Source organism: Garra rufa, chromosome 5 (assembly GCF_049309525.1).
Source record: "Garra rufa chromosome 5, GarRuf1.0, whole genome shotgun sequence".
NCBI classification, from domain to species: Eukaryota; Metazoa; Chordata; class Actinopteri; order Cypriniformes; family Cyprinidae; genus Garra; species Garra rufa.
In genome coordinates, this window is record NC_133365.1 from 29,131,436 (window position 1) to 29,192,383 (window position 60,948).

General features: G+C 37.4%; 1 protein-coding gene across 1 annotated transcript; it reads left to right on the plus strand.

Annotated features, from left to right (window-relative positions):
- Positions 1-4,782: 4,782 nt before the first annotated feature.
- LOC141334817 (uncharacterized) lies at positions 4,783-56,987 on the plus strand. The gene is made up of 10 exons (XM_073840042.1): positions 4,783-5,231; positions 5,287-5,773; positions 5,879-6,865; positions 46,600-46,713; positions 50,889-50,995; positions 52,254-52,448; positions 52,525-52,817; positions 53,046-53,263; positions 53,557-53,589; positions 54,028-56,987. The coding sequence occupies exons 1-10, from the start codon at positions 4,783-4,785 to the stop codon at positions 56,842-56,844; spliced, it is 5,700 nt and encodes a 1,899-aa protein (XP_073696143.1). The 3' UTR covers positions 56,845-56,987.
- Positions 56,988-60,948: the final 3,961 nt, after the last annotated feature.

Genomic DNA, 60,948 nt, shown 5'->3' on the forward strand with positions numbered 1-60,948 from the left:
TACTACTGATGAAAAAGAATGGGTTGGATGTTAACTATATTGTTTCCATATAACTATAAACTATTAAAAAGTTCTGGATTAATCCCATGTTGTAGCAAAAAAAAAAAAAAAAAAAAATACAACTAAATTATGTGCTCCTGCAACCAACTGAGAAAGTTAGTCAAAAGAGGGACCAGTGGGTACAATGAGTCTAGAGCCCTGCCTATATTTATATATTTATACAACAGTTCTTTCTGGTCCTCGAATCTCATTGGCTAAGCGGAGTGTGATATTCTAGTAAACCATTTCATTGTTTGTATCACTTTGCTTGCGGTATTTCTCACACAGTAAGTGTCATTGCGAAAGCCCAAATCCACTATAATTTCATAAATAATACTATCTTTGTGTTACGGAATATAGTTTAAGTTTTTTAGGCAAGAATGTACTTTAGACTTCAAATATGTGGTTTGTTAATAAAGATAACATCTATTTGAAAATTTGCTTTAGTGTTTATGGAGATGTGAGCTCCAGGGCATCAGCAGGCGTGAACCTGCCGAGAGCAGCCTTACCTCAGCCAGATCTTCTGGAATTTGCCGCTGGCTCTGATGTCTCTCCAGTGGTTAAACATGAGATATAAATAGGCGTGGGTAAATCAAACAGGCAGTCTTTGGTCTCATTAATCTGTTATTCGTTCCAGAGCAAATAGTTTTGGCTTTATGTAAATTAATGCTGTATATCAGAGCGCAGCCTTTTTGACTGAACTGCCTAGCAACTTTTATGATGGCTGTTGTTGTTTATTAAAGGTCCCATATCGTCAAAATCAAAATTTCCTGGCTTTTTTCATGATAACTAAGGTCTAGGGGCTATCTAACTACCATATGAGTTTCAAAACAGTCAATCCACAGTAAACTGCACACAGCCTGCTTAAAGTAGCTGTTCATTTTCACGAGCAGCTGTGACTTCCGTAACGATGTGACGTCCGATCGACTCAAGTCACCGCCTTCAGTCACAAACCAACGTCCCACCCTCCTTTTGTCAAACCCCCAGACAACAACGCATCCATTCCATTGAGCAACAACAACACGAAAACAAGTGGAGAAAACCCTGTTCAGTCGATAGATGTCAAGCTACGATCATTACACAGGCTTCAGAACAACGTTAATATAAGAGACCAGCGGCACGTCAACTTCAGCCTCTTTCACACAGCGATTCCGGTAAATACACGGATAATGTGTCCCACGATTTGTTCCGGAATTGTTTAATTTGGTTCATTCACAGTTGTTTTCCGGGATCTGTGCGTGCTTTACACACAAACCATAAAGACATGTGACGTTTGGATGTGAGGTGTAATGCGACGCGTACGTTTCACTAAACTGAAACTAACCTGAACAAACTGCTTCAGCGCTGATAGTGAGGAGCTGGCTCTGCCTGATGATCGCTGCTTCATTCCACTTTGCACGTAACGTTATTTTTCGTTGTGAAGAGTCGCTTGATAACGTGCATCATTACTACAACACTGCCTTTAGGTTCTGGCTTTGGTTCACACAGTTCCCGTAATTTTCCAGAATCAGCGCGCATTGTGAAAGGGGCTTTACTAAAGCAACAGTTATGTAGCCTACTGCATTCGGTGTTTGTAACAGAAAAAACATTAATGATCATTCTAAAATATCCTGTTGAGTATCAGCTCTCTCTATTGCTCTGAGCTCGCTTACGCTTACAGCATACATGACCGTAGTTACCTGTGATTGGCCTGGTTGTGCGTCACTCAGAAAACAACAGGCCAATCAGAAGAGAGGCTCATGAATATTAATTAGATGGGCCAAAATCGACCTGTTTTTGACAGAGCTCCTAAAAAAGGAGCTGTAAAAATATATTGAGATGGATTTTGGCACTTATACCGCAAATATATATTCTTAAGGACATCAACAAATAAAATAAACCTCCAGAAATGTGTACGATATGGGACCTTTAAATAATATTATTCAATAAATAAAATTTTATATACATATAGTAGTATTTAATAATAGTATTTAGTATTGGGAAAATATGTGTGCGTTCGTGATGGTGATAGTCACATTATTCTGCCAATAAATGATGACAAGAAACTGTTCTTGTGAATGAGTTAACAGTAAAGACTTTTATATTGAAAGAGACTGAAATGGGGTCGTAAACAAGGAACTTACTTTTACATTCAACAACAGCTTGTAAGATGCAGTCAACGAATGCACTGAGCAGCGCTGTCATCGGAAATCACCCTTAACAGATGAAAGGATAGTACGACAAAGATATCGCTTTCCTCAGTGGACATTAAAACTAATGTTTTATTGTGAATATAAGATTGAGCTGAAGAATGAATGCTGTATCAGATGCAGGTAATCACACTAGCTCAGTCCATCTCTCTCTCATAATAATAATAATAATAATACAGTGAGCTTTTAATACAGTAACACATAAGCTTTTAATGAAGCAACTCAACATTCCTTCATTACTAGTTCTAAGGTCTCAGTTGTTAAATTGTCAAACTTAGATTTAAATCCATAGCAAAATGAAGTAGTTCTGCGCAAAAGAGAGTTTTTAAAGACACTTCGTTGTTGTTTCTTATGTATTTACACCAAGAGTCCTGCTAATATTTACGTAACTGGCAGAATAATATTTATGTGTCGGGTACGGTGCGGGTGCGGGTCGGACAGGTGGAAGGCATGGTATTTGCTCACTGAACTCAATTTTTTTTCTTTATTTATAGGCTTTCTCCCGTTTTTGATTGACCATACAGCTCCATTATATTTTAAATTATCTTGATCATGTTTTTAACACTCCGACATGAGCTCAGTTAAATGTTATTTTGGTTGTTAATAATAATCTGTCCAGTAATTGGTTAAATCTCACGTGGCTGCTGCTTACAAAAAGATTTTTTTTAATAAATGAGTGTATACCTGTCACGGATTGGCCAGGCTCTAACACCAGCCACACCCAACGATCACAATCACCCGAGTTCTGATGAGTATCACCTGAACCTAATCATCTGCCAACCTATTTATATACACACACCGCACTTCAGTCATCGTCCGGGCACGTTTACTCTACACAGACTCATTGTGTCTCTCGTCTAAGAAGTCACAATTATTACTTACCTCGAAGTACTTACCTGTCTCTCTTGTATTCCAGTCTTGTCATCCTCGTGTCTCCAGTCCAGTCTGCGGTGTGTGTTCGTCTGGTCTTCGTTGCAACCCCCGTTCCTGCAAAACAGAACAAAGTTTAGTCATCTGCTGGTCACTGAAGTCTACTCAAGCCTCATCTACGATACTTACCTCTCCGGATTCTTTTCCATCTCCACACTCCGCTCTGCTGTTATTTAAATAAACATCTTGAACTGTACTTACCTGTCTTGTGTGTCTGTGTGCTAACAGATGCCCGGACCGAGACAGTAAACAGTATGAGCGCGAATGATCCCTTTCAAGAGCTGGTAGACTCTCTTATGAGAGCTCTCCAGCAAACTCCAACCACCAGCACTTCCGTCAACACAACTGGATCGTCACCGGCACCGAGCACTTCTTCGGGAGTTCCCTCCAGTCCCATGGCTCGACCGGCGCCCTACTCTGGACGGGCGGAGGAGTGCAACGGATTTCTGCTTCAATGTTCACTGGTATTTGCCATGCAGCCCATGTTATACCCTACCGATCAAACTAAAATTGCTTTCATAATTTCATTGCTAACAGGATCCGCTCTTCAATGGGCTGAGACGCTATGGCACCAGAACGGTCCAGCCACACAATCCATCCACGCTTTCACGGCTCATTTTAAGGAGGTTTTTGGACAGTCAGACAGCGACATTACTGCAGGAGATCAGCTGTATCATTTAAAACAAGGTACTATGTCCATACAAGAACACTCATTGAAGTTCAGAACCCTCGCGGCTGCCAGTGGATGGAACGAGCGGTCACTCATAACCACTTATAGGCTGGGACTGGAACCGAAACTGCACATGCAGTTAGCGGCTTTTGATGATCGGGAAGGGTTGGAGAAATTTATACAATTGTCCATCAGATGTGCCGATCGTATGAATACTTACACGCCTGATATGACCGTTGCCTTGCCCACACTCCCCCGTCCGCCAGAAGGAATAACCCCTCCAGAACCAGCCTCCGAACCCATGATTTTGGAATCAGGAAAGTTATCTTCAACTGAGCGACAGAGGAGGCTGACCCGGGGTCTTTGCCTATATTGTGGAGCTAGTGGGCATCTGCGTCTGAACTGCCCATCACGACCAACGCTGACCAGGGTGAATGTCATACATTCGAATGTGAAGAAATTACACCCACTGACCACCAATGTCCAATTGTTTACTGCCAATTCGTCTGTCTCTGTGACAGCTCTCCTCGACTCCGGGTCAGCTGGCAATTTCATCTCGGGGTCCCTCTGTTGCCAGCTCAAGCTCCGCACCCATCGCGTAGCGTATAATCCGCAGCGCGTATAATCTGGTACGGATACGCGAGGGGGACGAGTGGAAGACGGCATTTGTGACCCCTACTAGCCACTATGAATACCTGGTCATGAGCTATGGTTTAGTAAACGCCCCTTCCGTATTCCAGAACTTCATACACGAAGTGCTCCGGGAATTCCTCCATCGGTCAGTCATAGTGTACATAGACGACATCTTGATCTATTCCTGGAGCGAGGCCGAACATCGTCTCCACGTTGCGGAGGTCCTTCAGCGACTGAGAGAACACCACCTGTACTTGAAGGCCGAAAAATGTTCTTTTCATCAACCATCTGTACACTTCCTTGGATACATCATTGATCAGCATGGACGAGGGGAAGGTGGATGCAGTCGTTTCCTGGCCAGAACCCAAAACTATAAAAGAGTTACAAAGATTTCTTGGATTTGCCAACTTTTATCGCCGGTTTATCAAGAACTACAGTCTCATCACCAGTGCACTTACCAGTCTCCTCAAAGATCATCCCAAAAGTCTCAAATGGACCACAGAAGCTTCCACTGCCTTCACCCAACTGAAACAAGCATTCACTCAAGCTCCACTTCTCACACATCCGGATTCTGATCTCCCTTTCGTGGTTGAAGTGGATGCCTCTACCACCGGAGTAGGAGCCGTTTTATCCCAATATCACGGTACCCCTGCACGCTTCTATCCATGCGCCTGCTTCTCGAGGAAACTCAGCCCGGCTGAGAGAAATTATGACATCGGCAACCGGGAATTACTGGCCATTAAACTTGCCTTAGAGGAGTGGCGACATTGGTTGGAGGGAGCTCAACATCCCTTTCAAGTCCTCACTGATCACAAAAACTTGCAGTACCTTCGAGACGCGAAAAGACTGTCCACGCCAAGCCAGATGGGCTCTCTTTTTCACAAGATTTCAGTTTACCATCTCTTACCGCCCCGGATCAAAGAATGTACGGGCTGATGCCCTCTCTCGCCTATATGAACCCGAAGAAACTGCAGACATACCTACCAACATCCTCCCTTCCGAGATCATTGTCAGTCCCATCGAATGGACATCCCCTCCAGCAGTCGCCACTCCGGAACCCAGGCCCCAGCCGGGCTGCCCTCCAGGACGTCGATACATTCCACGCTCACAACGGGTAGATCTCATTCACACCACTCACACCTCTCTAGGCACCGGTCATCCAGGGATCAACAACACTCTCTCGCTGTTATCCGATCGTTTCTGGTGGCCTAACATGGCAAGGGATGTGAGGAGGTATGTGAGGGGATGCAAAGAGTGTGCCATGGCCAAGAATCCTCATCATCTTCCTGCGGGGAAACTCCATCCCTTGCCTGTCCCGAATCATCCCTGGTCACACCTAGGAGTGGATTTCATGACGGATCTTCCTCCATCTGAGTGAAAAACCTGCATCCTGGTCATCGTCGATTGCTTCTCTAAGTCTTGTCGTCTCATCCCGTTAAAAGGATTGCCCACAGCCTTCGAAACTGCCGAATGCCTGTTTAACCAAGTATTCATATACTATGGAATTCCCGAAGATATCGTCTCGGATAGAGGCCCACAATTCACCTCTCGGGTATGGAGGGCCTTCTTCAGACTCCTAGGTGTGACCATAAGCCTCTCATCTGGATACCATCCGCAAACAAATGGGCAAACCGAGAGGAAGATTCAGGAGGTGGGACGGTTCCTTCAGACATTTTGTCACAGCCACCAGGACTCCTGGAGCCAGTTCCTGGGCGGGGCAGAGTACGCCCAGAATTCACTGCGGCAGCCGTCCACGGGACTCACACCTTTCCAGTGTGTTTTAGGATATCAGCCACCACTCTTCCTGTGGGACGGAGAACCATCCGACGTACCCGTAGTGGATCACTGGTTCCGGGAGAGCGAGAGAGTCTGGGACAATGCCCATCACCAACTTCAGAGGGCAGTGCGCAGAGCCAAGACCATTGCAGACAGGCGGAGAATTTCAGGTCCTACCTTCACCCCAGGTCAAAAAGTCTGGCTCTCCACCAGGGACATCCGACTGCGCCTGCCATCCAGGAAACTCAGTCCCAGATTTGTTGGTCCCTTTACCATCTTGGAACAGGTCAACCCAGTAACTTACAAATTGCAACTTCCACCCCAGTACAAGATTCACCCCACATTTCACGTGTCACTACTAAAACCTTGTCATGACCCTCTGCTTCCCTCCACAGAGCCTGGCCAAGAAGAACCCCCTCCTGAGATGACAGTGGAACAAGGTACCATCTATTCCGTGAAGGAGATCCTGATGTCCTGGCGTCGAGGTGGTCGTTTAGAATATCTGGTGGATTGGGAAGGTTACGGACCGGAAGAGAGGTCATGGGTACCTCGTGATGACATCCTGGACCCCACTCTCATTGACGAATTCCATACAGCTCACCCAAATTATACAGCACCTCGAGGAAGGGCCAGACCACCTCGACGCCGAAGAAGTCGGCCCTCAGGAGCGGGCCGTAGGGAGGGGGGTAATGTCACGGATTGGCCAGGCTCTAACACCAGCCACACCCAACGATCACAATCACCCGAGTTCTGATGAGTATCACCTGCACCTAATCATCTGCCAACCTATTTATACACACACCGCACTTCAGTCATCGTCCGGGCACGTTTACTCTACACGGACTCATTGTGTCTCTCGCCTAAGAAGTCACAATTATTACTTACCTCGAAGTACTTACCTGTCTCTCTTGTATTCCAGTCTTGTCATCCCCGTGTCTCCAGTCCAGTCTGCGGTGTGTGTTCGTCTGGTCTTCGTTGCAAGCCCCGTTCCTGCAAAACAGAACAAAGTTTAGTCATCTGCTGGTCATTGAAGTCTACTCAAGCCTCATCTACGATACTTACCTCTCCGGATTCTTTTCCATCTCCACACTCCGCTCTGCTGTTATTTAAATAAACATCTTGAACTGTACTTACCTGTCTTGTGTGTCTGTGTGCTAACAATACCTCGTGTAGGAGATTTAATTCCGTACCCGACTCGACCCGTTTGACATAAAAACCGTGACCCGAACCACACCCACATTAACTTAGTGCTGCTGTCGGATATCGGGTTGGGTGTTCTGTCAATAACTGCAAGTGCGGGTTTATCAAAAGAATCCGTGCAGGACTCTTGGCGTTGAACTGTTGTAGAAATGCAATATCACACTCGTAACTATATGGCTATACATGATTATTTGAAAATATATATTAGCAATATACTTTTGTCTATTCTTGTTATTATTTTGTCTATTTGTTTTGTCTATTTCTATTTCTTTGCTCTTTTTTTGCCTTTTGAATACATAAGCACTGCATTCCACACAAGCACGTCTCATTTGCATTCTAAATGTTTCAGACTGTAATTCGTTATGCACCGCCAAACCCTGACCCGTGGACATTCCTGTCCTTCACAGAGCCACACATTCATAGCCCAATGTTACCCATGACTCAGTTATTAATAATGACTTCTCAAAAATGAGTTTAACAATTCCACCTAATTCCTGCGCGTATGAATAACATTTGAAGTCTGCAGCCCACAGCGATTATTATTGCGTATTTCTAGCTATTACAGCATGTCTAAGACAGATCAAACACGCGACCTGTCAAACACACATGGCATGAGAGACATAGAGTGCGTAGAGTGCGTGTGTTTCTGCACCGCTGCAAATTATCCTCCACGACCCTAGAACATTAGAGCACGTGCTTTGATATTGCTTCGAGCCTAATATAGTCAGCAAACTCTCTAACCACAATGAATTTATTATTTCTAAAGAGGAAAAAAAAATCCTCAAATGCAGAATTATTAGCTTATATACCCAGGCCGCTCTAAATCTCTGAGTCCCACCGCTGTGACATTAATGACTCTCAGCTGAAGTTCAGGCCAGCGATGATCTATCGTTCCGCCCCAAATGAAGACAATGTTTTTGGCTGTCCAGGTTTCATTTCTAATAGAAAACTATTGATTTAGCAATAAGAGGCATTCGGCTGCCATACAGGTGGTCTATGTATGACAGCATGATTTACAACAGAGCATTAAAAGAGTATCAATATTTTACTGCTTTGGATTTTGATTCAAGGCCATAATTTGGGCATTACTGTTTTATAAGCTGAAACAGACAGAAAATAGCCACAAAGGATGTTGTTAGCTCTGTGTTCAAAGACAAAAACAGTAAATTTCCTTATAAAATCTCTTAACTTACACTCACAAACAAAACAATAAAAACACATACCACAAATATAACTCATGCACACACACACACACACACACACACACACACACACACACACACACACACACACACACACACACACACACACACACACACACACACACACACACACACACACACACAAACCTGTTTATCCCAAAAAATATGTCAAACTGAGTGACAGTTATTGACGAGTGTCACTTATACACACAAACATACTTTGGCCCCTGAAGGCAAGAGTGAGATTCAGGTACTGATGAGACTCTGACAGGTCTTGTGGCAACTACTGCCATTGGCAATTACTTAATATAGCAAACTGACATCAAGATTATTAGAGCGGATATTAAACAAACACATGCTCTTTCTTTGTCTACCTTGTGCTATATTTCACTTGAACTAGGAGAAGCACAGAAGACATTCATTTAAAGGCAAATACATGATAACAAACACAAAATGCTCACTTATTTTAATACAAGTGTCACAAAGACTGAAAGACTGTCTATACCAAATGCACAAATGTTTCAAAGACATCTGACAGAAAAACAGATCAAGGTCATTGTGTGTGTGTGTGTGTGTGTGTGTGTGTGTGTGTGGTGAAGATGATGTAAGTGTTTAAATAGGCAATTTCCTTCTCAAACAGTGGCTGTCCCATTTATTCAATGAGCTGCAGTCTCTCTCTCCGTCCTTTCGCTCCTCTATTAGATTACAGTGCTGTGGCTTGTTGCACTGTGTGCCTGTAATAATTGGGTGGGTAAATGTGTGATCATGCTCTCTTTACGGTCATCGTCCATCTCTCCATCACCGGACAGATAAACAAGAAATAGCATGCACACACGCTCTTCCTGTGTATAGTGGTGGCATGATCGATAGCTAGCCTTCATCATCGTCCTCATCATGGCTTTTTGCTGAATGAAACTGACCACACATGCTCCAAACATACTCAAACAAAAAACACATTTGTTTTTCTATCATGATGGGGAATTTCCACTGACTTCTATTGTTTTTACTGAGATAGGCCAATTGGTATCTTCAGATTGTCATTATTTATTAAGTTTATCAACACAAGGATCATGAAGTAAAACACATTTTCAGGACTCCAAAACTATTTACACTACCAGTCAGAAGTTTTTGAACAGTAAGATTTTAATGTTTTTTAAAGAAGCCTCTTCTGCTCACAAAGACTGCATTTATTTGATCCAAAGTACAGCAAAAAGAGAACAATTTTAAAATATCTTTACTATTTAAAATAACTGATTTCTATCTGAAAATATAATTTATTCCTTTGACTTCTATTTGTAGCATAATTACTCCAGTCACATGATCCTTTTGAAATCATTCTAATATTATGATTTACTGCTCAAAAACATTTAATATGATTATTTTTTAGTTTTTTTTTTTGATGAATAGAAAGTTCAGAAGAACAACATTTATCTGAAATAATCTTTTGTTACATAATAAATTTCTTTATAATCACTTTTGATCAATATAAAGCATCCTTTCTAAATAAAAGTATTCATTTCTATATATATATATATATATATATATATATATATATATATATATATATATATATATATACACACATATACATATACATATACATATATATATATATATATATATATATATATATATATATATATATATATATATATACACACACACACACACACACTGACTCCAAGTTTTTGAATGGTCTAGTGTATAATGTTACAAAGCTTTTTATTTCAGATGAATCTTTGGATCTTTCTACTCAAACAATCCTGAAAAAAGTACTTAAGTGTTTTAAATATTAATAATAATACATAAATAATTATACATGTTTCTTGAACAGCAAATCAGCATTTTTAGAATAATTTCTGAAGGACCATGTGACACTAAAGACTAAAGTAATGATGCTGAAAACGTAGTTTTGATCACAGGAATAAATTACATTTTAAAAATTGAAAGCAGTTATTTTAAATAGTAAAAATATTTCAAAATATTGCTGCTTTTGATGTATTTTGGATCAAATATATGCAGGAATTTATTTGACAATAAAGAGAATTATTTAAAAATCTTACAGTTCAAAAACTTTTGACTGGTAGTGTACATTGAATATAAATTTAACTGGTAGTTAATCCACACATACATGGTATATTTTATACTACTGTTCTTAAAACGTTCCTAATAATACGTTATGTTACTTGAGCATCAAATCAGTATATTAAAATGATCTCTGAATCTGAAGTAACTGCTGCTGATTTTAAAAAACAAAGTTTTATTAGAATTACTGTATTTTTGTTTCAATAAATGCAGCCTGGGTAAACATTTAAAAAGTCTTACTAACCTTTGAAACCTTAAAACCTTTACAGTCATACAATTTTAAATAGTACACCTAGTATATTAAGTTTTTCAGTCCTAAAATACAAAAACCTAGCCTAAACCAAAATGTTTTAATACTTTAATAATTGTAAAGTATAACATTTTATAATACTTTCAGTTCCCACAACATAGAGCAAAACCTAAACATACACACAATTGACTTGCTGAAGGTAATTATATTTTCTAACAGCCTAAACCAACATCTGACCCTAAACACAGACGTTACTGGAACTTTTTTGCATTTTTAGATGTATTTGTTTTATAGTTAGTGCCTTTATTAAGTTGTTTTCCTCGTGGGGACAGATGGCTGGTCCAAGCAATGTAGGTGATGTCAAGTTTTACTGTCTTTGCTGGGACATTTGGTACCTAGCAGAAGCTCAGTCACACGCACATACATACAATACCGGTTGTTAGTGTGTGGGATTATGCGTAATGTCAGCTCTACTTTTTTTAATATTTATAAGCAGGAAGGAGAGGAAACGTCCTGGTGTGTCATAAAGCAGAGTGTCCAGACACCTCATAGCTGTCTGATAACCTGCCAACACCACAGCAAAAAGCCCTCACACGCCTCTCTCGCGGCTTCTGCTTCTATTCTTCCCTCTCTCTCACACGATCTCACCTACAGCACACAATCTGTGCCTGACATTTTTACTCAGGCTAACTTTACCTTAAACAATCTTGAATAAAACTTTTTCGCAAGAACTCCTACTTCCAACTCTGCCTTATTTGAACTCTAATTGTTTAATTGATGTCTAATAAATGCAAAATAACACAAGAGTTATCGAGTAAAATGAAGCTGTTATTTTCCACACTATAAAAGTGACTGATGACCACGGATGCCACTGGACCCCATCGGCTTTCACTGTACGGAACACAGCAGCACTCTGCTAATCTTTTGAGTTCAAGAAAGTCATGAGGGTAAGTAAATCATTAAACAAATCATTTTGGGGTGAACTATCACTTTAATGAAATCATATAAAACGTAATAAATGTCTAATCATTTCTATTAATAATGAATTATAAATTTGCAACTTCTATTTATTTAATCAAAATCAAGACCAGGCGGGCACAACACTGATTCTCTCTTCCTTATTTTATCTAATTATTAATAACATCATTATTAAGTGAAATCATTTTTCATACATTTGATCATTAGTCTATTGAAGTTTATGGAGGCAGGTTCTCTCAATGTCCCAAAGGCCCTGAGTGCAGACAAACTGACTCTTTACACTACTCAGGAGGATGGTTAAATATTCATAAAGTAGCATTTATAAATCAATAGATTATTTATAAAAACTGACTCAGAAAATGCATGTAGTTAAAAGTGAGTGTATTTGTGTGTGTTTATATGTCAGCATTATTTTCCTAAATATGACAAAACTTCATTTTGGGCCTATACACATCTGGAAAAATAAAATATATCATTTTTACTTCTCACTATGAAAAGTTAAAAATTATATATTACAAGTTAAGGTATTTATCAAGATGTTTATCAAGCTATTATTATTTTTACATTTAGTGAGGATTCAGGATTTTCCTCTTTAAGTCTGGACCTTTTTTATATTTTGCTTAAAATAAGTATCTACTTAAAAAAAAAAACAATGTACATAATAAATCAAAACAGAAAAAGTTATCTATAATTTAAAAGTTCATGCTGTCTTTCCTTGCCTACAAATAATTTTCCCAGTAATAAAGATTATTTATAATGCTTTTAACATGCTAATTAATAATGCTATTAATGTAGATGAAAAAATATCCTGTCTCAAATCAGATTTGAAGTACGATAGGTAAAAATGACTATTTTGCTGCTCACTGTGCTTCTGCTACAGTTGTTAGAATTAAAATGTTCTAATTAAAAAAATATTAGAGGACACAACAGCAAAAGATCATTACAATAAAAGACAGAAAGCGTTCATTGTGTGAATCTGTCCGTAGTTTTGACACGTTCCTCAGTTTTTCAACGGTCCAGCTGGAAACAAGCCGAGGTTCAGACCGTCGTTTGAATATCCCTGGTCTATAATAGTAATTAGCTTTATTTAAAAAAAAATAAAAAAGTTGTATATGTCTTTGCCATGTCCTCATTTAGTTGGATAAGTAAGTGACCTAAGCTGTGAGATAAAAAAGACAAAATATGATTAAATTTAAAGAAAATAATTTACAATAAAACATGTAAATGTGTCTAGTGCTATAGTTTTTATTTAGCTTGAAAGGAGACCAGGGTTCAAATCAGGAATAACATTTTTTTTTTACAAACCAATCAGAATTCCATCAAGGTGGACATCCGGTGATCTCCATGCAATTTAGTTTTGACATTTTGACATTTATATAAAACATCCTTGTGGTTCACAGGTGAAAAGTCTTTTGAAAGCAATTCGACTCAGTGGTGTGGTGGTGAATGTTGATTTATCTTACAGCATTTAATTAGAAACACTTTTTAATCGGTTACCTTTTTTTCTTGATAGTTGTCTTCAAAAACCACTTGGCCCTTTTGAATGATGGTATAAAACCAAAAATCGCTTACATACATTGTGGAAACCATCCAGCTAAGTTAGGTCAGACTGGGGGCAAGAAAATCTCATTAACCTAGTATAACAACATCAGAAACCAATGGGAAGTCCCCCATCATGACAGCAAACAAATTTGTATGTGTGACTGTGCGAAGGAAGAAAGAGAGAGATAAAGATTTGAAATGACAAACTGCGCAGTGTGAGAAGTGAACCCTGGTGCGTCATGCTGTAACCCTCTCACATATGACAAAGCGAGTGAATTTGCAGAATTAACAGTCCTGACAGAGAAGCTTGATTTTAAAGACACTGTCAGACTGACAGGACATCACCACAGCTCACCCTGCTGGCCACAGTAAAGTCCTACAGCCTCGCTGAACACCAAATATCTCACAACTTTCACTATTAACAGCAACTGCTGACACCCTCTGATATCCCAAAATCCAAAGTAATCCTAATGTCTGTTAAATTATTATTATTCAAATGATTATACACTTTGATTGCAGTTCTACAGAGTTCATTCCTCTTCAGCCTGTTTAAATAAAACATATCAAGCAGACTTGTAGGAATGAATATGAATGAACCAACAACACTCTCTCACATTTTCAACATGCTAGTATATTTAATATCTGTAATGTTCAGTATTTGTCAAGATTTTAATAATACACAAATGTGACCCTGGACCACAAAACCAGTCATAAGGGCCAATTTTTTAAAATTGAGATTTATACATCATCTGAAAGATGAAAAATAAATAAGCTTTCCATTGATGCATGGTTTGTTAGGATAGGGCAATATTTGGGCGAGATACGACTACTGGAAATCTAGAATCTAAGAGTGAAAAAAATCGAAATACTGAGAAAAGTTGTCCAAATCAAGTTCTTAGCAATGCATATTACTGATCAAAACTTAAGTTTTGATATATTTATGGTAGAAAATGTACAAAATATCTTCATGGAACATGATCCTTAACTAAAATCCTAATGATTTTTGGCATAAAAGAAAAATCGATGATTTTGACCCACACAATGAATTGTTGGCTATTGCTACAAATATACCCGTGCTGGTTTTGTGATTCAGGGTCACAAATAAGTGCTCTGAAATGAACACATACAATTATGCATGACAGTATGACTCAAGACAAAATAAAGTTCTCTCAAACATTCAAACAAATCATTTTCTATGTTGTTTCAATCACACAAGTTTACTTGGCTATTTAATTGAAACATTTCATAGAATTATTGTTCGTTTATCGTTTCAGAAACCCACAAATTGCTTAATATAAAAATTACACATAATTATAAAAATAATTATTTACAATACAAAAAAACACACACACACACACACACACACACACACACACACACACACACACACACAATAATGCTAATTAGAACATCCCCAAAAGAAGGCCTTGTGAGATTTAGCTCACTACTAAATATTAATTTGTAAATAAATCAAAATAACATTTATTACGATTATTTCTTAAAACGCAAAAAAAGTTATCAAGCGTTTCAATAGCTTCTAGGGACGAATTTGTTCCCGAACTATAGCTAAGTACATACATCCACACAGCTCTGCGGTCTGGATATGATTTCCATGCTTTAGGAGTTTTGGAAGTTTTTGGAGGCCATGCCTGCTTAATTTCCTCTGAGGAAACACAAACCCAGACCCTAATCACCCAAACACACACAAATACGTATAGAGACACACACACACACACACACACACACACACACACACACACACACACACACACACGTAATCACTACCTCACTGTGCATACAATATCATACTGTTTATTCCAAACAAACTACTAGCGAGAGAGTGTGAGTCAGAGCTGTGCCATAGGAGAGAAGAAAGACAAACAGAAAGAGTGATTACAAGCGAGTGAACGAGAAAGACAAAAGCAAAGGAAAAAGTAATATCCTGTTTGGCTGAGGAAAAAAAATAAACACATTAAAAAAAAAGACGAAGACCGAAGGATACACACACACAGAGAGAGAGTTTCCACAGAAGAAAACTAGCCTTGATGACAAGGCTTGTGCGCATTTATGATTCTTAGTAAGAATTTTTGAGTTCATGTTAATGTTTTTTTTTTTTTTTTTACAAATGAACAAGGGGGTTGTATGTACGTGTATGTGGTTGTGTGGATGTATTTGTAGGGCAGCTAAAAGCAGGTACAAGGAGAAATTACCACACTCATTTATCACCTGTGTTAGCTGCCCTACAGGCCAGCGACTAAACACACACACACACACAAGTCCTTAACACAAACTAGTTACGGGAACATCCGAAAACTTCCACACCAACTTCCCATAAATCCTTGAGAGGCTTATGCATCAAGATTAAAAAAATTCTACAAATTCGGCTTTTCCCCCTGGAAAACATTAACAGCGACAAAGTATTAAGTGTTTGGTATTAAGCATTAAGCTCAACTCATTTCTACTTTCCTTCCTTGGCACAGCAAATGTGATATTTACCATTCATATTATAACATACAATGCTTGATTAAAATCTTAGAAACTCATTAAAGTTAATGGCAAATATATTAAATTCTAATTCAGGTACTGCATGTTGTTTTTCAAAAGATAAAAATAAATCAGTGATAAACTCTTTTGTTCTAATGTTTATTTTTCTCTGCTTCTTGCTTGAGGCAGTCACGGTTCTTTGTATCTTTTGTGTTTTTTGCAAAGATCGTTGAGCCGTGTTTATTTAAGCTATTGCTGCTCACTAAAACCTAAATGAATCATTAATATGTTTAATCCACTTTTGACACAGGGCTAGGACAAGTCTGTAATTAACTAGTTAGACTGGTTAGGGAAGCTTGTATGCATGTATAGTGGGATTACCTCGAGATAAAAAACACTGAATTATCTGGAGATCATCTAGAGACCCCCGTCGAACCGTATCTAATTTAATCCAAATGCACTGAATCTTAAGTCAGAGGTTGGAAAACACTGTCTATGTTCTCAGGCAAGGCCACGTCTGGGTCTCCAAAGCATTTTCTCCATTTATATTCACAATTTCAATTTCTTACCAACATAATAACACTTTGAATAATAACTCATTAACATGTTTCATAATACTAAACAGATCAGAAATCGATATAGACTAAGATTTTAATGTTTTTTAAAGAAGTCTCTTCTGCTCACCAAGCCTGCATTTATTTGATCCAAAGTACAGAAAAACAGTAGCATTTTGAACTATTTTTACTATTTAAAACAACTGTTTTTTATTTGAATATAATTTAAAATGTAATTTATTTTTGGGATGGCAAAGCTGAATTTTCAGCATCATTACTCTAATCTTCAGTGTCACATGATCCTTTAGAAATAAGCTGATTTGCTGTTCATGAAACATTTATTATTATTATTATTATTATTATTATTATTATCAATATTTAAAACAGTTGAGTACATGTTTTCAAGATTCTTTGATGAATAGACAGATCCAATGATCAGCATTTATCTGAATAAATAAAAAGCTTTTGTAACATTATACACAATAACATTCAAAAGCTTGGAGTCAGTATGATTATTTATTTATTTTTATTACAAAATCCCCAAATTGATCAAAAGTGATGATAAAGACCTTTATAATGTTACAAAAGATTTCTATTTCAGATGAATGCTGTTCTTCTGAACTTTCTATTTATCAAACCTGAAAAAATCTACTCAACTGTTTTCAATAATAATAATAATAATAATAATAATAATAATAATAATAATAATAATAATAATAATACATGATTTTTGAACAGCAATTCAGAATATTAGAATAATTTCTGAAGGATCATGTGACTGGAGTAATGGTGCTAAAGTACATTTTAAAATATATTCAAATAAAAAAAAGTTATTTTAAATGTTATTGTTTTCCCTGTACTTTGGATCAAATAAATGCTGGCTTGGTGAGCAGAAGAGACTTCTTCAAAAACATTACACATCTTACTGTTCAAAAACTTTTGACTGGTAGTGTACCTACAGATAAGACTTTAGGGGTGCGTAATATATCCTTACTACATCAGTATTACAGCATGTCTAATTTACAGGTAACGGTCGATATTAGATCATTCATTTTACTTACTTTAGCAAATGTCAAAACGAACATCCATTTTTCATACTCTACATGTTCCAATACCTAAATGAATCTTTAATAGCACAAAGAACATTAATTCAATAGCAAGCAGAGCAAACACTGCAAAATTAAACGACTAAAACTAAATGCAAGCACAGTCCCCCTGCAGCAACCTGACTTGCTCAAGGGCAAAGTTTTGATCTCGGTATATCTGGTTCATGACTTACCTGAAATTAAATCTCCTCCCTTTGTGTTAACACACCAGATCATTAACCATCCGGCCATGATCTGAGCAGAGACTTAGGAGACTTTGAGGAGGAAATATTTGGGCACTACGCTGGAAGACTAAAAACACACTGGAGGAAATTTGATTTATCTAATCTTTTATGGTGATCAGTCAGTCTGGAGGGAAGCGGGGAGTCAAACAGTTTTGGTTGGTACAGTTCTGCACCCAAGATTTATTGACTCTTCACTTTCAGCGCACATTTAAGCCTCTGAGAAAATGTGTTCCTTCGAGTTATTTGAACCAAGTGAATTAGAAAGCAAAACATGAAAACAAACTTGAGGTTGCCTTCCGTGAAAACACGTGTTTTAATGTGTTCACTACAGTCATGAAAAGTATGTTTATATATTATTACAGCTTTGATGTGTGCTCCAGAAAGTTTGCCAGCTATACTGTTGATACAATTAGCGTGCCGCACACATCTTCAAACATTATTACGTATTATTAAAAATGTATCATGAGCCAGATGTTCAAATTAGGAACATAACCACATTAAATACAAAGATTGCAGACTCTATTCCGTAGGTACTCTACGTGAATACAAATGACTCTGCAGGTTGTTATCCAAGAGTATTATCTACAGTAGGTATACACTTAACACATATACATATACATTCAAATCCGTGTTTCCCCAGCCCGCCGTTAATACAGAGAGCCCATGAAGAGTACTTAGTCCCAGCAGACCCAACATCATCTGGGTCAGAGATTGAGTGGAAAACATGTGTTCCAAAGAGAAACACAGAAAGAGAGAGAAATGATGTTCAGATGTGAGCATACAAACCACTCACTGTGAGAGGACCGACAGATATGGATCAGCTGAAACTCAATCTGAACTGCATGTATTGAATTACATAAGAGATCTAAGAGACATCTTTTGTTACCCCCACAGCAACATACTTTTTCTTTCTTACACGCGCGCTTGCACACACAAAACGGTCAATTCACCAGTCAATACACTAGCACTGGGACCATTAGGAGTCATGTTATAGATTGTCAGACACTGATTCTAGAGCTTCTTAAAATAATAATAACTGTATAATTCAAAGAAAATACACTGACATCTGATTCACACACAAAGCGATATTACTGACCGCTTCTAACTCTATATTAAACACAAACTCATCAATATTCTCTGTCAGACTATAATAATCTGAAATGAAACATTTACAGTCTAAACAGTGCCATCTCCTCAGCTCCAATGAGAAAACTAAAATTCCCACTTAATATTCAGTGCAGGTAATACGTGTGATGCATTCCTCTGAGGACTATGCTCTTGTCTTTGTGTTTTCGGAGAACGGTAATGGCCTGTGTGGATCTGATGAAGAGAGAGAACGGGTCTTGAAGAAATTAAGCAGAAAAGAGCTGCAGGCCGGAATACGTCAGATGACATCCTAGTATGTCGAACATATGCCATAAACACCAACACATGCATAGGCGCACCTCCCAAGCTTGGGTAAACTTCGAGCATTTAAACGTCACTTAAAGCAGGCACACAAATATGCACCGTTGGTGGTTTTCTCATTTATTTTTTATATCGACAAAAAATGCACAACGGAGGGGAGGGGAGGTGTGAAAAAAGCTGTAATAGTGGCGGCGGGTTGAACTCTCCTGTGTGCTAGTAATACAGCACCATTTTCGCATATATTTTAACGCTGAAAATTGATCACTGGGGAGCACAGTGTGCTGAAAAACAGGCCTACTGACCATACACACAACATACAAACATGTTCAATAACTATTGAATATTTAAAAAAAAAATGCAGTTGGTCTAAAGTTAACTCATTCATGTTCATAATGATCAAAAGAGACCAACTGAATGCTCACAAAGCAGTTGAGATTTATTTTTTGCATATTAAAGTACTTTTTTAATTTGTACTAGATACAGTCAAATCAAAAATTACTCACACACCAGATATAAGTTTTGATATTTTTTACTAGTAGATGCAGGAGTTTATTTATGCAAGTGAGGAATAGCAAAATAAAGTAAACTGCGACATATTATACCCCAAAATTTTCCATACAGTGGACTACCAGTAAAACTGATAGAAATTTGGGAACAAAAATTATTTAGACACTTTGACCTGACCATGTTTTGCTTAAGTGTTTTTTCTTTAATTGCTAATTTATACACCACAGACTGCTTTACTTGGTAATTGGTCAACAAAGTATTGATAGTTGTGTATATATTGCATACTAAAAGTTGTCTGAATAATTTTGGGTTGATTGTAATTCATTACATGTTTATTTATTACATATGTAAGTTTTGAGTACATAAACAGTTTTATTTTGTACTAGATACAGTCAAACCAAAAATTATTCAGACACCAGATATAATTTTTGATGTCTGTTTACTAGTGGATGCAGGAGTTCATTTATGCAAGTGAGGAATAGCAAAATAAAATAAACTGCGACATATTATACCCCAAAATTCTGCATATAGTGGACTACCAGTAAAATTTGGGACCAAAAAATTATTCAGACACTTTGTGTGTGTTTATGTGTTCTTTCTTTTATTGCTAATGCAACCTTTTTACACCACGGACTGAACAAAATTAAACATTGCTTGGTAATTCGTCAACAAAGTATTGAAAGCTGTGTAAATATTGTCAAACTAATAGTTGTCTGAATAATTTTGGGTTGACATTATCAAGATGAATTTGTTCTGACACAGTTTAACTCTGAGTTCTTGTCATGTTTTATTACCATTTTCTAAACTATAGCGAATAAACTGCGATAACATGAGAAATGTTGAATGTGTCTGAATAAATTTTGGTTCGACTTCATCCATTTCAAGAGCTAAAGTATTAAAAAGACATGATAAACTGATTTGCTAGATAAAGAATGATTCTCACAATCATGGAAATTGCATTCTAATGTGTTTTGAGTTTAGAGACCTAAATGTTTCTAGGGTTTTAAATTGAAAATATGACTTCTTTGTTTGTGAAATCCGTTCAAACAATCGACAAATAAGAAGTACATCATTTACAGATGAAGGACTCCCTAAACAGCCCTCTGTGCTCGTGGGTGCAGGGCTTTGTAGATGAGTGCGTATTGTCCCTTTAAGAGCACAACTAGGTCGGCGGTCGCTGTGGCGTCGGCTGTGTCTGCGAGGCTAGTGATCTGATTGGTTGTGATTTGTGGGAGAGCTGATCTGATTGGTGGTGATGAGGTCTGTTTCACAGGGCCTGGCTCATGTGGGCCAGGTGTCAGAAAGCATCGTTTCCACGCCAACGCATTACAATGAGACTGGAACAAAAGGGCTGACGGCGCAACCTAGAGAGAGAAGGGGGGCTGAGGTTGGGGGGGCCGAGCGAAAGAATGGAGTTTAACTCCAGACTTGCCTGACATAATACTGAAAATGCAGATTAACCTCTACTTTCAAAAGTGGAGCACAACCACGAGAGGTCAAAATAGCCTCACCTTGAAACCAGACAAAACAACCCGGAATAACCTACGCGCTTCCACTCGAAATACACAGCAAATGTATGTTTAAATACATTCACAAAAGCAATTCTTCCACACATGGTCACAATAAAACTGTTGAGTCCAAAGCCCATCGAAAAAAGTAAGAAAACATCATACTTGTGCCCAAAATGTCACTCTTTACCTCATAAGAGCTTTTTTTTAACTAAAAGGCACAAGTATTTGGCTTTGCGTCTCCACTTCCCGTGAAGTATGAAGATAAGTCTTAACCATGAGGACCATTATCACACTGAAACATTCTTGCACTGCCCCCTGATGGTTCGTTCCCACACTGCAAGGCACATGTCACCCCTTCACAACAGATGGGACATATCTTTTAGACATCTCGCATCCCATCTATAGGAACGGGATAGTCAACTACTGCTTGGAACGACGGCGTAGAGGTAGCTGATAGTGTCATTATCACTTAAGAGTGATGTCATCGAGAGGGTGAAGTTTATTTACTGTACAGTCATCAAGCAGAAGATCAATATGTGTGTGCGAGTGCGTACATTCACACAGCGAGAGGACGGTCTAATTATCTAATCGTTTCTGTTGAACGATCGCTCATCCCCAGCGTGGCATTTGGAAGACAGGCATCAGAAACTCATTTTAATGCCTATTATTAGTGCACACAATACTGAGAGTAGGAGTGCAGAAGTGAGGAAGGGAGAAGAGTGGGCGGCTCTGTGAATGTCAGATTCTCTTTTATTAACGTTGGAATTTTGTAAATCTAATTGAATGTTTTCTCAGGTTGGACTGCAGTGCTTAACTCACTCTCACACACACAAATGCATACATAAATGTACTTGGCTTAATTACTTTATTACTCACTTTATTTTTATACAGCTTTTATGAATAAGGGCATTCTCAAAAGGAGGTTTTGACAGGGTCAGCTCACTTCTGGGTACAAATTACAGATTTTTTATTTTTTTAATAACTGGTATTGGTCAGGATTACCTTTGATGTCATCTGACAGTTAAAATTATAAAAAAACAAACAAAACAAAACTGTAATTATATTAATAATGTGTTAAATGTGACCCTGGACCACAAAACCAGTCTTAAGTAGCATGTGTATAGTGGTCAACATTTGAAGTGGATCAGATGAAGTTCATCAAAGTTGTCCTAAGACAAGAATGGGTATTTTTTTGGTTTTAGGACAACTTTGATGAAAGGTTTTGATCCACTTTAAATGTTGACTACTGTATATTTGTAGCAATAGACAAAAATACACTGTGTGGGTCAAAATCATTGCTTTTCCCTTTATGCCAAAAATCATTAGGATATTAAGTAAAGATTATGTTCCGTGAAAATATTTGGTAAAATTCCTACTAAAAACTTAATTTTTGATTAGTAATATGCATTGCTAAGAACTTCATTTGGACAACTTTAAAGGTGATTTTCTCAATATTTAGATTTTTTTGCACCCTCAGATTGCAGATTTTCAAATAGTTGTATCTCTGCTAAATATTGCCCTATCCTAACAAACCATACATTAATGGAAAAAGCGTATTTATTCAGCTTTCAGATTATTAATCTTCAGTAAATACATTTACATTTTTAGGACCTTATGAAATCCATTTATTTTCCCCCCAAATTGTTCTTTTTTCTAGATTTTGTTTTAATTTTTTTAATGGTTAAATAATTTTTTTTACATTTATTGAGATCACAAAATGTACACAATTAAATAGCTATTAATTAAAAGTTTAAGAAAAACACAATTTTTAAGGCGCTATAAGCAATGTTTTTTCCCTTCCATTTTTTAATTTTAATTTTATTGTTTTACTAAATTCTGTGTTTTACATTTTAATGGTTTCATTAAATTTTAATAATCCAAAGCATTTCTAAACAATAAATTTTATTTGAAAAAATTATTTTATTTATTTTATTTTTTCAGAAATACTCGTGTATTTACATTTTTCTGGTAAAAAAAAAAAAAAAACATTTCTGGTAAATATTCCTTAAAAATACTGTTTATTTTTTCAGTTCTTTAAGTAATATTTCTTAGTCCGTTTCTTTAAGTTAAACCAAACTTTAATTTTGACGGGTTGCTGTAAAAACCTTTAAGTTTCTGTTTGTAAATTATATGACGGTAGTTTTGGTTTTTCTCACAAGAAACAGTAAAATGCTCATAAAGTGACTCTCCGAACAGAACAGAGATTATGTTTATGTGTTCATCTGTTTAGATATTGAGGTGGCAGAGGCTAAAAACACTGCAAGACTCATGCGCACTTTAGCATAAATAAAAATCGTGCGTCTGCGCCATTCATTCACACAGAGATATGCAGAAAATGCAGGATTCATATTTAAATAGTATTTTTTGGCTTAATATTCACTGACACTAGTCCATATCACATTTTGATTTAAGTGTAATGACCTACTTTTGACATATTAATCCAAAATTTGGCAAATTCCGTGACATTCCATGTTATAAAGTAAATTTCATTTTAATGACTGGATTTTATATGCGTTTTCTGCATCGCTGGAATCATAGGGCCCTACATTTTTCATACTGTACATTCCAATAATGTGATGGTTAAATTCATTTGTAACATTTAAAACAACTAATTTTAGTTTTCAGGGTTGCATTTTTAATTTACATAGACTAAATAATGTTCATTTTAATAGATTCTAAATTAACACTACTAATAACAGAAACTGTAACATGAACACCATCCTCTTTTTTCCCTATAGTAATATCAATGTAACATGTTCAGATCAGTTACAGCTTATTTGACACCCCGTCCTGCATTGATTTGCTCATATATGCATTGATTTTTTCCTCTTTTCAACTCAATACCCATGTCAGGAACAGAAGCTCAAAGCGTCTGATCATCATATAGCGCGCTGCAACGATTCCCATCTCCCAGAACAGCGAAAGATCCAGTGCTCATATTGAACTGAAACATTCAAAGCACTTGAGTTCCCTCTTTTAATTGGTTCAAAAGAGTTTCAGTTCAGGAAAACGTCTCTTAGTGGTAGTTCTCCAGTTTCAAATACAAAACTAACAGCCTGGTAACATAAATCAACACACATACAGACCAATCGACATACGCAAGGGACCACTAATCTCAACTACAACCGTTTGGTACTCATTCAGGGAAGATCTGAAAAACATTAAAGCTTAATTTAAACCTAATATTAATCTTTATGAAAATAGTTTCATTTCTAAGCAATAATGAAAGATCTCTAGCTGAATAAACAAATAAACCAACACTCATATATGCCAGCGGCTGTTTTTCTTCATAAGCAAAAGCATGAAAACAGTTCTGAACGGTAAGCTCTTTCATCTCGAAGAGAATGAAGAGTTTCTTATCTACGGATGCTTAAGCACCAAATATAAATTGAGACAGACACTGCAACGAAATTATTGCGCTGCCTTTGCAATTGCTTTTTTTTTAATAATGAAAGAGCCTTTTGGATTAAGCCATGAGACATTTTCAAAATATTCAGGTTTTACGTTTCAGCCCTCAGATTATTATAGAAGCCTGTTTTCAACACTGAACTTTTTTTTTGCGCAATTGCGAGTTTATATCTTGCAATTGTGGCTTTTCTTCTAAGAATTGTAAGATTTAAAAAAAAAAAGTTGGAATTGTGAGATTACAACATTTGCAATTCTGAATTGATTTCTTGCAACTGCAAGTTTATATCCCACTATTTAACTCTTTAGAACTTTAGAACTCGCAATTATGAGAATTCAAATCAGAATTACGAAAGCAAGTTTCATCTCGCAATTCTGTTGTTGTTTTTTTTAAGAATTGTGAGATATAAACTCGCAAATGCGAGTTATAAAGTCTAATTCTGAGGGGAAAAAAGACTGATATGTTCTGAGAATTGCGACTTTATAGCTCACAATTCTGACTTAATAACTTGCATGTTATAAAGTCAGAATTGCAAGATATAAACTCGCAATTCTGAGGGAAAAAAAAGTTACAAATTGCAAGACAAATAAAAATTCTGAGCAAAAAAGTCACAATTGCGACATACAAACTTACAATTCTAAAAAAGGAAAAAAAAAATCTATTTTATTTTTTCCCCAAATTCTGTTTTATTTTTTTCCAAATAAATTGTTTCCGTTTACATTTTTTTGGATTCCGTCAAAAGCATGTCTAATTAATTTCAATCACAAAATGTATACAATTTAACAGCAACTTATTAAAAGTTTAACAAAAATTTAATTTTTAAGGCCCTTTGAAATATGATTTATTGTTTTATCAAATTTAGTTTTATTTTTTCCTAATTCTGTGTTTTCCATTAATTTTCTGGATTCCATTTTAATTATTTCAATACATTTTAAAAATCAAAAGCATCTCTAAATAATTAATTTTATAAAAAACAATTTTATTTTTCAGAAATACTAGAAATATTCCTTAAAAATAATATTTTAATAATAATTCTGTCACAGTTTCTTCAAGCTAAACCAACCTTTTATTTTGACGGGTTGCTGTGAAGTTTCGGTTTCTAAATGATATGATGGTAGTTTTGGTATTTTTTCTCACAAGAAATGGTAAAATGCTCATGAAAAAGTGACTTTTCTCCTTAGAATTGCTTGATATAAACTCACAATTCTGACTTTTTTTTCTCAGAATTGTAAGATTTGAACTAAAAAAGTCGACATAATTGCAACATAAAAACTTATTTGCAATTCTGATGTGATTTCTCAAATTGCAAGTTTATATCGCACTACTCTGACTTTAGAACTCGCTATTGTGGGAATTCAAATCAGAATCGCAAACACAAGTTTCAATCTCACAATTCTGACTTCTTTTCTAAGAACTGTGAGATTAACTCACAATTGTGAGTTATAAAGTCTAATTCTGAAGGGAAAAAATATGGATATAAAGTCACAATTGCGAGATACAAACTCGCAATTCTGAAAAAAAAAGTCACAATTGTGAGATACAAACTCTCAATTCTGAAAAAAAGTCACAACTGCGAGATACAAACTCGCAATTCTGAAAAAAAAAAGTAAATTATGACTCTTTTCTCATAAGTGCGAGTTTGTACCTTAGAAGTGCAAGTTTATACCTCGCAATTCTGACTTTTTCTCAGTTTTTCAGAGTTTTTTTTTGTTGCAATTGCGAGTTTATATCAAGCAATACTGACGTATTTCTGTAGAAAAGTCAAAACTGTGAGTTTATATTCTTACTTTACAATTTGCAATTGCGAGTTGATCACACAATTATGAGATTATTCAATGCATATCCACACAAGATTAAAAATAATGAAGACTGTGTAATGACCTCTCGGTGCAACCCAGATCATCAGATCAATTCACAAAAATGCGTGTGTTGATTTGGACAGTAGCCTGATTGTTGAATCCAGGGAGTGGGAAACCGATGATCATTCAATTACACGTGCTGGTTACCATGTGTGTACGCGTATGTGTGTGTGTATAAAATGGGAATCAGAAGCAGCGTGTGTATGTGTGTGCGAATAATTATATCATGGTTGGATGCCTGTTCACTCACTGTGCAGCCAATGATGAGCTGATTAACAAGGATTTTAATTATTCACCAAAACAAGGTGCCCTTTTACACACACACACACACACACACACACACACTCAAACATAACAGTAGCAGACAGACGGTGGCATCCTGTGGCGCCATGGTTCTCTGCAGGCACTGAGATGTTCATTGTGCCCACCATCTTCTGTCTGAATTTATCAAATCACTGCGAGAAAACACGATGTATGCATGCCCATGTCACACAAAACTGAACACATATGCACGCACATGGACCAAAGTGCAAGGGAACGCAGCTGGCAAATGCTCTGGTGTAACATCTGATGTAATTTGATTTTAGATGGGCTGCTGTTTGGGTAAAAATTATTTCTGTAGATCTAAATGAACAATTCACTCACTTGACTCCCATCTGGGAAGTGCTGGGTAGAGATGGACTGGAGCAAATTTGTTTGTGAGAGACAACCAAATGAAATGAGCTTTGCTGAACGCTCCACTGCACATCATGACACTACAGAGGCTGAAATCATGATCTGGTGAAGACGTCAGCAGACGGATTTTTGAGTGCAATAGTGCAGCGAGAGCAAATGCTTAGGCGGTATTCTGGTAGCAGCGGGTTTTATTAAATGAGGTCTCGCTGAGCTCATCTGTTATAAAAGATGTAGACGCTTAAATGTGACTGAAGAGCTTCCTAAAGAGTTGTGTGACGTTTTGGGGTGTCCAATTCTGTGGCTGTGGTTTTTGCTTCAAAGCTATGTGAATGACTGGAATATAGATTTGCTAGAACAGCAGAGTTCAGTGAAACTGCTTTCAACAGCTTTTGTAACCCATGTCTAAAACTGGATGGATGACAGTTGAGTTCATGAATATATTATCTAAGGCAGAGATGGGATGTGAATAGGACTATGACATTACAAATAAAAACAATGTTTTAGTTCATCTAATTAAACCTATTTAGATCCTATTCACACTATTCTCAAGGTGGAAGGGGTTGCAACTGAAAATGAAAAACCAGAAAACTGCTGCTATGATCAACTTGTTGCAGCCCTAATCAGGCTCATAACATTTCAATTATAAATGACATTATCCTCAATGAATTGACAGATTTGTAAAGAAAATCATGTTAAAATGCTCAAAAATATACTTAAATTTGATTTGTGACCTGAAACATAAACTAACTTTCAATGGAAATTTGGATCAAACTGAAGTGCATAGAGGAAACTCTATTAAGGAAATTCTTAATGAATTAATCTAATTACATTTATTTTTAGACCAAGTTAAAATGGATTCATAAATATACTTACATTTGATTTGTGACCTAGAAATAATATTCATTTTCCATTGTTTAAAACATTAAATACACTAATTACATTTATGTGGTCTCTAAATGTCCATTTTTCCCACAGAAATTTGGATCAAACTGAAACTGAGCAATTCTGTGATTAGTTGAGGTGAACCCTGACCGATCCAAACTCATAATTAGGTGGGACCACCATGCACTAGATTTAATTGTAATGGATGGTATTATTGTCTGAAATGTGGAGGTCAAAATAGGAGGGCTGGAGCAGAGCAACAAGGCATGTCTGTTGGCATGAGTAGTCACCCAATGAAAGAAAACAAGAGGGATGCAGAATGGAGCTGGTTCTTCTAAATATATGTTACTAACTCCCTGAGTCCCTCATCTTAATGCCAGAAAGAGCTCAGGGCTGTAAGTCTGAAGACAGCAGACTCGCAGATTAGTCAAGACATTCAGCCAAACACTAAAACAGATGTTACAATGCAGGGTTTCCCAAAAGGTGGCCCATGGACTGTATGGACTGTATCAGTCTACTATATAGTAGCTCTACTATATACTAACCATATAGTAGTTTTGGGTTTGTTGACTCATTTACAGTTGAATATATATATATATATATATTAGTGGTTATCGGTGTTAACGTGCTGCGTTAATGTGAGACTCTTATCGGGCGATAAAAATATCGCCGTTAATCTATTCTCAAAGTTGGGTAGGGAGCTGGGTCTATACAACGCAAGCTATGATGACTTTCACCTTGATATTTTAGCGCTGATGTATACCTAGCCGAATTCCACTGTAGGGGGCGAGAACGAGTCTTTGAACCTGTGTGTATGCCTACTGTGAAATTACCACATCAAACGAGACATGCTAACATGGATGCAGCTATGAAGCCGACGGGTTTGCTTCAGGGCAGGGGCGTTGCTAGACCCTTTTTACTGGGGCACGTGCGTGAGTTATAATTTACTTTGATATTCCCGAAATAAAGACATTAAACTATATGCAACAACTGAATTGAGCTTCTAAAAGCAACGCAGTTTAACCGAAGACTATGCACGCAGATATCCATGCCCGTGCGCGTCTGTGTATTTAACTGCAACACGCACATCGCGCAGCCTTTTACGCAGAAGTACATGCAGTGTAGGAATAGTTGGTTACACACGTTTGTATAGTTAATTGTGTTGTAAATGCAATTGTCAAGCAGTTTGTGATGCATTTTGGAAACAGGAGATGAGCCCCTGGTCTAATGCGCCACCTGGCTTGAGAAACCCGTTCTCAAAGACTTACTTTTACTCATTATTTGGGTAGCACACATATTCTGAATGCCTTCGGCTGAATTCAAATTAACCATTTTAATCTAGATTAATCTAGATTAATTCCAAGATTACAGTGAGATTAATCTAGATTAAAAAAATGTATCTATGCCCACCACTAAAATATGCCAGTAGTACAAAATATAACTTAAAAAGTGTATAAATTTCTTTTTTTTTTTTTTTTTTTTTATAAAGAAACATTGTCCAACTAGGTAGGTTACAGTGGGAGTCTGCATCTTTCTCGTCTTCCCTGAGCCCACTGAGCTTTAACAGACCATCTAAAGTGTGCAGTGAGTTTGCTGGGAGGTAATTGATAATGAATGGGGGAAAGTCAGATGAAAAGAGGAAATGTCTCCATTGCAATCCATGATTGGATATGACTTCTTATATTCGGCTGTGATTGGTTAATGCCATAGATCTCGCCTCTTGTGTTTGTGCGTGTTCCGCATTCACGAAACAGTCTGAATTAACAATATGATGGTGGTAATGGGAGGACTAATTAAAAACTACACTGTTAAAAATAAAGGTGCTTTAAATGGTTTTTCACAGCGATGCCATCGAAGAACCATTTTTGGTTCCACAAAGAACCATTCAGTCAAAGGTTCATTAAAGAACCATCTCTTTCTTACCTTTTTATAATCTGAAAAACCTTTCTCCGCCACAAAGAACCTTTTGTGAAACAGAAAGGTTCTTCAGATGTTAAAGGTTCTTTATAGAACCATTTAGACATAAAGGTTCTTCTATGGCATCGTGAAACACCTTTATTTTTATGAGTGTAGGTAAACAACTCTCACACTTAGATATAACCACTTTGTTGCATCAAAATAAGATATATGTATAAGTTTGTAGTAGTACCTTAAATTTAAAGTAAATCGCAGTGTATGTGACCAGTAGTTACAGAGAATTGATGACTTCTTATAAAAAATAATTCTAAAAGAGTTAAAGGTTAACTAAAATAGCTGAACATTAGTTCGCAAAAATGTATTGATTAAACTGTTACTGTCTTATTTTAGTTATTGTTTTAATAAATGTAGAATGCTTAAAACACTAACTTGATGAGATTCATACTTGTCTTTAATAAATAGAATATTGATCACGTTGTTATTGTTATTACATTGTGATTTTTTTTTTCTTTTTATGATAATGTAAGTAATGCTCAATTTAACCAAGATAATGTGACTGGGATATGAATTTACATTTGATTTTTAAAAATAAAAAAATAAATAATTTGCCTCCTAATTTCAGAACACCACTTCACACCACTGATATATATAGGGTACAGTGGGGCTATAGGCACACCCTAAGAAAAACAATGTGCTTTTTACTGTGGCCAAAGTGTATGATTGCAGAAAAACATATACGTTTGGAAAGAAAATTTATGGAGCAACAGATTTTGTGTAAAATAAATCATACAAGTAATTTATTTTGTTTAAAAATCTTATAAATGTATGATGTGGCAAGGGGGGCCTTTTACCCACACACAGGGTAAAAGGGTCACCAGCATGGGGTAAAAGGCACACAGTATTGATACAAATACTTTAGCTAAAATAATGTTTTTTTTGTCAATGTCAATTTAATACTTGTTCAAAACAATAACTTTAGCAATGTTTGTACTATTTTCTGCTTATTTTGATATTTACATAGGATATTTATTAATATATGACATTTACCATCTGAATCTAACAATGTCATGTCAACAAATAGAAAAGTCAGCCTTCTATTAATTATCATGTTAATTATTGTGCCTTTTAGCCACAACATCAGGGGTGCTTTTACCCCAGTTGCTTTAATTTGAAAACTGACGTTTTAATTATTAAAATAAAAAACTGAAAGTCATTAAGACCTTTCTCTCAAGATATATTGAAGAATTTTACCGATTCTCATTTGCTATATTTAAATCTACAACATTTCTAAAAAATATGAAATATTACATCAAGTAAGCACAGAATCGACTTGCGTGTATCTTGAAAAGCGGATGTTTTGGAAAGTGCTACAACACATTTTTCTGCCATCTAGTCGTTCAGAGGAAAATAATATCAAAGGCGCCTTTAGCTCCGTTGTACCCTACTGTATATATATATAATGGTTGTCTATTTTAAACTACTATTAAGTAATTTATTGATGGCAAAGCTGAATTTTCAGCAGCCATTACTGATGTTTTCCAATGATTATTTTTATTTTACTTACTGTCCTTTTTAATCTGTTTTAGCAATTCAGCAATGCATCTTAGCTGAATAAATGTATTACCATTTAAGAACAAAAAATGATTGCCGCTGGTCACAGTCTGTTCCACTGTATGGAAAAGAGCTGCCTGTACATTATTCAAAATAAATTCATGTTTTATAAAAGTAAATTTTTCTGGGGTTAGTATGACATTACAGTGAGCAAATAAAAGATAGAATAGACAGAATTTTAAAAAAATATCACTTGGCCTTGGAAAAGGCATAACTGTTATTGATAGAGCTCTGTGGGTGGACAACACAAGGGTCTGTTAAGCAGACTAACTGCTGCACTCCCAGCACTAATAGCATTTCACTGCATTATTGATAAAGCAGTGTAGTGTGCCAAACTGAGCGAGAAAATAAAAGACCCCATGGATACCGTGACATGGCTCATAAAATTTCCAGCCCATAACATCACTTCTCAACTTCTCTTCAAGAGTCTCAGAGTAGGAAATGCAAAAGATTACAACCTTATGCTGCATAACAATGCGTGCTGGCTTATGGGCCGAATGTCGGAGAAAGTGTGTGAACTCCGAGAGACTTTTGTTCTTTCTAGGCAGCCTACTGAGCAAAAAGCCATAACTATTTCACAGTGATTCACTGCTCTCATCTCAATGTATCTCAATGTGAAGGTCTCACCTCAATCATCTTAATTTGCAATTGGAACGCACAAACCACAAAGTATGAAGCCGATGAGGCTTTCCAATTCCAGCTCGCCTTTCCTGCAGTTCAAACAATAGAGCACGCTGCTACAGAACATTGGTTCAATTCCCAGGAAACGCATGAACTGATAAATTGTGTACCTTGAATGCAATTTAAGTCTATTTGGATAAAACGATCTGCCAAATGCATAAAAATAAAGCTGGCCTGTTAGAATCAGATCCAGACAGAAGAAAGCTGTCGTGTACGCAGTGAAAAAAAGAACAAGACACAGGATGCAAGCTAATGCACATGTTCATGACAAGAGTGACAGAGAATTTCAAGGAGCATCAATCTCTTAACCGAAATCCTCTGGTCTCTGCAAACAGACGTTTTCCATTTCCATGGCCTGTAGACTGCTGAGGCCAAAAGGCCTGGAGGAAACATCTCTTCTTCTGGAGAATTCTTGGATTTAATGCATTAAATCAAAGCAGAAGAGTGAGACAGTGTGCTACTTTCACTGCCCTTCAACAAAGAAGGGGTATCACAGGTGTTTTAAATGGACAACTGGGGCTGAGAGGGTCTTCTCGGCCTGCCCTCATCCATTTGTCAAACATTATGAAGCTTGTTTCACTCTAGACTGATGCTTCAGGTACCAGTTGCGCTGTCCTGATCTCAACCATGCCAAAAACTGTAAATAATAAAAATGAATTATACGGTCACAGAGACTCCTGTTATAAAACTGGCACGCTGCAAGCTATGGAATTACCTTCTGGGTCACTGTTTCAACATTAATAACAATGTCCTCGAAGGCAAGAAATAAAATGCAAGGTAACCCACAGCTTCTTTGAGATTCAGTAGGTTTTATCACAATCTGACAAAGCTGAATAGGGAGGGCAAAAGGTGATTGCAAATAGCCTTTAACCTCATTACATTTGCTGGTGTTAAATTATTAGTGTTTTAAAGATTTTAAGAACTTTCATTGAGCACTAAATAACGGCTAAAGTAATCTAAATGTAAAAGCAAGGGTTTAATGAGTATACGCAATGAAATATCCAACTATTTAAATTAAAATAACATTGACCATTATGGTACTGATCAATATAACGTGCATCAGTAGTTTAGTTTAAATCAAATCCTAAAAACCATTAAGTTCTGCTCTGATCTTATTCATCTATGGGTTCTCATACTGCAAAGACGATGCTATATTATTTTCATGATTCACAAAAACACACACAGAGATCCAGCTTCCATCATCCATTTTTAGCATCTCTCCTTCATTGTATTTCAGAAGGATTGATCTGCAGTGTCAGCAGCGACTCACATTTCATTCTCTCAAATGGGTAAAATATGATCAAAGGGAGGAGAATATAATACGGCCAATAGAAGATACTCTACAGAGTAGACAATGAAATCAATTGCAGTGCGATCGGAGCTAAAATTAAGTTCTGAAGAAGACAAAAACTGACAAGAAGATTGAAAAGAGGAGTTGATTACTTTTCATTTAATAGCTGCTTTTTGTGTAAAGTGCCGTACAATACCTCAATTGTCAGGACAGGCTCCAGGAGCAACACTGGGTTAAGTGAGTTGCTTAAAAGCACAATGGTGTCATCCATACCTGGGATCAAAACTTTGACCTTTGTGTTTCCAGCTCAGGTCCTTCATTACTAGGCGAAAACGATAGGAAGCCTTTGAAAAGAGTCTGAAACAAGGAAAAGCATTTATATATCGACTGGTTAAAGCATGTTGTTATACTAAATCAGTTAAATATTAAAAGAATTTAAGTTGTAACGTAACTGTATAAGCTCAAACAAGCAGTCTCAGTCTGTACTGTTGATTTGCTGCAAAGAAACTGAAAATGTCATTCCCCCTTAGGTGAAGGTTACAGAAATGAAGATGCTGTGCTTCTCTTTTTGGAGTCAGAATGATCCTATACAAAGGAACATAAATCAGCTCTATTGACTTATAACACATGGGATTTCTAATAGACTTAGCATGAATGCCTAATCATTACATCTGAGAGTGAGAGAGATAGAGAGAGCGATGAAGGTGAACAGAAGGACTGAGAGATGGAATGTGATCTTAATAACATGAGAGACAATGAGAAATATGATCTAAAGGGCCTTCACAAAGTGTTCAGAAGTGTCACACAATAACCCGTAATAATGTTTTTTGATTTTTCTCACAAATTCATTCAGCATTAATCAGTTACATTTCTTAGACATTTAATCATCATCTTGATATCTTGTTTGTAATCCATGTTAAAACTGAGCCTCTATTGTTGCCAGATGATAGAACTTTAAACTACTAATACTTCTAACGTTTTTTTTTTTTAATTAAAGGATAAGTAATCTTCCAGAATAAAAATTTACTCACCCCCATGTCATCCAAAATGTGCATGTCTTTCTTTCTTCAGTCGCAAAGAAATAAAGGTTTTTGAGGGAAACATTCCAGGATTTTTCTCCATATAGTGGACTTCAATGGTGCCCAATAGTTTGAAGGTCTTCAAAGGGCACTACACGATCCCAGCCAAGGAATAAGGGTCATATCTAGCTAAACGATTGGTCTTTTTTTTATTAATTAAAATTTGTATACTTTTTAGCCACAAATGCTTGTCTTGCATACACGGTTAGCTCTTTATCTTTGTACTTTAGCTGAAAAGTACAGGCAGGGTAGGTTGAAAAATCTAAAAATCTCCTTCAACTTCAAAATCGTTCGACAGATGTGCTGTTTTACCTTTTTTGTAAAGGGCATTTGAATTTTTTTGCACGTCAGGGCTATACAGTATGACCATTTCACTAGCATTTGCGACTAAAAACTACTATGTGTGACTATGAAAAAATATTTAGGAGCACCATGTGCAACTGACCCGATCAACATATTTGTGTTTGTGCTGAGGGGAGCTTCAAAGGTTTCTACGTGTTTTTGCCACGTTGAGTAATGTATCACAGACATATCTCAGGAATCCTTTCATAATCAAAGTGTAGACAGAGTGTAAATAAGAGATTGATTGTGCTGTATAGAGAGCTTCATTGATTATAATAGAGTCTTGTGAGATCGTGAACTAAGATGAGTGACAGCTTTAATAATTTTTAAGGGAGTTTGTAAATGAGATATTGAATACAACAGTTAAATAAACAAGTTATTATTAAGTGACTTACATTGTCTGACTATAACACTATTGCCTGATTTTACTCTATTTCGTCTTCAAAAGTAGTCTGAAACAAGTCACAACTGAGCCGCTGCACATCTCCATTCAAACACAAAGGTGTTTTGTTTATGAGTGAACGTGCTTTGTTAAACAAGTCTAGTGAAATGATTCAATTTCATTCATAAAGACAATCACTTGCTTTATTCCTCAATGAACCAGCCGTTCAAATGAATCAAGTGAATGATATGATTCAGTAATTAAATCAGTGTCTTGCTGCCACCAGCTGGCAGATCTTTTCAGTTATTTAAATCATTTAATATTTCTGTATTCAAAATGTTATATTTTCAACATGAATTTATGAATTTGATTGCACTAATGCCTCCACTGAGCCTCATTAAACATATGAAAAGTGCTCCTAACAAGAAAAGTAAGCATAGAGCATAGTCAGTGACTAAAATTTTGTAAACTCTGAGGTTGGGCTAGTGCAAGACAAGCGTTTGTGGTAAAAAAAAAAAAAAAAAAAGTATATACATTTTTATTGTTTCAAGAAAATGAAAGATTGCTTCGCTAGATAAGATCTAGCGAGATCTATGCTCGATTTTGGCAAAAATCATACTCATGATTATTTTGGTCAATATTGTAATCACGATTATTTAACACGATTATGACTGGGTCCAAAACTTTATATTAGTGATTAATTTAAGGATAGCAACACAACAGAAAAAAGATTTTAAAAAAAATACAAAAAAAAACTACTTATATGCAAGTCTAAAGTAGTCTAACAATACTACAGAAATTAAATGTAACTATTTGAATGTAAAATAAAACAGCGTCTTCACTGTAATAGTTAAACATGCTTTGTTTCTTATTAAAACTCCTTCATTCAAGAGCAGTGAGTGATTTTTCTCTTTATATTTTAATGTTTTATTAATATTAAAGGAGTAGTTCACTTTCAGAACAAAAATTTACAGATAATGTACTCACCCCTTTATCATCCAAGATGTTCATGTCTTTCTTTCTTTAGTCGTAAGGAAACAACTTAAAACAATGTTTTTTGAGTGAAACATTTCAAGATTTCTCTCCATATAATGGACTTCTATGGTGCCCCCGAGTTTGAACTTCTAAAATGCAGCTTCAAAGGGCTCTAAACGATCACAGCCAAGGAAAGAAATGTCTAGCAAAACGATAGGCTATTTTCTAAAAAAAAAAAAAATTACAATTTATATCATTATTAACCTCAAATGCTCATCTTGTCTAGCTCGGCAAAACAAATGTTTGAGATTAAAAAGTATATAAGTTGTAAATGTTAGAAAATAACAGATCGTTTCACTAGATAAGACCCTTCTTCCTCGGCTGGGATCATTTAGAGCCCTTTGAAGCTGCATTTTAGAAGTTCAAACTCGGGGGCAACATAGAAATCCACTATATGGAGAGAAATCCTGAAATGTTTTCCTCAAAAAACACCATTTCTTTACGACTGAAGAAAGAAAGACATGAACATCTTGGATGAAATGGGGGTGAGTACATTATCTGTAAATTTTTGTTCTGAAAGTGAACTACTCCTTTAAGCACAGAGACAGCAGAAGGAATATTATTTGTTGCCGCTTTAAGAGCTGCACGGATCCAATATACTCTTACACATGTATTTTCATTCTTAACTGTTTATGATAATTTAAGACATAACTGACAAGGGTTTACATGAATAATCAACACGCGCTTCGTTTTGAATTTTTTTTTTTCACCTTTAGTTAAAAGACAACTTTACATGTCTGTGTTCTGCTCTGTCTCTGAACGCATACACAGCGCAAGTTATCTTTCTCGATTTTAAAAACACAACATCAAAAAAACATTAATAAATCAAGCACATCCTGTTTTATTTGCATGTGAAATCAGGCTTTTATAGAGGAGCAAAAGCGCACTGAAAAGGGGGCACAATAATTGTTTAAGCTTGATTATTGTATTTTCATGATCGTTTGAAGCCGAAATCGAAACTGAATTTCGATTAATTGCACAGCTCTAATAAGATCCTTATTCCTCAGCTGGGATTGGACCTTCAAACTATTGGCCACCATAGAACTCCACTATAAGGAGAAAAATCCTGGAATGTTTTCCTTAAAAAACTTAATTCCTTTGCGACTTAAGAAAGAAAGAAACATCTTGACATGGGGGTCAGTAAATTAATAAAAAAAAAAGAAAAGTTTTATTCTGAGAGTGAACTTCTTTTAAAAAAAAGGTATTTAAGCCCCAAAATGCCCACATCCAACATTCTGTCTTCATTTTCTCACATTTATGTCATGGCATTTTTTGGCATTGCCAAACTTGTAAGAAATGTTTAAATAATGTGCTAGTCACGGCTTTCCATGCAATTACTATGAATTGAGAATGGAATCAAGTTTTAACAATGACGTAAAACCTTTCATCAATTATCAAATCAAAAAGTAGTTCATACGACTCATGTATTACAAAGTCTTTTGAATCTGAAGTCTTTAGGCAACTAATCCCTTTACAGAAAACCTAAACTACTGCATAGCGTAACCTCAGCTTAAAAGAAACAATTTTGCTAAAACAGCTTATGAAGCTCAGCCAAAACCAGACTAAAACCTCAAAAAAGGAAAAACCTGTAAACTACAGCACATGCAGTAGATGCCCTCAATTCAATCCGACAGCACTAGACAGGGTTTGATCGTAATGAGAACAAAAATGTGCTAACTCAATAGAACTTAAAGTTACATTCATTACAAAAAGATACAAAAAAAATCAGAACTAGTAGAAATGTTAAAAAATGAAAAAATAATAAGCACTTATATGTTCTCAACCTCAGCAGAGGAAGAATGTGCCAACGGATGGCAAAAGCATAAGTTCAATCCAAGTACATGTGTGTGTGTGTGTGTGTGTGTATATATATTTGTGAAACAAGGAGCAAGACCAAAAATGTGGACGATGAAGATGAGATTGGATGGGTTTTTTGAAAATGGGAAAGACAAGGGTAGTCTGAGAGCTGAGTGTGGTGAGATGAAAGGTCAACATCACTGCAAATGTCAGACAAACAAGGAATATTTTTAGAGGAGATATACAGACAGACAGACCCTGAAACAGAGTTTATGATGCATCCACGCTATATATTTTGATGCCACCGGTGCCAGTTTCAGCTATGATGTTCAGTAATTTGATGGAGAAGAACACTGTAAAGGTCATTTAGTGTAATCTGAACACAGTGGTGTTTATCTGAGCAACATTCATTTGAATACAACATCTAGACTGCCTTTCCTGTTTATGAATGAAGCCAGCAGCAATCAGAGGATGTTCTTTCTCTCGTTTGGCTCATGTAATCAACTCCAGTTAGGAGAGAGAATGAATCTGAGAAATGAAAGCAGCAGTGTTTATGACATTCATCTTTCACACACACACACACACACACACACACACACACACACACACACACACACACACACACACACACATGTTGGGTTTACATGTTTTATGGGGACATTCCATAGGCGTAATGGTTTTTATACTGTACAAACCGTACTTTCTATCGCCCTACACCTACCCTACACCTAAACCTAGCCCTCACAGGAGATTGTGCACACTTTTACTTCATCAAAAAAACTCATTGTGTATGATTTATAAGCCTGTTTCCTCATGGGGACCTGAGAAATGTCCCCACAAGGTCAAAATCTACTGGTATTCCTATCCTTGTGGGGACATTTGGTCCCCACAACGTGATGAATACCAGGTGCACACACACACACACACACACACACACCAAAGTTCAGAGAGATGCAGTCTGGCTAATCTTAGACAGAACCACAGAGCACAGAAACATAATTGTAATTGCTGTCAGAATTGTTCCTCTCCTCTCATCCTTTGGATAAGATTTACTGTCACTTACTCTGCCTCTTTCTGTTGTCTTCTCAATTTGTTATCCGCTTACAGGCCTATCTTGTGGTAAGACTAACTGAGTTTCACACGCACAAATAAAATCAGAACAGAGCCTCCATTCAAAAAGAAATACAACTCTGAAAAGACCTGTACAGTTCCTAGAGATCTTCGGTATCCAGAAGTGTACAGGCGATTTTGTTTGCAGGGATATTTCGGCTTGTTTGTGTTCAACACGACGTTCTATCGAGCTACCTGTTGCAAACGAACTGTCACAGATGAAATAGCGCTGCCACCTAGTGATTAGCTAAAAGAAATACATCTCTGAGATTTAACGCATAACAAAAATGCAGATGATTTATCACGGTAAACTAAAACACGTCTTGAATATTTTTTAAAGTAATATTTACAAGCTACGTTTCTGGAGAAGCGTTCATCATGGAGACAATACTCAAAAGAGTTAAAATTGCTTGGTTGTGGCAGGTCATTATGGGATTTTTCCCTATAAATTGATTGCGGTATTTTTCCTATTAAGTGATTATGGTTTACAAATCAAAATTAATGTATAAAATTTACATTTTATCAATAATAACATTTTTAATGTTTTTAAAGAAGTCTCTTCTGCTCATCAAGCCTGCATTTATTTGATCAAAAAACAGTAAAATTCTAATTTTTGTACTATTTCTATTTGAATACATTTTCAAGTGTTTTTATTGCTGTGATTTCAAAGTATCGTTACTCCAGTCACATGATCCTTCAGAAATCATTCTAATATTCTGATTTGCTGTTCAAAAAAGATTTATTATTATTTTGTTGTTTTTGATGAATAGAAAGTTCAGAAGAAAGCCATTTATCTGAAATAGAATTTTTTGTAACGTTATAAATCATCACTTCACTTGTCATCACTTTTAAACAATTTAAAGTATTCTTGCTAATTAAAATGATTATTTAAAAACTAAAAAAAATACTCATTCCAAGCTTTCAAATGGTATACAGTAGTCAACATTTGAAGAGGATTTCAAACCTTTCATCAAAGTTGTCCTAAAAACAAAAAACAATACCCGTTATTGTATTAGGAAAACTTTGCTAAAATTTTTTGATCCACTTCAAATGTTGACTACTATAGTGTATAACGTTACAAAAGATTTCTATTTCAGATAAATGCTGATCTTTAGATATGTCTATTCATCAAATAATGCCTTCAACTGTTTTGAATATTGATAATAATAATAATAATAAAAAAATAATAATAAATAATAATGGATGATGCTGAAAATTTACCTTTGATGACAGGGATAAATTACATTTTCAAATATATGCAAATAAAAAGCAGTTTATTTTAAACAGTAAAAAATACTGTATTTTGGATCAAATAAATGCAGGCTTGGTAAGCAGAAGATAATTCTTTAAAAAACATTAAAAAACTTTTGACTGGTAGTGTACATGTTCAAAGTAAAGAAAGAAAGAAAGAAAGAAAGAAAGAAAGAAAGAAAGAAAGAAAGAAAGAAAGAAAGAAAGAAAGAAAGAAAGAAAATCAGCTTTAATTATTTTTTTAGCTGTCATCTGATTTTTCTGATATTTACAGAACAACACTGATCTTTTTTTAAGCCACACAACAAGAGTTCACAGTGACCACAGATGTCAAACATTAAAAATCTTACCGTTAAAAACTTTTGACTGGTAGTGTACATGTTCAAAGTAAAGAAAAGAAAAGTAAAGAAAGAAAGAAAGAAAGAAAGAAAGAAAGAAAATCAGCTTTAATTATGTTTTAGATGTCATCTGATTTTTCTGATATTTCTGATTTCTTTTATCCAGTTCTTTGCCACACAACAAGAGTTCACAGTGACCACCGCTGTCAAACAGTACAAACATGAACTTATAATCTTCTGGAGCCATAAACTGTGTGCAGAACAGACTGAAATTTGGGTCGTTTTTCATGGAAAATCTTACCCTACATTTTAAATTGGCCAGGGCTCACTGAGCCCAGAGGTGGAGCTGCACAATAAAGCCCAGAGGTGGAGCTGCACATCAGGACTCACTGAACCCAAGGCAAAGCTGCACCACAGGAGCCATTGAACTCAGAGGGTAGAACTACACCATGGGGCCTACAGAGCCCAGAGGTGGAAAAGGCACTATAAAACCTACAATGCCCAGAGGTAAAGTTGCACCATTGGGCCTACTGAGCCCAGATGTGCCACTGTAGCTAAGGACCCACAGAGCCCTAAGGTGGTGCTGCATCATGGGGCCCATTAAACCTGGAGGTGGAGCTGCACACAAAGCCCAGTGTGTCTGTATAATCATAACTAACTTCCTCACCAGACTGTGCTCCAGAAGGCTCTAAGGAAGAACGTCTAAAAAAATTCTGCAGTTTTATAAGAATCAGTACAGAGCCCAGGGGCGCCGCTCGCAATTTTGGGCCCTATGACAAAATATGAGGTTGGGCCCCCCTACCACACAAAAGCAGATCCTTAGCGGCGCCCCTGACAGAGCCTGTCCATTTTTACTAGCTCGGCTTGATAGAGATGGTGTCTGCAGAAAACAGATCATTATGTGATACTATAGAGTAAAATTTACACTACATCATATTTATATGATTATTTTTTTAGAACTGGAAGAACCCAAACAACAAAGTTACATAAGCTTGTGTTTATATTTGATGAAACTGATGGAAGCTGACTGCCTTGGAAAGCAGACACTAGTGCTAAGGAAAGATCCTTTCTAGATGTGTTTACAAGTCTGGTCAAAGGGAATATGCTTCTATCAGCTTTCCTCTGGAAAACCTCCCAAACATTAACAGCCAATCAAATTCGTCCCAAATATGTAGGTTTGTTTACTACTGAGCAAGGATTCAGTAACAAACAGATCGACGAGTTCTTCACAAAGAGAATTTCAGATGAAAATCAATCTTACAAAATGATCTCATGCATTAAGACACATTGTTTCTATGTGCTGCAGTTTACTCACTGGGAACAGTACAGAGAACATTCACATCCTTCTATTACAAGAAGAAACACGAATCAAAGCTTTTAGATTCAAACGAAGGAATGAGTTCAAAGTTTTTTTGATGTCACTGAAGACGACTCTGAGAACACACAACTGTGCAGTAAAAAGAACCTGGACTTGAAATAAACCAATTGTACTGCTTACCTTAAAACCATTCATTATGGAGATATGTCAATTTAGATGCATGTACAGAACAAGAAGTCTCATCATCAATGTTGTTTACTCCACTGATGCTGATCCTGCTGATGTCCTAAAGAGGTCCTGGATGAGTTCAACCTAAATATTTAAAAACATTACCAGCAGGTTACATAAGATTAGGGCTAGCAGTGAGATGCTGCAGACAAATTGATTTGGTAAAAAGAACTTGAGTCAGAAAGAATGAGTGCAGCTTCAGGCAGACTGACCTGCACTGCTTCTTTATTGCTTTTTTTTTTTTTTACTTATTTATTCAAACTTTTTAAAAAGTGTGTTGAAATGTACACCATGGCGCAAATGCACATTTGCTTAGGGATATGCAAAATTAGTGCTGTATATTATATTCCCTAACACTAGCTCTCACACAAAACTTTCTGCAAGTCAAAAACTTGCCCTCTGTAATTATTCAATTATATCTGGTTGAGGTAATTTACTCACACATTCGGTTGTTTCTAATATCATGCTTGATTGCATGAACATTAAAAGTGACAAAGATTCGACCCTCTCCCCATTTTGTGTGTTGTAAAACACCCCCTTTAACACCCTGATGACTGTTGACTTGTTTGTGTTATTTTTTATTCATCTGAAAAATCATTCATATTTCTGTATATTTTATATAAAATGGGGACACTGTATGTAAAATTCAAAGAAGATCTGCATTCTTTCATTTTTATTCATGGTGACAGTTAAGGGAAAATGTGTCATATTTAAATTGACGATTTTTTTTTCTTTTCTTTTTTTTACTATATTTAAACATTACGAAATCACTATTTTAACATTTAAAAATCATTTTTTGTCAAAGTCCCACAATGTTTTGTAGTGATATAATTAAACCAAATGAGTTTTTAAAAAATCATGAATCACACAATGACCTATTTTGAATTCAAAACGGCGATTTCAGGCGAAAGGTGACTACTAGTTTGTTAACAATCTCCTCAGATGTCAAACGTAAGGTCATTCACAGACACAACGCGACTTTTTTATTTTTTGAGAAATAGAGATAACGTTACTCGGAAATGAACTGATATTAGCTTGAATCACTTTGCCCTCTCAGGCAACAGCGTTACATGTTTATTGATTAATTAAAAGATTTAGAGCTTTCTATCTCTGTTTGTTCACCTGGACATTGCTGTCCTAATTTTAATGCGTTGTATCCGTTTGTTATTTTCTGTTCTGCGAACAAGAACTTTTCCCTCCTCTAGTCATTTTGGTCACGTGACTGTGCCTGTGCTCACTTGATAATAATTATATTTGAACTAATTTAAAATGCTGAACGAACGTTAAAAGATGAACGTCATTATTTTTAACAAATAAGTTTTTGATTATTTATAACGTTTCATTAAAGAAGATTTCTGCAAAAAGGCGCCCTCCACGGTTTGTGTAGTTAACAGCTGGAGCAGGATGTCCTGGACCAGCTAAGTATAGGCTAATAAATCAATGAGAAATAAGAAAAGTTATTATAAATTATAAAATAACAACATTTAGTATAGTCATACATTAATAAAAATTAATAAAATAAACAAATACAGTATTTGCTAGATCAAAATTCTTGTGAAGACTTTTTGCCAGCATGGTCGAGAGCTAACATGGGAAAGGTTTAGAAAAAATTCGACAAATCCGGATTTTTTTTTTTTTTTTTTTACAAATCAGAAAGGTGTTTTCACAAAACTAAGTAGGCTACATATTCGATTTACCATGATGTACAAATATATATTTTTTTTTTGAAGTATCAAAAGTGGTACTTAAAAACTAGCATGTATAAACATTAATTAAACTATTTAATAATCAATTACAAAAAAATGTATACCTAAGTGATATTACATGGTACCTGCATTGAACAAGCGGTTTAGAAAATGGATGGATGGACGGATTCAGTTCCAGGTGCCATATTCTGGAGAGATTGGGGAATTCATTTGGCATGAACCTTGAAGTGGATTATGGGTATTCTTTAACCACTGAGTGTAGGCCTACATCAGTTGTACACTTCTTATTGCAGTGCAGTGTGGGAGTGCAAAAATTCCAAACGAGTGCAAAAGCACCAAACGATTCCGGACGCAGACAAAGTCTTACCTACAGGACCGTGCTAGCAAGATGACTTAAGCAGAGCTTGCAATCTATTAACAAATTTTCGGAAATGAATAAACAGAAACAGCATCTATCTCTCAAAACTTCTCACCTAAGAGAAGTCTGGTGTCTGAAGGAACATATTATGTCAGGAGCATTACACAGTACCTTTATGTCATGGTCAGAAGATCACATGTTGGAGGAAATCACAGGGCCATGCACATTTTACTATGAGATTACTGCTTTAAATATTCATTTTTTTAAATATGAATTGAAATGTTGGAATAGGACATGTTAGAAAAATGGAGTGATGGTATTATAAATAACAATTCAATAAAAACTGACAGTAGGTGCTGGCACATTTTAAAAAATTGAATCACAGAATCATTCATTCAACCAATTTGTTCATATCGCTGATTTATTCATGACGAAGCACAACCACTGTCTTTATGAATGAATCACTGAATCATTCACTTGATTAGTTTAATAATGCAGATTCATTTTAAGGGATAGTTCACCAAAAATGAAACTTTGATGTTTATCTGCTTACCCCCAGGGCATCCAAGATGTAGGTGACTTTGTTTCTTCAGTAGAACACAAACAAAGTTTTTTTACTCAAACCGTTGCAGTCTGTCAGTCATATAATTGCAGTCAATGGTTACCAAATCTTTAAGAGTAAAAAATACATACACAGACAAAACCAAATTAAACCCTGTGGCTTGTGATGATACATTGAGGTCTTAAGACACATAACGATCGGTCTGTACAAAAAACTGAACAGTATTTATATTATTATTTACATTTGATCCACCGGAACGTTCATCAGTATGGAGCACGTTCACGTGACGTGTCAGCGTGCTCTGGCAATGTAGTTGGTGAAAAGTCAACACTCCCAGATGAGTTTGCACAAGAAAACGTAATCTTTTAGTTTTTAATCGGTTGCCAGACCGATTAATGTATCTACTATGGTAGACCACGTTGACGCGCCACGCGCCGGCTGGGTAAACGCGCTCAGGAAAGTAGAACGTTGCGATGGATCAGAGGTAAATAATGATATAAATGATATACTGTTCAGTTATTTGCACAAATAAAATTTTCATTTTTGGGTGAACTATCCCTTTAAGAAGGGAATGTCACGTGGTGCTTGGAGATGCAACTATTCTGTTCGGAATGTTTTCAATGGCACAATAGAGCAAAAACAGTCAATTGTGCTGATATTCTGGAAAACAGCACTTTTTCTTGTGTGAAATTTCTTTAACAATGTTGTAAACAAAAGCTCATATAAGAGCAATTCATATTGTGAATTTTAGGGGGCATTTTTATTATTTTTGGAGGTATTTCCAAGTCCAACCTTGCATGACACTACTACTTACACCAACGCCAGACTAGCTTGCTTGTTGTTAAGCTAGTTGTATTAAGATATTTTATTATTAGTGGTTTAATTTCACCTCAGTGACAAACAGTGCCGATGTTTAGGGTAAACACAATAGTTACCTAGCTGTCACCATCAATGAAGGCAGGTCAGGAAGGCGTGGATATTCGATTTGCATGCATGGTGTCTCTGAAATTCATTAAAGAGGACTTATTTAGGACTTAAATGCTGTTTTTGGCCACACACTTAATTGAGAATTATTGTCATGGGCCAAATTAAAATAAAAAGTAAAATATAAAATAAAAAAAAGTTTTGAAAAAAAAGACACTTATCTATTCATAGGCTAAAAGGGCAAGTGCTTGAGCACCTTCCTAAGAATTTTAAACATACCATTTTAATGATACAAAAAAAAAAAACACTTGCTCACACTTACTGATTTATAAATGACATTACGGCTAACAAAGAGAAATGTGCAAATGAAAAAAAAAAACTCAAAGAAAGTATAATTGACTGATCATCTATAAAGCAATTAAACCCTGCAGCTAAATCGCTTCATATCTCATTTAGAGTAGGTAGTAAGAGGAATATGTGTGTCAGCTTTAAGGCTTGTACTTTTCCAATTCCAATTTCACATATAATCTCATAGTCTTTGCTGATGTCTGTCTTTGTAGATTATCTGGCTGTATAGTGACAGAGACCGGCTGTTCCCAATGTTCCCAATCAATCAGTCAATCAATCCTGAGAGAACTGTGAGCTACGATCGCTCAGGGGATTCGAAAAGTGCAGTATGCAGTAAAATCCTCTTACTCCATGTGTGTTCGTTTATGGTATAGAGCATTTGTTTCCAACCATAAATTCACAATGTAAAAGTTAAGGTATGGAGCAGCTCCTCTGAGGCTCAAGGGAAATTAAATACAAACCCGCATACAACACAAATCAATTCTGCTAGTGAGTTTGTGTTTATGTCTGAGGAACAACGAATAGTCTGAGAGAGTTAATTTGTGTTGGGACTGACAGGAAGAGGTTATTTATTGTGTCTTGTGAGGTTTTTATTTGATGCTTGATATATTGTGAACTATGGATTGTGTGATGTTCTTGTTGTTATATACAGCTAAATCTATTAGTTATGTATCAGAGAAGCAGAATGTGACTGTGTGTTTGATCATGGAGGTTAGATTACAATTCTCTGAGGCAGTAACTACACCATCTGACTACAAAAAGCCTCTTTGTGGTGCCTGCACCAGCAGAGTAACAGATGAATGTGAATGTGAATGCTAACAGATAGATTTAGCCTACTTGCTTCACACACTAACTGTAACACGCAAGTTTTTCCTTTCCCTTTCGTGTTAATTTCTTAATTCTTGTCTCGGATTCACTCTTCATACCCTGAACAATCCACCACCATTATACATCGCTAGACATAGACATTATGAGCTCCCTTAGGCTTTCTCCAAATGTTAAACCCATTAAAATGGAGGACTAAGAGCTAAAGTCATTAAAATGTTTTACCTTTCTTCTTGACACAGAAATTCGGCTTCAGTACTAATCACTGGAGTACAGCTAATCTTTTAATTGTGATCATGTGCTTTTCATTATGATGGCCACTAGAGGGCATGTTGAGATCATAATTTCTATGGTCTCCACTGCTGGTTCAGACATCAAAGGATGCAGCTGCTAAATGTCATACAATCTGATCAAATCTGATTAAATTAACTGGCACTGATTTTTCCCTTTCGAATGAAAGCGTAATATTCAGTTACACAGCTTTTTCTGAGCACTGAATTTCCAAAGATCATTGGAAATCTCTGTCAAATGTCATAAAGCTGCAGGACGGCAAATATCAGAGTGTTTGTTGTTGTTGCGTGAACAGCTGTGGTAACTGGTTACATAGAAAAGGCAGTGTAAAAATTCTAAATTTGTGTTGCCTGAAGAAGATTATTGTGTGGGATTGGAAAGACAAAAGGGCAGGCCTAGACTGAAAATGACAGAATTATTATTTTGGCCTGAAGTAATGAAACGTTGAGAGGGGGGCATATCCTTATCTGCTCTGTCTATCCATCATACACATCTGACTGTGCTCAGTCTCTACCCCGGGAATTTCATCTTTAGCTGTCTGCAATGAAGTAAACCTCTACCGAGTCTCCACTGAGACTGAATCCACACACACTCACACACACCAGGACACCGATTACTGCAGCAATTTTACCGCCTGAGGAAAAAATCAGGTTAAACTAAAAAAAAAAGTACAGTGCAGCAGTTAGACTGAAGTAACTGATCCATAATCCAGCACACACCTCATTTGATAAAGGTTAACACTAACTATAAAAATGAAATATATATAACGAAATTAATTCTTTTATTTATCAAGACTTTTGCATTTAGAATAAATCAATTTAGCCAAGTCAAAAGTTTACATACACCTTGCAAATTCTGCAAAATGTTAATTATTTTACCAAAATAAGAGGGATTATACAAAATGCATGTTATTTTTATTTAGTACTGACCTGAATAAGATATTTCACTTAAAAAATGTTTATATATAGTCCACAAGAGAAAATAATAGTTGAATTTATAAAAAAAAAACGACCCCGTTCAAAAGTTTACATACGCTTGATTCTTAAAACTGTGTTGTTACCTGAATGATCCACAGCTGTTTTTTTTTTTTAAATGATAGTTGTTCATGAGTCCCTTGTTTGTCCTAAACAGTTTAACTGCCCTCTGTTCTTTTAGAAAAATCCTTCAGGTCCCACAAATTCTTTGGTTTTCAGCATTTTTGTGTATTTGAACCCGTTCCAACAGTGACTGTACGATTTTTAGATCCATCTTTTCACACTGAGGACAACTGAGGGACTCATATGCAACTATTATAGAAGGTTCAAACACTCACTGATGCTTCAGAAAGAAAAACAATGCAGTAAGAGCCAGGGGTGTAAACATTTTAACAGAATGAACCCGGCTCTTAATGCATTGTGTTTCCTCCTGAAGCATCAGTGAGCATTTGAACCTTCTGTAGTAGTTGCACATGAGTCCCTCAATTGTCCTCAGTGTGAAAAGATGGATCTCAAAATCATACAGTCATTGTTGGAAAGAGTTCAAATGCACAAGAATTTGTGGGATCTGAAGGATTTTTCTGACGAACAGCAGGCAGTTTTTATGTTCAGGACAAACAAGGGACAAACAACTATCACTAAACAAAAAAACAAGCGTATGTAAACTTTTAAACAGGGTCATTTTTTATAAATTCAACTATTATTTTCTATTGTGGACTATATGTAAACGTCTTTTATGTGAAATATCTTATTCAGATTGGTACTAAATAAAAATAAATAACATGCATTTGTATGATTTTATTTTGGTAAAATTAACATTTTGCAGATTCTGCAAGGTGTATGTAAACTTTTGACTTCAACTGTATATATGTATATTTGAGCAATATCACACAAGTAGTGGCAGTGCAATGTGGCTGTATCACATCTGATTCAGCCATATGCACAAGGCTGCATTGCATTTATACAACAGTTAGATGGGACAAGTGGGTAAATACATAAGAAACGACAATGGAGTGTCTTTAAAAACCCTCTTTTGTCCAAACTACTTTCTTAAAACTACATTCTATGACACAAAAACAGTGTTTCTCACAGCGAGTGTATAATTTTATAAATAATACTTTTTTTGTGTCACGAAATGTAGTTTTAAAGAAACAGTTTGTACAAAAGAAGGTTTTTAAAGACACTCCATTATTGATTGTTATGTATTTACACACTCATGCCATCTAACTGTTCCCTAACCAATATCACATTTTCCAATGTCAACTGTTTTCAACATAATAACAAATGTTTCTTCAGCACTGAATCATCTTATTAGAACGATTTTTGAAGGATCATGTGACACTGAAGACTGGAATAATGATGCTGAAAATTCAGCTTTGCATCACAGGAATGCATTACATTTTAAAATATATTGAAATAGAAAACCATTATTTTATAGTGTAATAATATTGCACAATATTACTGTTTTTACTTCACTGTAAAAAACAATTTGTTGAATCAACTTAAAATAATTTGTTACCTGGCTGCCTTATAATTTTAAGTTCAGTCAAATCAAAAAAGTTTAGTTGTACTAAGTGACAACTTAGATATTTGAATTGATTCAACTTAAAATTTTAAGGCAGCCAGGTAACTTACCCAGCTTTTAAGTTTAACAAACCTAAGTTATATAAAACATCTAAGTTGTCTCTTAGTACAACTTAATAATTCAAGTTGACTAAATTTATATGAGCTGACTGAACTTTAAGGAGTTTTAATTTTAAGGAAGCAGGGTAACAAATTATTTTAAGTTTACTCAACCAAATGTGTTTTTTTACAGTGTGTAACAGTGTAAGAGACATCTTACTAGAACATAAAAAATTCATATAAAAAACATTCATATAAAATTTGGAATTAAAGCAGTATACTGATATATTGACCTAGCTTGCAGAAACACACATCTTTCCCTCAAGCCCACGAATCATTTCTCACCCTGTCAACACTCATACCATCCCACATCAACATGCTTATATCTGCACTAACACCTACAACCCCCATCAATTACACACACACATCACTGTCAGCGTGAACTTGAGGACTTCCTACAAACTTTAAAAAATCCCTTGATATTCATGAAGTTACTCCATCCATCTCTCGAAACCCTCAAGCACACATATAGCCTGCACTTCAATGATTCATGTCACACGCTGTGATAAATCCACATCTGCTTTCAATACACAGGGACTATAGAGAACCCTTTAAGGACTTAAATTACAAGCTGGTTTTTAATTAAAAGTTAACAGGGCAAAGACAATAAGACACACTCTGACTGGAGGAGCCGTGGGACAGCAGGAGCAAGTGTGTATTAATCTGACTCACTGCAGCGTCCACTATTGAAAAAGTTCTCGCGGACTCCTGCTGTCTTGTGCTGGCAGCTCTCCCGAGCCCATGAGGAGAGACAGGCTGGACCGATCCGTGCTCTGCAGTGTGATGTGGAGCTCAGTGGAGTGTTTGAGCGTGAGATTGTCTTGAGGAGCCATGTGTCAGATTTATTAAACAAATCAGGGGCAGGAATTGAAACAACGGCCCACAGAAGCTGCTGCAGTCTGTTTAAATTGTAGTTCCTTGAAGTTTGCAAGGCACCCTCGAAACTGATTAAAATTACCACGCATTAACCTTTACCCGCACACACACCTGTAACACCCTCCTACAGGGAGATTAGCCTATTATATTCATGTCGCATGTCCCACTGGGTTAATGCTTGGAAGAATTTTAATATAGGCCTGTGTATTTTTTACTAGCATAGGAAGTGTGCACACATTCTCTCAAATAAGTGATTCTTTTCTATTTGTGAACCAAACTCACACTTAACGACATGGCAAGTCAAAAGCTCTAATAATGAAAGGGGTTTTGAGGAAAACATTGCAGGATTTTTCTCTATATAGTGAACCTCAATGGTGGCCAACAGGTTGAAGGTCCAAATTGCAGTTTGAATGCAGCTTCAAAGGGCTCTACACGATCCCATCCGAGGAATAAGGGTCTTATCTAGCGAAACAATTGGTAATTTTCCCAAAAAAATATTAAAAGTAATATACTTTTTAATCACAAATACTCATCTTTCAGAAGCTCGACCTCACACATTCCGTAATCACGCACATGTGATATAGGCGGAAGTACCGACCCAGTGTTTACAAAGCGAACGTGCAAAGAAAGTTAAGCGGCCTTTACCAAAAAAGGTAAAACAACGATGTCTGTCGATTTTGGAGTTAGAGGAGAAAATGAGATTTTTAAGTTTTTTGCCATACTCTACATTTTACTGCGCGTGACTTTTCCAACATCATTACTTAAAGAGTAAGGTTGCAGATGCACATCGCAGAGCTAGTGCAAAACGAGCATTTGTGGTTAAAAAGTACTAGCTCTAATAATTAAAGAGTTTTTGAGGAAAACATCGCAGGATTTTTCTCTGTATAGTGGACTTCATTGGTGGCCAACAGGCTGAAGGTCCAAACTGTAGTTTCAATGCAGCTTCAAAGGGCTCCACACGACCCCATCCGAGGAATAAGGGTCTTATCTAGCGAAACAATTGGTAATTTTCCCAAAAAAATATTAAAAGTAATATACTTTTTAATCACAAATTGTCACGGTTCATGTATCCGCTGTCTTCTCAGGTCTTGTGATTTGTTCGTTTGTCATGTGATTGTCACGCTCGCTCAGCTGAGCTGCCAATCAGCCCGCCACAGGTGTCTCTCATCACCACTGCCTATTTATACTCACAGCATTCTCTCTCCCTCGTCTGATAGTTTTCCCGGATCCCTCGTCGTGTTGGTTCGTCTTGCTCTGTCTGGTTCGAGTGTTTGGATTGTTCTGTCGTGGATGTTGTCGCTGTCTTCGTGTTTGCACTGGATTCACCGCAGCACCAACGGACTCTCTCACCACCATCACCAGCCATCTAACCCCTGTGTCACCCAGCTGAGAGATCGCACCATCATCACTCTGTTTGTATTTCATATCAATAAACTGTCATTCACTTCATCCTGCATTTGCTTCCTCATCTTTATCCGCACGTCACAGAACTATCAGACCACTAATGGAAGCAGCAGGCACCACCCCGCCCACCCTGGAGGATTACATGCGGGATTGTATCTCTCGGCTGGAGAAACAGGAGAAGGGCTCTGAGGATTCCGGTCAGGCCATCAGAGCTCTTGTGACACAGGTGTCTGAGCTCACCCAGCGTATGCGTCAATTGCAACTTCCCGCTGCGCTCGCCACACCACCCACGCCGCCCGCCCCTCTCGCAGCAGTCGGAACATCTGCTCTCGCTACCCAGCCAGAGCCCCGCCTTCCCCCGCCAGAGGTCTATAGTGGTGAGCCGAACCAATGCCGAGCCTTCCTCACTAAATGCTCTATGCATTTCACCTTACAGCCGCGCACATTTTGTAGTGAGGAGGGCAAGGTGGCGTTCGTGCTCACCCTATTGACGGGGAGGGCGGCACTTTGGGGCTCGGCGGTGTGGGAGAATCAAGACCCTTGTTGTGCCTCGTTCGCCACACTCGCCGCCGAAATGAAAAGGGTGTTTGACCGCGCGGTTTCAGGAAGGGAGGCCGCGCGGATGTTGGCGGATCTCCGACAGGGGGGGAGTTCCGTCTCAGATTATTCCATTCAGTTTCGCACCCTGGCGGCGGAGTGTAATTGGAACGAGGAAGCGCAGTGGGATATGTTCCTGCATGGGTTGGCTGATCGAGTTCAAAAGGAGATCTACGCCCTGGATCTACCCGCCAACCTTAATGGACTTATCGATCTTGCACTGCGGGTAGACTCTCGACTCTCCCGAGCCGAGCGACGGGGATTTTCCGCTCGGCTCCCCCCTGGGGAGGGAATGTCAACTCGAGCCAGCGGCAGAGAACCGATCAGCCACACCGACGAACCCGAGCCCATGCAGGTGGGTAGAGCTCGGCTTTCCCGGGAGGAGAAGGAGAGGCGGAGGTCCCAGGGCCTTTGTCTGTACTGTGGCGCGGCAGGACATTTCGCTTTCAACTGCCCGGTAAAAGGCCCAGCCCGGCAGTAAATCTGAGGCTACTGTCGGGTGGGATCTCTGCTGAGAAGACCTCATCCACCTCGACCTCCACGCTCCTTCCGGTAAGGTTAAGATGGCACACACAGGATCACATCTGCACTGCACTGTTGGACTCCGGGGCCGAAGGTAATTTTATGGACTCTTCATTTGCTCGTGTTAATCATGTTCCCCTCCGTCCCCTCACCAACAGCATCGCAGTCCACGCCCTCAACGGTCAGCTCCTTCCCCGGATCACCTTCATTACAGAACCCATCACTCTCACTGTGTCTGGCAATCACAGTGAGAGTATCCCCTTTTTCATCCTGGACTCCCCTCATGCACCCGTTGTTCTTGGACACCCGTGGCTCATAAAACATAACCCCAAAGTTGATTGGCAGCTCCAGTCTGTGTCTGAGTGGAGCGTTAAATGTCATGAGTCTTGTCTTGTCTCTGCTTGTCCGTCTGTCTCTGTTTCTACGTTTCAGGAGAAGGCGGTGGATCTGTGTAACGTGCCTTCTCAGTATCTCGACCTGAAGGAAGTGTTCAGTAAGTCTCGGGCTGCTTCTCTCCCTCCTCATCGTCCCTATGACTGTGCTATAGAGTTATTGCCAGGTACGTCTCCGCCCAAGGGCAAACTTTATTCACTCTCGGTTCCGGAGAGGGAGGCTATGGAGAAATATATTTCTGATTCTCTAGCAGCCGGGTTCATTCGACCCTCCTCTTCACCAGCGGGGGCGGGATTCTTTTTTGTGGGGAAGAAAGACGGATCTCTGCGACCTTGCATTGATTACCGAGGGCTGAATAATATCACGGTTAAGAACACCTACCCTTTGCCATTGATATCTTCAGCCTTCGAGAGGTTGCAGGGAGCGTCGGTCTTCACTAAATTGGATTTAAGAAACGCGTATCATTTGGTCCGCATCAGGAGGGGAGATGAATGGAAGACCGCCTTTAATACCCCCAGGGGGCACTTTGAATACTTGGTCATGCCCTTCGGCTTGTCCAACTCCCCAGGGGTCTTTCAAGCACTCGTCAATGACGTACTGCGAGACATGGTCGATCAGTTCATATATGTCTACCTGGATGACATATTGATTTTTTCTTCGTCTCTCCAGGAACATGTGCAGCAGGTACGACGAGTGCTTCAGAGGCTGTTAGAGAATGGGCTTTTTGTCAAGGCGGAGAAATGCGTTTTTCATGCACAGTCTGTTCCTTTTCTAGGGTACATCTTGTCGCCTGAGGGGGTGCGCGTGGATCCAGAGAAGGTAAAGGCTGTGGTAGATTGGCCAACCCCGGATTCCCGCAAGGCCCTGCAAAGGTTTCTTGGGTTCGCCAATTTTTACCGACGCTTTGTTCGTAATTACAGCCAGCTAGCCGCACCTCTGACTGCCTTAACCTCTTCCAAGACGACGTTCAGGTGGTCAGACGCAGCTGATGCTGCGTTTGCCAAACTGAAAGGCCGCTTCGTTTCGGCTCCCATCTTAATTACCCCTGATCCATCACGTCAGTTTGTGGTGGAGGTTGACGCATCAGAGGTGGGGGTTGGCGCGGTCCTGTCCCAGCGCTCAACCACAGACGACAAAATGCATCCTTGCGCGTTTTACTCTCATCGTTTATCCCCTGCAGAATCGAATTATGATATTGGTAATCGAGAGTTGTTGGCAGTCAAGTTGGCATTAGAAGAATGGCGTCATTGGCTTGAGGGGTCGGGGGTACCTTTCATTGTATGGACCGATCACAAAAACCTCGAATACATTAGAACGGCTAAAAGATTGAACTCTAGGCAGGCTCGGTGGGCTCTGTTTTTCGGACGTTTTGATTTTACTCTCTCGTACCGCCCGGGTTCCAAAAATGTTAAACCCGATTCTTTGTCGCGTATTTTTGACCATTCCGATCGCCCGTCCACTCCCGAGAGTATTTTTCCTGAGACGCTTATCGTTTCAACTCTCACATGGGAGGTCGAATCGAAGGTAAAAACAGCCTTAGAAGGGGTAACGCCTCCGCCCGCTTGCCCACCGAATCGGTTATTTGTGCCAGAGGAATTACGGTCCGAGGTTATTCAGTGGGGACATTGTTCTAATGTAGCATGTCATCCAGGAGTCAATCGAACCTTACATTTGGTCAAGCAACGATTTTGGTGGCCCCTTATGGCTCGTGACGTTCGCAGTTTTGTTTTGGCTTGCTCGGTTTGTGCTATTGGTAAGACTTCTAATAGACCTCCAGATGGGCTCCTTCAACCGCTGCCGGTACCTTCGAGACCCTGGTCCCATATTGCGCTAGATTTTGTTACCGCCCTCCCGCCCTCCCAGGGCAACACGGTAGTTTTGACCGTGGTGGACCGGTTCTCGAAGGCTGCCCACTTTATTCCCTTGCCCAAATTACCCTCAGCCAAGGAAACAGCGGTGACTGTGGTGGATCACGTCTTTCGGTTACATGGCCTCCCGACAGACGTGGTCTCCGACAGGGGACCCCAGTTTGTGTCCAAATTTTGGCAAGAATTTTGTAAATTACTGGGGGCTACTGTTAGTCTATCTTCAGGGTTCCATCCACAAACCAATGGTCAAACCGAGAGAGCCAACCAAGATCTGGAAAGGGCGTTACGTTGCGTGGTCTCCAGAAATCCTTCCTCCTGGAGCCAACAACTCTCGATGGTGGAGTATGCCCACAATTCATTACCAGTATCATCCACGGGCCTATCTCCGTTTCAGTGTAGCTTAGGTTACCAGCCACCTATTTTTCCTAGTCTGGAATCCGAAGTCGCGGTCCCCTCTGCTCACGCCTTCGTCCAGAGGTGCCATCACACCTGGACTAGAGCCCGTGAGGCTCTACTCCGGGTGGGAGCGCGCACCAAGGCCAAGGCCGATCGCCACCGGTCAAAGCCTCCCGTATACGTCGTCGGTTCTAAAGTGTGGCTTTCTACTAAGAACATTCCGCTCCGCTCCGTTTCTAATAAGCTTGCTCCCAAATTTATTGGCCCGTTTCCTGTCACCAAAATCATTAGTCCGGTGGCAGTCCGCCTCAAACTTCCTCCAGTATACAGGAGAATTCATCCCGTCTTTCATGTCTCCAAAATTAAGCCAGTGTTTTTTGCACGTATTAATCCGCCAGCTCCGGTTCCCCCACCGCCGCGACTCGTAGACGGGGAACCAACCTATTCGGTTAATCGCATTCTGGACTCTAGGCGGAGGGGACGAGGATTTCAGTACTTGGTGGACTGGGAAGGTTACGGTCCGGAGGAGAGAAGTTGGGTGCCTGCCAGAGACATCCTGGATCACTCTCTTATCGATGATTTCAATCGACAGGTTGCAGAATCTGGGAACGTCAGGAGACGTTCCTAGAGGAAGGGGTACTGTCACGGTTCATGTATCCGCTGTCTTCTCAGGTCTTGTGATTTGTTCGTTTGTCATGTGATTGTCACGCTCGCTCAGCTGAGCTGCCAATCAGCCCGCCACAGGTGTCTCTCATCACCACTGCCTATTTATACTCACAGCATTCTCTCTCCCTCGTCTGATAGTTTTCCCGGATCCCTCGTCGTGTTGGTTTGTCTTGCTCTGTCTGGTTCGAGTGTTTGGATTGTTCTGTCGTGGATGTTGTCGCTGTCTTCGTGTTTGCACTGGATTCACCGCAGCACCAACGGACCATACTCTACATTTTTTACCTAACTGCGTGTGACTACGGAATGTGTGAGGTCGAGCTTCTGCAAGATGAGTATTTGTGATTAAAAAGTATATTACTTTAAATATTTTTTTTAGAAAATGACCAATTGTTTTGCTAGATAAGACCCTTATTCCTCGGCTGGGATTGTGTAGAACCCTTTGAAGCTGTGTTGAAACTGCAATTTGGACCTTCAACCCGTTGACCACCATTGAAGTGCTCTATATGGAGAAAAATCCTGCAATGTTTTCCTCAAAAACCTTCATTTTTTTCGACTGAAGAAAGAAAGACATGAAGATCTTGATGACATAGGGGTGAGTAAATGATCAGGATTTTTTTTATTTTGGAAGTGAAATAACCTTTTAAACATCATATCACATCAAAATGCCATCATCACATAACTTACAAAGTCTCAAATTACATGCTGTAGAAATTGCATCTTGGAATAAAATGGCTCACAAGGCTAATTTTATAACTGCCATTTTATGTGTCATATATACACACAATTAAACAATTTTCACTCTCTTTGCATAATTTGACAAAATTACAGCTTGACTGGAAATTATGTGGAAAAATATTGCTCACTGTGGTATTTACCTCAATTTCTGTTTTCTTCACATATCAAAGCACACTCTTCATGGATACTGTTGTCCATAATCAAGTACAATGAAATATTGTGATATAAATATAATACAAAAAATACAAAGAAAATATAGATAAATATATAAATAATTAATAAATTATATAAATATTTAAATAATTTGTTGAAAGGGTTAAGTTGGCCTCCTATCTGGGGTGAGAAGTCTTTAACTTTTACAATGTAAGAATGACTTTTGATATAATTCTCATAATTATTATATATATTTCAAAATGTTATGAATTTAAAATACTAAATTTTCTACATTGCTATTTAAAATTAAATTTTGACAATTTAAATTTAATAACTAATGACAAAACAGACAGTCAAAAATATTGATCTGAAAGGTAAAAATAGCCTATTACATTATCAGGCATATGAAAGGACCCTTTTTACAAGACTGTCACAATGGTCAACAGCATTTTAAATCCTCGAAAGTTTTTTATATTTAGATTTTTTTTTAAATGTATGTGCATTTAAAACATTATACTTTGTATTACATTACCATCAAATCACAAATAAAACTAACGCTAATGCGAGGGTGTTTCTAATGCAGCGTCTATTACTTAAAAATTGTAATCCGTTACTGATTCCAGATTACATGACAAAAATTGTAGTTAGTAACGTAATCCATTACATTACACATTTTAGGTAATATAATCAGATTACTTTTAGATTACTTTTGACCTAACTCATTTATCACATTGATTTAAATAGAATGATCTTGTACCATATTGACATAAAAATATAAATAGGAAAATATATTCCATTTGTTGTTATTAACAACATGAAGTGCATTAAACCTTATATTACGTCAAGGTTTCCCAAACGATATGAATGTGTTCATCAGTAGTTAATGCAGTGTTGAAACACTTCTTAAAATGAAAAGATTGTTGTAAATTATTAGTTGCTACTTGATTAATGACTTATCCTTATGTGAATATTTGCAAAACTGGAAGACTATCTGAATGCATATAAAGAATCAATAATAATTTATTTTTATTGTGTAAATAATTTGTAATCATGTAAAAAAGTAATCATAAAAAAGTAACTGTAGTCTGATTACGGGTATTTTAAAATGTATTTTATTCTAATTACAAATAATTAATTTTTGGAATCTGATTATGTAATCCAGATTACATGCAATCAATTACTACTCAGCTCTGCTGAAATGTACATCTAATTCATGGTAATATTAAATAACAACCCTTCCCCCAAAAGTCTAATTGTCTAATAGAAGTAATAAAAGTAATAAATAAAAGTCTAATAAATCTTTTAACTTCAAAATAAAAAATGTAACTTTTACTCCACAAATCTAAAAACATTGATGTGTCCACAAATCCCTCATTAATAAATATACATTAAAAACTCTGATGCATAACACAATAAAATGACAAAGATTACCATTTTCTGGAGACTATTTTTTCAAAATTACATCAATTAACCTTAAGGTTCCACTGACTAAATCTCACAAATCTTGATATTCAGATAAAATGACAAGGCATTCATCAAAAGAGCTGAGATGAGATGAGATGAGATTTTACGCTGTCTATGATGAAGAGAAAAATGAAAGGGGGGTAGGTGTCATCTTGCCCCAATGGGCATCTTACCTCATCTTACCTTATAAAATGTCTGAAGTTGAAAAAACGGTCAAGTATGCAGCTGCAGAAAATCTGTTCACCACCATTAACTCTGTTAGAGGAGTAAAATCCTCAGCAACCTGTTTGTAATTCTGTTAACCACAATTTATAAAATTTAACACATTTCTCACCTAAAATGAACAATTTATTCTTCAGTAAGGCATTCACAGCAGGACTGCATGCCTAATTTTTCTCATTATACCACCAAAACATGACCTTTTCCCAAAAATAGCATCTATAATTGCAGGACAGAAGTTTTAACAAGCGTCTAATGAAGACATTTAAAAACAAACTTTCATTTGCATCTGTTCTTTGTCCTATTTACAACACATTAAACATAATTACCACTGATGTTCTTGTATTACTGCTACACTAAAAAGACAAAGATTTCTATGTAGTGTCTAACCCTACAGATGACAATCCTTCATTTTATTATCCAAACCGATTATACTATTTAGTGTATATACAGTCAAGCCCGAAATTATTCATACCCCTGGCAAATTCTGACTTAAAGTTACTTTTATTCAACCAGCAAGTTTTTTTTTTTTTATTAGAAATGACACAGACGTCTCCCAGAAGATAATAAGATGATGTACAAGAGGCATTATTGTGGAAAAAAATATTATTCATCTTTTATTTACATTTGAACAAAAAGTGGCATGTCAAAAATTATTCATACCCTTCTCAATAATCAATAGAAAAGCCTTTATTGTCTATTACAACAATCAAACACTTTCTATAATTGCTGACCAGCTTTTTGCATGTCTCCACTGGTATTTTTGCCCGTTCATCTTTAGCAATGAGCTCCAACTCTTTCAGGTTGGAGGGTCTCCTTGCCATCACCCTGGTCTTTAGCTCCCTCCACAGATTCTCAATTGGATTTAAGTCAGGACTCTTTTTGTCTGCTAACCATTTCTTCACCACTTTTGCTTTGTGTTTTGGGTCGTTGTCGTGCTGAAATGTCCACTGGTGCCCAAGGCCAAGTTTCCCTGCAGACTGCCTGATGTTGTTGTTGAGAATTTTGATGTATTGCTCCTTTTTCATGGTGCTGTTTACTGTGATTAGGTTCCCTGGTCCACCGGCTGAAAAACACCCCCAAAACATTAGGTTGCCACCACGTTTGACAGTGGGGATGGTGTTCTTAGGGCTGAAGCTTTCTCCTTTTTTACGTCAAATGAAGGCTACATCATTGTGGCCAAACAATTAAATTTTTGTTTCATCTGACCATAAAACAGAAAACCAGAAGTCTTCTTCTTTGTCCAGATGAGCATTTGCAAAGGCCAAGCGAGCTTTTGTGTGCCTTATCTGGAGAAGTGGTGTCCTCCTTGGTCTGCGTCCGTGGAACCCAGCGGTGTGCAGTGTCCGTTGGACTGCCTGCCTTGAGATGTTGCCACCAGCAGAGCCCAGATTCATCAGGATGGCCTTGGTGGTGATCCTTGGATTCTTTTTTTTTTCTTTACCTCTCTCACTATCCTCCTGGCCAGCACAGGTGTCACTTTTAGCTTCCGACC

Coding starts and splice junctions, on each gene's coding strand:
- LOC141334817 (XM_073840042.1), top strand. CDS start 4,783: ATGGACGAGGGGAAGGTGGATGCAGTCGTTTCCTGGCCAGAACCCAAA. Junction 6,866..46,599: donor ATACAGCACCTCGAGGAAGG/GCCAGACCACCT, acceptor CTGTCTTTGTAG/ATTATCTGGCTGTATAGTGA. Junction 53,590..54,027: donor CGACCTCCACGCTCCTTCCG/GTAAGGTTAAGA, acceptor GTGCCTTCTCAG/TATCTCGACCTGAAGGAAGT.